This window comes from Cyprinus carpio, unplaced genomic scaffold (genome assembly GCF_018340385.1).
Source record: "Cyprinus carpio isolate SPL01 unplaced genomic scaffold, ASM1834038v1 S000000001, whole genome shotgun sequence".
NCBI lineage: Eukaryota > Metazoa > Chordata > Actinopteri > Cypriniformes > Cyprinidae > Cyprinus > Cyprinus carpio.
In genome coordinates, this window is record NW_024872754.1 from 1,400,543 (window position 1) to 1,465,190 (window position 64,648).

Sequence of the window (64,648 nt, forward strand, 5' to 3'; positions counted from 1 at the left end):
GCTCCTCACAACCACTGCTGTCATCATCATCAAAAAAGAGGCCAAATAAGAGATCTCGTTTGAAGCTGGACGAGGAAGAGGAGGACCCGTTTGGAGGCAGCTCAAGTCTGATCGCCAAAGAGCCTTTGGATTCTACATGTGATCCTGTAGACTCTGTCACAGCTTTGACTGAGCCGACAGATGTGACGTGAGTAACAACTTTTCTTAACATTTTGCATTCAGTTGAATTGCATTCCTTAAAATATTAAAATATTAATAAAAGATGTATGTGTAATTTGGTCATTTGTGACCCTGAAGCAAAAAAGCAGTCATAAGTAGCACAGGTATATTTGTAGCAACAGCCAACAAAACATTGTATGGGTCAGAATTATAATTTTTTTAAAGCCAAAAATCATTAGGATATTGAGTAAACATCATGTTCCATGAAGACATTTTGTAAATTTCCTATCGTAAATATATCAAAACTTAAATTTTGCTTAGTAACATACATTGCTAAGGACTTCATTTGTAAAACTTTAAAGGTGATTTTCTAGTGGTTAAACTGATCGTAGTTGATCTGTGATCTGTATGGACCAAGCCCCACGGTTCGGCATGCATGTGATCCACAGAATAATTGCAAAATTTAACCATAATACAGTATAAGTTTATAATTTGTTCGTATTTACACAAGCAAGTGAATTTTAAACAATTCCAGAGAGAAAAGGCGAAAGGGAACTCGATTTGTTAAGCCTCTGTTATACTTTCCACATGAGCAATCCAGATGCATACACGGATAGCACGGACACGGACTACTTGTATTTATATTACCGAAAGCATACGCTGATCTGATGTGTTCCATACATCCGCAGTAGAACGGCTTGAACAGTGAACAAACGTGAACAGACAATTACCCAGAGTTATTGCACATCTGGCTGTCTTTATATTGTTTTACTGACGAATTGTACAGGTTCGAGTAGCAACGGGCTTCTTCACACAGCCTGTGCATGCGCAGTAGCCTACTGACCGCACGTACTTGTCTGCACGGTCACAAAAAATGGGAGGCACACGGATATCCAATCAGAGGGCACAACAGGATAATAAATCTTTGATGGACTTCCACATTTACGCTCCGTTTCCAAACAGTTAAAATGGCAAATAAATGTATACTCCAAAAGCTCCACAAGACGTGTGATTATATATTACTGGATGCTCGAAATTGAATGAGAAATTGAATTGAATTTTGTTTTATTTATTACTTCTTGTTTGAATCTCTTAACATTTTACAACAGTAGCCAGGTGGTGAAGACAAGAAAAAAGAATCTAAATTACAATGTTACTCGCAATCTCCGCTACCTGCGACATCACTTGCAATTTACACAAATTGTGCATGTTGCCAATGGAGACAAGACGCTGTGGTGGTGATTAAATGATTAAAACTAATTTAGTACTATAACGTACTGGGTCCTGCAAGAAAAAGACAAGACCCGCAAATCCGCGGTCACAGAACAGCAGAATATGAACGCAATGCACAAAGTCTCTTGTTAAGCATTTTCCTTCTGTAGAAAAACATAAACACTTGATATGGCTTAATGTATTAGGATACATTAAGTGCAATTAAAAGATCAAATTCGATATATATAGTTATTTTTTGTACTACAAGGCAAGCAGATGGCCATGAACACAATGAGCAAACTTTAACTTTCACTTGTCCTCCCATGCAGCAAAATACTTAATGTGGCATAATAACGGATGATAAAGACAATTCAGTAGCCTATAGGTCTTGTTGTTGACTCAAAGTATATACAGACCAGCAAATATGAAGGTGCATTATGAAATGCATTAAGTGATTTTAAAAGGATCAACTCCGTACAGGCAAGCAGATGAGTCCAGAACGCAATGTGTTGAATTGCACGTTAAACATTTTCCTCCCATAGAAAATTATTATAAATAAAACACGTAATGTAGCTTAATGGACAAAGACAATGATATAAAAGAGCTGTAGACAGTTTATTCTATATGGAAAAACTCTTAACGCAAGACTTGTTGTTTATTCTGGGCTCACCTGCTTGCCTGTACATAGAAGTAATGTATATTTTAATAATGAAGAGGAGCATATTGAGTTTGGTCTTTATCATCTTAATCCATTATGCCACATTATGCCAAGTTTTGCAGTATGGGAGGAAAATACTATATACATATTCAGTAAAATTAATAAACTGTATATTGAATTTGATATTTTTATAGCATCTTAATACATTAAGCCATAATAAGTGTTTGTTTTTCTATGGGAGGAAAGCGTTTAGCGAGAGACTTTGCACATTGCGTTCATATTCTGCTGTTCTGTTGCCACAGATTTGCGGGTCTTGTCTTTTTCTCCTACAGATGACTTGCAGGACCCTGTACTTAACGGTACTAAATTAGTATTATCGTTTAAGCACCACAGTGTCTTGTCTCCATCGACAACACGCACGATTTGTGTCGATTGCAAGTGACGTCACAAGTAGTAGAGAGTGGCATCGTAATTTAGTTTATTTTTTCTTGTCTTCACCACCTGACTACTGTTGTAAAATCTTGAGAGATTTAAACAAAAAATTATAAATAAATAGAACGAAATAAAGACTGCATGTGACGTCACTTGCGGAAACATAAGTGTCTGAGAGTGCAAAGCTGCGTCCCAAATTACGCAGTATACACTATGCACTCATCCAGTATGTACTTATGCACTATGTACTCAACAATGTAGTGTATGAATTATATAAGGTTATTTTGTCATTCATAATTGGAGTCTGATAGCCTCTCCCTCTTCGCTATGTAATTAAAGCTGTGACAGTTGAGTGCATGAAGTGTCCAACATTCCACACTTCGTTTTTTCGGTTATTTAAGTGCATCATCCAGGTATTTAAAGTGCACTTTTTCTTTTTGGAATTTTCAGTGTGAACGCAGTACTCACACTATTCATACTAAAAAATGTCATAGAATAGTGCATAAGTACGTGATTTGGGACGCACCTCAAGTCTGAGAATGCAAGTCTGCAGCCAGACCCTCTTGCTTAATTTGCATACTATGCGTCCTAAATAGTATTCGAAAATAGAATTAGTATGTTCCAAATCATATTATGTTTAAAAAAGTATGGCAAGGTTCCCGGATGGTCTACTACTTCCAGTTAGAATTCGAAGTGCAGATCGGTGCACACTCTAACGGCTAATATTTTACGGACTTTTAAATTAAATGTTCCCTCCTGGTGGAATGACCTGCCCAACTCAATCCGAGCAGCTGAGTCCTTAGCCATCTTCAAGAATCGGCTTAAAACACATCTCTTCCATCTTTATTTGACCCTCTAACTTTAGCACTCACTATTCTAATTCTATTCTTAAAAAAAAAAAAAAAAATCTAACTACCTTTCTAATCTTTTTGTATTCTATCTGTTTTCTTTTCATTTATTATACAATTATAAAAAAAGACATCTAACACTAGCTTGCTCTATTCTTTTTCTATTCTATCTGTTTTCTTTTTATTATATTATTTAAAATCCCTTGCTAGGTGTACTGCGTTTAAGCTAACTGAGACTTGTTATAGCACTTATATATCTTTGCTCTTTTGTTGTTTTTGATTGCTTCCATTGTCCTCATTTGTAAGTCGCTTTGGATAAAAGCGTCTGCTAAATGACTAAATGTAAATGTAATATTGCCCACAACACATTGCGCGGTGGACGAGGATTCGATTAGAACTACAAACACGCATTAACTACAAACATGGCGGATATACGCGACCAACCGACAGGTAGAGAAATGGATTTGAATGATAAATAATCAATGTCTAACCTGATGAAAAACAAGTGTCTAACCTGATGAAAAAATATTAATTTAATGTTATCCACGTTATATTTAATCTGCAGCAACATTATGAGCTTTTATACACATACGTTTGGTCATTACCTTTTAAATGCATCATTATGCATTCACATGACCAGAGTTCTCGGCATGAAGGACCCGCGACTTGCAGATCAACCAGCCACTTCAATTCTCTCCAATATGGTAGGAAAGCAAATTAAACGAAATGTGGATGATGTTAACTGTGACAGGGCAGTTAAACGGTGACAGAATACACATAACTAAGCAACAGAGTGTCCGTTAAACAAGCAGCTGTGACGAAGTAGTATATCCCAAAACTTGCCTACTATTCAAGTCAAGTCACCTTTATTTATATAGCGCTTTTAAGAATACAGATTGTGTCGAAGCAACTGTACAGCATTAATTAGGAAAATAGTGTGTCAATAATGCAAAATGACAATAGTAAACACTCATTTTTCAGTTAAAGGCAGTTCATCATTGAATTTAGTGATGTCATCATTCAGCTCAGTTCAGTTTAAAAACTATCTGTGCAATAATTTGCAATCAAGTCGACGATATCGCTGGATATTAAGTGGTCCCCAACTAAGCAAGCCAGAGGCGACAGCGGCAAGGAACCCATAAATGTATTGGTGAGGGAATGGAGGAAAATCCTTGGGAGAAACCAGGCTCAGTCGGGGGGCAGTTCTCCTCTGACCAGACGAAACCAGCAGTTCAATTCCAGGCTGCAGCAAAAGTCAGATTGTGCAGAAGAATCATCTGTTTCCTGTGGTCTTGTCCCGGTGGCCGTTTGAGACAAGGTCTTTACAGGGGATCTGTATCTGGGGCTCATCTTTTTGTCCTGGTCTCTACTATTCTTCTAAAAACTCAAAAGTATGTACTTTTTCTTCACAAAAAGAGTACATACTTTTAGGGCATAGTACAAGTAGGCAAACTGGGACGCAGCTTTACTCGCGGGCTGTTCTCTATGCACACAGCCGCACACACGTGAAGCGCGCACACACGTTTCAGACGCTGTGTGAACACTGAACTGAATCCTCTTCTGAATCCTCTGAACAGACACATAAAATTATGACAAAATACCCATATCGACAATCTTTCAGGTAAACGCAGTCAGTCATGTCTCAAGTGAATGAAAACAGATGCTTGCATCAAGTCTTAAAGGGACAGAGGCCTATAAATACTGCTGCTGTCATTAATGATCATCAAACAACAAAACAGCTGTGATAAAAATCTATATTTAATTTATACGGCAAACACTATACATTATTTTCCCTAATTATTACATTTCTGTATTTGAATACTACCAACCATATTTTATTTGTAACACATTCTGTTGTATTTATCTATGCTTGTAATTTGTGTATTTGTTCTTATTTTAACTGGCTGTTCTCTTGTCTCTTTAATCATGTTTAAACTTTCTTGGTTAATCTAGTAGTATTTGCTGTGGTATCAAATAAGTACTTCGCTTTAAGTAATAAATGGAAAGCAAGTTAAATTAAATTATTATTCTTTTCTTGCTGATCCGAAAAATGATCCGATCCGTGGGTCAAAAACCATACTGTGATCTGAACCTACGATTTTCTCAATATTTAGATTTTTTTGCATCCTCAGATTCCAGATTTTCAAATAGTTGTATCTCAGCCAAATATCTTCATATCCTAACAAGCCATACATCAGTGGAAAGCTTATTTATTCTCAATTTTTTTATTTTTTTTATTTTTTTATATATGACTGGTTTTGTGGTCCAGGGTCACTTTTTTTTTTAATGAAATCTATGTTATTCTAATAGGATGCAATCTTCCAAGCCGGCTCAAAAGAACACAACATACATTGTTTATGAAAGCTGCCTACTGGAGCTCTTTGAGCAGTGCCCTGAGTGTTACCGTGTTTGCGATGTGCGGACGAGAAGGGTTGGGACGTTCCTCTCTGTAGAACAACGGTGTCCAGACTGTGATTTCTCTAGAAAATGGAATAGTCAGCCAATTCTTGGAAGCACTGCTGCAGGAAACCTTCAGCTTTCTGTTGCACTGTATGCCACTGGTGCCTCTTTCTTCAGACTTAAAAAGGTAGGGGATTAGAATTTCACTGTATAGCCAATAATTGACTATAGCATTTAATATCATTTAAGGGTTAGTTCACCCAAAAATGAAAATTAGTCCGTGCTTACCCTCAAGCCATCCTTGGTGTATATGACTGTCTTCTTTCAGACCAATCCAATCTGAGTTATATTAAGAATTATCCTTGCTCTTCCAAGCTTTATAATGGCAGTTGGTGGGTGTTTCTATTCAAGAGTCCAAAAGATATCAAATAAAGTGCATCCATCCATAATAAAACGTGTCTCACACGGATCCGGGGGGTGAATAAAGGAATTTCTGTAAGAAAAATATCCATACTTAAAACGTAATGAACACTTTCCTCTCACTTCATCCAACTGTCAAAGGTGGAAGTCAGCGTAATGTGATTAGTGACGAACGTGAAGAGAGAGCAAAACAAAACGCTGGTCACGAATTAGAAGCACAAAATGAAGATTTGTAAAGAAGAATGTCGGAGGATTTCATTATATGGATATTTTTCTCACAAAAACGCATGGATTTGCTACAGGATGCGTTTATTCATCCCCCGGAGCAGTGTGAGGCACGTTTTATTATGGATGCATGCGCTTTATTTGACTTCTTTCAGACTGTTAAAAAATAACAGCCATTGACTGCCATTCTAACGCTTGGAAGAGCAAAGACAATTTTTAATATAACTCCAACTGGATTCGTCTGAAAGAAGAAAATCATATACACCTAGAATGCTTTGAGGAGGAGTTAATGATGGGCTAATTTTCATGTTTTGGGTAAACTAACCCTTCAATAACTACACTTGACATGGAGAAATACACATACAGTCCCTGAAGCCATACTGAAAAAAACACTCCTCTCATTCTGACCTAAATCTTCCGGGCAATGCAGCTGAAAATGATAAACTATGAGACCTTTCGAAATCATGCCCGGAGTTACATAGAGCCCGCGATTGTTCATAGCTGGAAGACCACACAGGACGTCATGTTACAGCAGCTCCGTCAACAGCAGAACATTGTCCTAGGAGGTGACTGGAGGGTTAACTTACCAGGTACTAAATACTAACCGACTGTCTCAGTTTAGAGATTACTCTGAAAGCAGGACATCATAAAAGGACATATGTGACCCTGGATCACAATAACAGTCATAAGGGTCAATTTGAAATTATTGAAATCATCTGAAATCTGAATAAATAATCTTTCCATTGATGTGTGGTTTGTTAGGATAGGACAATATTTGGCCGAGATGCAACTATTTGAAAATCAAATAGTTCATATGTGTTTGCAAAAAAAAATAAAAAAATATTGAGAAAATCACCTTTAAAGTTGTATAAATTAAGTTCTTAGCAATGCATATTACTAATAAAAAAAAGAAGTTTTGATATATTTACAGTAGGAAATTTACAAAATGTCTTCATGGAACATGATTTTTACTTAATATCCTAATGATTTTTGGCATTCAATGTGTTGCTGGCTATTGCTACAGATATACCTGTGCTACTTATGACTGGTTTGTGCTCCGGGGTCACGTATAGGATGTAAGACAAATTAAACATAACACCTCTATCTGTAAAGGTCATACTGCCAAGTTTGGCAGTTACTCTGTGATGGACCTAAGGACCAGCACTATTATTGATCTGCAGCTTCTTCAGGTGAGTATAAAAATGCAGACTGTTACAAACATTTAATGAAATTAAAATGATTGAAATTTTGTCATCCGGTTGTAAGCCAATTCAGAGCAACAGACTATGAAAAATCATATCCAGTGGCCTACACAGCAAAATCCCCAGTGTTAATTTAACACTCTGAGTGTGGACTCATATAAACACCGAAGTAGTGTTAAAAGTAACACTGAAGCAGTGTTAAAGTTAATGAGATAATTAGGTGATTAATTGAGTGATGATTGACCATTATTGAAGACACCTGATGTTAACAAGCAGAATCATCAAACGAGAAAAACACAATTTGTGTGTCACCATTATAGTGGTCAGTGTTTGCTTTAGTTTGGGATCTTGACCCTTGACTTTTTAACATTAAATTTTGTTTGGCTGATATAACTGAGTTATAACAGACAGATAAGCCGAGAGTAAAAGTCATCAGGTTGTGATGATTATGTTTTAATGTAATCATTATGTGACCTGAATCATTGAACTCATTCAGAGTCTTTTCTCTGAGATATATTTCCTTGATTGAATATAACAACTTTTGATCCCACAGTGAAAAAGTCTGCATCTGCTATACATTTTGTAAGGGTCCCTTGCAAACTGTTCTGATTTCTTTTTCAAGTTTTATTATTTTAGGCACACACAGACATCAAGAATCAGTGTATGAATCTCAACAACGGTGACAAACAGCATATTCAGATAAACAGATCAACTCTGAACATCACAAAACTAAATACTAAAAACTCACATAAAAAACGGCAAAAATGATGAGTTCTTATTGGCTATAACATGCTTTTTTGGTGGTCACCATTGTTGTGATGCTCACGCTGATTCTTGATGTCTGTGTGTCTAAATAAAAACTTATTTATTTATTATGTAGCTGTAACTTTTAAAAAATATCTGTCTGATTAGGCCAAAATGCAAGGTCTTGTATTTTTCATTTAACTTATGTAATAAATAAAGACAATCCAACTCAAGTATCCAGACCCAAAACACAACCAACAACACATGACCACATTTTCTCTGGTTTGTCTGTCTGTTATAACTCAGTTACCACAGCCACACAAAACCTAAAGTTAACCACTTAAGGGTCAAGATCCCAAGTAAAGCTAATACTGACCACTATAATGGTGACACACAAATTGTGGTTGTATTCTTTGGTGATTCTGCTTGTTAAAATCAGGTGTCTTCAATAATAGTCAATCATCACTTAATCAAACACCTAATTATCTCATTAACTTCAACACTGCTTCAGTGTTACTTTTAACACTACTTCAGTGTTTATATGAGTCCACACTCAGAGTGTTAAATTAACACTGGGGATTTTGCTGTGTAGATGGTAAAGCGCTTGACAAACTTTTTTTCTCCCTTTTCAAATCGCATATCATATCGGAAAGGCATTTATATTCAATAAAAATGAAGGAAGTACTTAAAAAGTTGACAAAGTATCGGGTAGGTGTAGGGGGGGCTTTATTGTCCCAATAAGGTGGCATCCATTTAATAATTTGAATTAAAATCATAATTGACACTCAATATGTTATTGCTGCATACTGTTTTATAATGTACTACAATACTGAGGTGCAGATAACTGCCACTGTTTGCAAGAAGTAGTATAAATAGCAGAAAATCCTTTAGAATCTTTCGCTAAGAAAATATGCTATTTTCACTTATAAAAGTTTCACTTTCACTTTGTATAAATAGCCGCCGTCTTTTTGTCTAGTAATGTCTAGTCCTGAGCTAGCAGGAAGTGTCAACCATATCTGCCCTTTTTTATGATCAGAGTAATGAAGTCGGAGGGAGCAACTGTATGGAGAAAGAGGGTCTGAAGAGGAGCCTTGATGTCTTGAGGGCACATGGTGTGAGTTTCGATAGTATTGTTACAGACCGACACCCTCGAGTACAGAAATTCTTGCGGGAGGCTAACATCACACAGTACTGTGATGTGAGGCACACAGAAAAAGGTACTAGCTCCTGTGTGTGGACGTGGGGTTATGTGCTTCACTTAGTATCACACACTGGTTATTCTATCAACAAAGAATCAAACCTTACAAATTGAATTCATAACTTTGGCCATGAATGTCCCTTTTGATTTTGAATTAAATGCATACTGTATGTCTGTGCATGTCTGAAAAACAGTTTGTTTGTTTGAATTATTAGGACTGTCTAAGAAACTGCTGAAGATTTCACAGAGCAAAGAATGTGTGAAACTGCGTAAGTGGCTTCGCAGTATAAAAAACCACATATATTGGACAGCAGCTTCTTCTTGCTCGAGGCAAGAGCGAGTGGCAAAGTGGACTTCAATACTTAATCATGTCCAAGACATACACACACATGAAGATCCTGTTTTCCCACGGTGCTTGCATCCGCAGCCCACTTCAAGGGACAAGAGCAAGTGGTTGAGAGCTGGTGCGTTCACCCTGTTTGTAAATCATGTGTCTGTGCATATGACACACATGCCATATATACAGTACAGACCAAAAGTTTGGAAACATTACTATTTTTTATGTTTTTGAAAGAAGTTTCTTTCTGCTCATCAAGCCTGCATTTATTTGATCAAAAATACAGAAAAAAACAGTAATATTGTGAAAAATTATTACAACTTAAAATAATAGTTTTCTATTTGAATATACTTTAAAAAAAAATAATTTATTCCTGTGATGCAAAAGCTGAATTTTCAGCATCATTACTCCAGCCTTCAGTGTCACATGTAACATCCAGTCTATCACATGATCATTTAGAAATCATTCTAATATTCTGATTTATTATGAGTGTTGGAAACAGTTCTGCTGTCTAATATATTTGATGAATAAAAGGTTAAAAAGAACTGCATTTATTCAAAAAAAAAAATTAACACATCCTTGCTGAATAAAAGTATTGATTTTATTTAAAAAAAAAAGAAAGAAAAAAAAAATTACTGACCCCAAATTACTGACCAGTAGTGTATATTGTTATTACAAAATATTTATATTTTAAAAACATAGCTTCTTTTTTTTTTTTTTTTTTTTTTTTTTTTTTTTACTTTTTATTCATCAAAGTATCCTAAAAAAGTATCACATGTTCTGAAAAAATATTAAGCAGCAGAACTGTTTCCAACTTTGATAATGAATCATCATATTAGAATGATTTCTAAAGGATCATGTGATAATGATCCTAAAAATTCAGCTTTGCATCACAGAAATAAATGATAATTTAAAGTATAATAAATTTAAAAACAATTATTTTAAATTGTAATAATATATCACAATATTACTGTTTTTTCTGTATTTTTGATCAAATAAATGCAGGCTTGATGAGCAGAAGAAACTTCTTTCAAAAACATTAAAAATAGTAATGTTTCCAAACTTTTGGTCTGTACACTGTAAAACCTGACAAGTCACAGTAACTCAAACCAGTTTGAGTAAACAGATTGCCTTTACTTAAACCATGTAAGTTTTAAAACTTTGCAATTATGTAATCAAGTGATTAATTAAGTGCTGATTGAGCTTTAGTGATGAACAGCTGCTGTTAACAAACAGCATCACCAGCTCCACTTATTAATAACCAGACTGACTTTATTTCTGTCCAGACGTCTACAGAAGATCTGATTGAGAATTAACTAAGGTTTAGATGTTGATTTATTGTTTCATTTGAAGTAACCATGTTAGAGATCAGTGTTTGCTTTAGTTGGGCTCTTGACCCTTGACTTCTGTCTTAGATAATTTTTTTTGGACATTGTAGTCATGTGTTTTTGAAACATGTTTGTTATAACTCAAAAAACCCAGAGAAAATATGATCAGGTATTGGTTGTTATACAGCATACTGGTAATGATAATCATCAATTATGGAGCTGATCAGAGTTCAAAATCTTACTAAATAGGTGTTCTATAGTTAGTTCAGTTGATTACAATGAAAGCCATTCAAAAAGTCAGTGGTTGTTTCATAATCAGTTAATATAAAGAATTTTCCAAACAGTTTGGTCTTACATGGTGTCAATTAGTCACACACAGAAACAGAATATGAACCTCAACAATGGTTACGAAAAAAAAAAAAAAAACATGCTGCAATGCATGCTGGGTACTATTGTGGTACAAAACCCATCCATGGCTCCCAGCATGCTCTGCTGCATTTTTTTTTTTTTTTTTTTTTTTTTTTTTATGGTCACCATTGTTGAGGTTCATATGCTGATTATTGATGTCTGTGTGTGACTAACTGACACCACAGAAAACCAAACTGTTTGGAAAGTTCTTTATATTAACTGATTATCACAGAACCACTGGCTCTTAGAATCACTTTTACTGTAATCAATCCAACTAATTACACAACCCCTATTTCACCAGAGATTAGACTCCAAACAGTTTAATAATCAATGATTATCATCACCAATATACAGTATAACAACCAACATCTAGGTACAAGTTAGATAAAAAAAAAAAAAAATGCTAACCTGAATGCACTGTAAGTTGCTTTGGATAAAAGCAGCTTCTAAGAGTGTGAGTGTGTGTATAACACCTGATGATATTTTCTCTGGGCTTTTGAGTTACAACAAATGACAATTAATCACTTAATTACTTAATTGCAATGTATATCTTCTTTCAGTGAACTCAACTGAATTAAGTTCAGAGTACTCATAACTGTTAGTTTTAAAACTTAAATGGTTTAAGGCAATCGGTTGCCTCAAACGGTTTGAGTAAACCTAACTTGTCAGCTTTTTAAGGATATCCGTTTACTCAAACCGTTTGAGTAAAGTTACTTGTCGGGTTTTACAGTGTACTGTGTGTGTATATATATATATTATTTTTTTTTTTTTTTTTTTAGCCTTTTAAATATATAGGGCCAGGTTTACTAAACAATGCAAATTAGAACAAGAGCACTGATGGGTGTGGACATTTTTGTGGGTGATTTACTAACAACTCGCGCATTAAAGAACACAGACACAACATCTAATTTACATATCAACCAACCTAATATGCCAAGCACAGCACAAATTAGCATAGTTGTAAATAAAGAATAAAGAAATAAAAGCCACAGTACGCTGAAAAGAACCGGAGGCCAAAAATTAAGGTTTGCTAGAAGTTTTGAGCTGGTATTGCGTGACTCCTAGTTGAAGGTTCAAAGTCGTCTTTTTTTTTTTGATGAAGATAATTAAAAACAACATGGCTTGGCAAACAATATGTTCGGATAATGCGTTCTTTCCAAATTAATTAATACATGTGGAAGAAATATTCTCCCTTCTACACGTGCTTTCTGTTCTCTGTAACAGTAATTGCAGCCATTTCAACTGCAAAACAGTTTAAGACGTTTTTTTTGTGCGTTAAATAATGGCGCAAATACCAGTAATTTGACGAGCGCAAACGTTAGTAAATCTGTAGTGTCTGAAACTCCTAAAAATGCATATTCCATAAGATCAGGTGCAAAATTAACTGTCAACGCCTTTTCAGCGCTAATTCGTCACTGCGCGTCTTTAATAAAACATGACCGTACTATTAGACGGTTTGTGCTGGCGCAAGCTGTTAGTAAAACTGTCTCATAGTTTGATAATTTTCCCACCAGGGACACCTGCATTCTGTAGATTAGAGAAGGTGCTCACAAACAAGAGGATTCTGAAGGATGTGGAGAAGCTGAGCCCTCACCATCAGACCTCGTCGCTGGAGGAGTTTCACAGCGTATTTCAGCGTTTTGCGCCCAAGAACCTTGTCTTTCCTTTTCTTGAAATGTTATGCAGGTAACTCAGTACAGTAGATTTAATTTAGAATGTATACGTATGTCAAAACACACACAGTAAGACACATGTGCGACCTAACATGTTTAACCATTATGTTTCCTCTAAAGACTTTACCTGGCAGCCCTACATTTTAATGAGAATGCTGGGCGTCCCCAAGCCACGACAGCAGCTGCTGAGCCACTATATAAGCTCAGTTTCCCAAAGTGCAAGAAAGGACAATGCACTGCAAAGCCAGTGAAAGCAGATCCAACCTTTCGTGAGTTTCACAGGCTTTTATTTAAAATTCAAAATAAACATTGTAGATACAGACATTATATCACAAGCAGAACATAAATAACTGTTGTATTAAATTGCTTCTGTAAAAAAGAAACCTTCTGTTAAAAGTAAAAAGTCATTTTTAAAACGATTTAAAATATATTTTTACAGACTACGTGGACAGCCTGATGGACCTCATCTTTGAGAAAGTTGTTATGGACCCAGCCCCATACGTGGATGAGGTCCTGAAGATCTCCACACCTGAGGATCTCACAGCCCAGTTTGAGAAACCAGACAAACTGGAAGTGATAGCCAGCTACGTGTCTCGGTTCAATCAAGGACAGGTCTGAACCCCACAAACCTTCCCTGAGCAGCAGGGAACTCTGCCCTTATTCCTTGCACCACCCAAACAAGTTTATTTTTTAAAAAGAATGTTATTTAGTATAATTATTACATTTATTTTTGTATTCATTTGCTGTGTGTCTATAGACAATCAGTTTTGCTGTGCCTGATGTTCTATAGAAAAACTGCTTAAAAACCTCAGCACAACAATCTTTCAGACAATAAATGTTTGTACAAACAGAATTGTGTCCTTTCTGTATTTGGTATGTTACATTAAATGTTATGTTGGGATGAGAATTTTAAAAAGTTACACCTAAGATGAACAGTTACCCAAATGGAACAGTACTTTATGCTTTGCTCCTCAATAAAAAGTGATGACTCAAATGCATTAAAACACAGCTTATGCTTCTGTTCCCCTTATACCTAAAGACCCATAGTCTGCCCTGTAGATGTTTAATGGATTCTGAGAGAGAACACGTTTAAACAAACAGTTCTAGCCTAGGTCAGGATGATCCACCATACATTCTGGAGCTGTCATAATCTTCTTGAAAATGTGAAAAGGTAAGTGATCTGAGATATTTAAAAGATGTCTGCATAAAAATAGCAATGCAATTCAGGGTGGGGGTGCAGACAGGGCCACTTGTGCTTTTAGGGGGGGCACAATTAGAAAATTCATCTTAACCTACTTTTAAGTATTATTCATTCAGTCATTTTTAACCATGTCATGTATAACTACAATCAGTAGAAGTAATCTATAACAATTCCAACTAAAATGAATGTTTCATTGTGTTTTATTTATTTGACAAATAATTTTGTATTGTAGTGTTGGGTGCATCATGCACTCATTATTTTTGATCACTTTCCCAGTTGTTACTCTGTGATTAATGGTCATATCAATGGTGGTTGGTCATACACAGGGACGTGCACAGGTAGGGCTCAACCTGTGCAGAGCACATGACCTTTTTCCCCTTGCACTCCGAAGTGCCTTTTTTTTCACCCAGAATATCCCAGCAACACTTTAGCAAACATCAAAACATCTAACTAACCAAACATTTGTTTTTGTTTTTTTAAACAAGACTTTAAGACAAGTCAGCATAAATTTCTCTTTCAAACTTTTCAATCTAGTTATTACAGTTTTTCTTAGTTTTTTTTCAACTGCTTACAAACATTTTCAAAACTTTACACACAAATCCAAGAATTGCACAAAGAAAATGCAAAATGCAAAATGCTTCACATCTCTTGCAAAATGAAGCACTGCATTCAAAACAACAAACACATCTCAAAAGCAAACATTTGCAAACACCTTTGCCATAATATTGATTCCTGTTAGATTTAGATGTGTGTTAAATAGAGAATTGTGTTTTGCAAAAAATACGCATGAAACAAATAAATAAATAATGGTTACAAATAAAATTAAACAGTCACATGCTTGAATGTGTACAACATGTGCTACAGTTTACTGTACATATAGAATAGTGAAATTTCGATTGTCTAATGTACTGGTGCTGTACTGTAATTCTACTGTATGTGTAAGTATAAACCCCTGTAGATGACTGGCTCAGCTCTCTCTTCCGTTGTTAGCATGCAGAGATTCTGATTGGTGTGTCAGTTTTGCTACTGAATGTTTAACTTAATCATTGTTAAACTTTTTGAGAAATGTGCCATTGTTTTGAAAACTGAATTAATGTTTTGGGGAAAAAAAGTGCCAACTAAAATCAGTTACATTAACAATCGAGAAAACTGAAATATGACTAGATTCTTACCTTAAGAGTCATTTGTTAATGAAGCCGACTACACTGGCACGCTGCATGTGCCTGTAACCATCCTGCACAGTTATTAAAAATGACCCATATTCATTTTCCTACTTCTATGTTATTTCATACTTCGCTGGGCATTTTTTGTTTTATCTTTTGAAATCAGTTTATTTCAGCATTTAATATTCCCTGATCTATAAATTCCATGATCCATGAATATTCAAAATATATTTTTTACAATGACCACAAATTAATATTAAATTTTTTCCCCGTAGGTTTTGTGTTACTATGTCAAGTTAACACACATGGGTCCAAAATGACCTATCTATTTTGTTAAAATATTTATTTTAGCAGTAATTTAGACTGACATATTTAACACTTTAAATATCTTCACTTGCTACTTTGTCACAGAAAACATACACACATCACTGACAACCAATAACACTGAAACTGAACTGTCTGTAGTGCAGCTGTAGTGAATGTGACCGAATAGATGAAAATAAAACTAACAAAATAAAATCACACAGCTACAGCGCCATCTCAAACTGACATTTCAGTGCTTACATGCCTCACAAATACAACTACAGGTTTGTGCTCCTTGCACACAGTTCTGACACTGAATCACAGCTGCTGACTTCTGTCTTTGGCAGATCCTGCACCTCTTCCTCTTCCATTGATCCTCCTACCTGCTGATGTACACCTGTGTGCGGCTGGTGGCTGTGTGTGTGTGTGTGTGTCCCACCCATTGCCTCTGTAATATGGTTTTGAAGGTGAGGGTGTGCCCTCCAAGCACCTCATATAGCATGACAAGCTCCTTGATGAATAGCCCTCATACATTGCTCACACCAAACATGCAATCAGTGTGTTGTGCAGTGAAGCTGGTGTACAAAAAACATTCATAAGTGATATGCTAACAATTTGTATGTTTTGTTAATTCATTTACAAGTAATTAGTTATTGATGAACTAATCATTTACAAAACAAAACTATGCATTGACCGCCTATTCATATATGACTATATTTTAATATTTTCTATTTATGTTTTGTAGATTAAGTTTTTAATCATTTACGAGTGATAAGATGATGATGAACTAATCCTTTACAAAACATGACTATATGTTCACAAATGATTAATTAATATGCCAACGATTCTGTCATGTTATTTAAATAATAGCATCATGAAATAATCAAACAGATCCTTAGTAAATGGTTAATAGTTATTAGTTAAGTTACTAGTTAATATATTATTAATGACATCAATCATTGAAATGTCAACATTGTACTATTACCTCAATAAACATTTGTTAAACTTGAACAAACGATGATTAAACCAGTAGTAAGTGATCAGTATACAATTCATGTATGTTTCGTTAAAGTTGTAAGCTGGTCTGTTAAAAATCACAAAAATGCGCTAAAACTTTTTTTAACACTATTTTTGTTTGTTAAAGAATAATAAATGATTTGCTGTCAAGTGATTAAAGAGGTGTAAATGACTATCAGTCAGGGGATTCCAGTGTGTTGTGTTAAACACTTTCTGTCATCAGCACAGACTTGTGTTCAGTGTGGAGTGTGTGGGATCTAGGTGATAATGTGAACCGGTTTTACCCTCCACTCAAGTGCACAGCGTTAAAAAACTCCATGTGTGTCAGATAAGACATTTGTCTAACCCTCACCAGTCAGCCCTTACACTGCAGTACACACTAAAGTATTCAAAACCTGTTTCGTAAACACATGAATAAATCATTTACAAAGCTTTCTGCATCCCCTAATCTAAAGCATAAGCTACTCATCAGTTGTAAATGTTTTACAAAGCTTCCGGTTACAGGTTGTGCATGTGTACACACTGTCAGCGCTGTGAGATAATAATACAATGTTGACATTTCAATTATTTGTACTGTAAGTGATTATTAATAATATATTAAGTAGTAACTTATTAACCATTTACTAAAGATCTGTTTGATTATTTCATGATAAGCTATTTTATTTTAAACTTTTTTATAAAGTAAAGAAAGGAAAAATAAACATAATGGTTTGTGGAAGTCAAAAACAACATATTTAAAGACTATCTGGAATAATAAATGATAGAAAAACATTTCTTTCAGAGATTCAGCAAATAAATACTCATCCATAACTGAAAGAACATAGGAAATGAATACGGGTCATTTTAGACCCATGTTGTGCATTAGAGGGGTAGTGACACAAAAAAATGATTTTTATTCAGAAGGTAAGAAAGAAGAAAGAAAAATAAGAATTTGTGATGATCAAAAACAAGTTAATTGAGGAATTCATGGAATTCTGAATGATGAAATTATTTTCTTGCAAAGATAAAGAAAAAAATAAACTCAGTCGGGTCACTTTAGACCCATAATGTGCATCAAAGGGGAACATTTTGTATTTAAACAACAAGTACAACGGGACTAAAGGTGCCTAAAGGTAAAAGGCGCCTTTGATATTATTGCATTTAAACCACTAGATGGCACAAAAATGTGGAGTAGCACTTTCCAAAACATCTGCTTTTCAAGATGCACGTGTATATTTGTCTGATCTTTGACGTGATCACACACAGCAGCAAAGTTGATTCTGTGCTTACTTGATCTAATATTTTATGTTTTTTGAAATGTTGTAGATTTAAGTAGCAAATGAGAATTGCTAAAATGAATGCATAGATTTTGAGACAAAGGTCTTCTATATGATTTTCAGTTTTGTTTAAGATAATTAAAGCAACATTTTTTAAATAACGAAAGAATATGTAAAAGTATGGTATTTGGGGTAAAAAGCGCCCCTGCTGTTAGGGCTAAATTCGCACAGTAATTAACATGATAATTAATAGATGGCTGACTTTTTCATTTGTTGACATGACATGGTTAGATTCATATGGTAAATGTCATATATTATGATGGGTGTCCTTATTAGAGATAATCACCATGTTTAGAATGAAACCATCATATTTTAAAACATGTTATTAATCATATCATATAATAAAATATAATTTGTTGTTACTACTGTAAACATATATTCAATTATTATTGGATCTCCTTCAATACATCCAGAGTCTTTACTTATTAAAACGATTTTATTTCTGTATTGTAAAATACTTTTTTTATTTTTTATTTTAACATATTTTAATGACAATATATTTATTGAACAAAATTAATTCTTTTATTTTCAAAATAAGCAGAAAATAGTACAAACTTTGCTAAAGTGATTGTTTCTGAACAAGTATTAACTTACTTTTTTAAAAAAACATTATTTTAGCTGAAGTATTTGTATCAATACCGTGTGCCTTTTACTGTGTGTGGAGTAAAAGGCCCCTCTTGAATCACTGAACAACTTGAATGATTTATTTCCACACAAAACCTGTTGCTCCATTAATGTTCAATACAATGTATATATTTTTTCTGCAATTATACATTTTAGGTGCAGTGAATAGCACATTTTTTCTTAAGGTGGGCCTTTAAATTGTACCTAAAATATATATCCTTTTTCTTTCTTTTTTTTTTTTTTTTTACTAAAAACACACCTAATATAAGGTGGGACCTTGTTTTGTAATATAGTACCAAAACTACTGTATAAGATCACAAGACATTTGACTGTGTAATACATAATATAAAAAATATATGATGTTTGAGAGTGTAGAGAAACTTATCAGAGTTTCATCACTTAAACATAAGTGTTTTTATGGCTTGTGGTTATGGCTTATATCATTCATTGATCAGTTTATGGCTTTAAACTTTAAAGTGACCCAAATAATGTAATAAAATAAATCTTGAAAATCTTTTTTTTTTTTTGCATTTCAATGTTGCAAGAATGTGCTCTATGAACTCATACACAGAGCTGGGTAGATTACTTATGAATTGTAATCAGTTACTGATTACAGATTGCATGACAAAATTTTGTAGTCAGTAATATAATCTCTTAGATTACACATTTTTGGTAACGTAATCTGATTACTTTTGGATTACATTTAGATTACATTTGTGCTAACCGTTATTTGATATCACATATATTGACCTAGCCTAATCTTGTACTATTTTGACAGATACAAAAAAAAATATATTCCAAAAAATATATTTAATACAACAGCAAGAGGCGCAATAGCTTCTTTTTCAAGTGCAATGTATGGAAAGTTAATACTTAAAAAATACTAACACTAATGTACTTTGCTAGTAACACCGAATAAAACAAAATCACATCTCATGATTTTAAAGCATATTTACTTAGAATTAATTTTAGAAAACAGCTACATTACAAAAAACAATATTGAAAACCATGAAATTCACAGCAATATCACTGCTAGGTCAAATATTAAATCTAAAAAAACACTAGAAGTGTATATGACTGTATCAATGAAAAACATCAAACAATAGCTACATTGCAAACATGAATTTGAAAAAGACTAAATTCACACAGCAATTGACATTTCTTCATCCATCTCAAAACATTTTAAGTGCATAGTAACAATGAGGAAAAGACAAAAATATTACAAAAATGATTATTAAAGAACATGAAACCCACAAGAATAACATTGCTAATATATATATATATATATATATATATCAAAGACCATTTCTAGGTCAAATCTTTTATCTCAAAACAGCTTTCCCTATCCAATCTTTTTTTTCCCCCCTCGTCTCAAGAAATATCTGCGTCCATACGAAACCACAGAACTGACACAAAACAATGTAGTATACATGCCAGACCAGCATGTGGTGCTGTAATTCTGCCACAGAGATACACTAAATCATCATCGTTTCAGAAAATATAGGGATTCGATGTCCACACGAAAATGCAAAGGTGGTGTTTTCAAATGTATCTACTCTGGGACCCGGTTTCAAAAAATATCGGTTTCACTCTCCCAAAACGCCGGATCTGTGTGGACGAAACACCTATACGATACAAAATTTATGCGTATCCAGCTAAACAAGTCTCCGTGTGGACAGGGCCTTTAAGTGCATAAGGTAGTAACAATGAAGAAATCAACATCAACATTTACAAAAAATATATTAAAGAACATGAAAATTCCCAGCAATAACTTTGCTAGGTCAAAGCTTTCCGTGGACAGACAAATTGAATCCGTGGTAGGCAGAGCTTATACTGAACAGCTGACATTTTTTTCCCCATGTCTTTTTCTTAAAAATGAAAATCATGTCTGTTACATCCAGTGATTAAAAGACTGCCCCGTTCCCCTCCATTTTACATTATCTTGTTTGACCTGATTTCTGTCCCTGAGGCGACTGATTCTCGATCACCCCTTCCCCTCTCCACCTTTTTTTTTTTTTAAACCTTGAAGAATCACAAACCGTATATAAGCAGCAGGTTTTTATTAGGAAAAAAGATAAACGTTTAAACAAAGGAAATTTAGGAGTGGGCGAATCAATGAATTTGTAGAACAACTTATTACTATTGTGTAAATAATATGATAATCATGTTATCTATAAAAAAGTAACTGTAGTTCTGATTACGAGTAATTTAAAAAAAGTAGTTTACTCTAATTACAAGTACTTGAGATTTGGAATCTGATTACATAATCCAGATTACATGTAATCCGTTACTAACCAGCTCTGCTCATACACTCGTTTTTTTTCTGTTTATTACATTTGTCACATTTGCATTTTAATCTTATGTAGTTTCTTAACCTAAACATTACAGTTTGTCAGACAAAATCTCACACTCTTGTAGTTTCCTAACCATTTTCAGCACATAATGGCGCATATACATTATATTTTTCAATAATACATTACATTCTGAATTTCTGTCAACTCTTTTTTATATATATATATATATATATATATATATATATATAATATATATATCATATTATACTATATATATATCTATATATCTAGTATATATATCATGTTTCTGTACATTTCTATGCATTATAGACACCAGCGTGTGAGCAGGACTTTTATTTTGGCGTGGTGATGTGACGTCATGAGGATGCGCCGCGCTCCTGCATCTGCTGTGATTCGATTCAAGAAAGGTTTGTGTTTAAAGCATTTCACGTGTAGAAACTGTTCAACTTTAAAGTTTTACGAACAGTACAGAATTAATTGTGTAATATTTACTGTAACATATTAATGTTTTATGTAAAAGTTATTAACAATATGTGTGTGAGTAAAGAGCATCCACACTCGAGTAACATAAACACAAAAGGTGAGTCTCATCTCACTCCGACTATCAGTCAGTTTATCATGTATTTATGGAGAAACTCAGCTTTTTAGACTCCGAGTCAATTGAATCAAATGATTCACAAAATGAGTCGCTGACGTCACGTGCTGGTCAGAACCGTTTAATTCGACACAAACGCGTTTAATGAAAACTTAAACCAAGAGAAAATATTTTCATTTAGTGCAGTTTATTAAATGTGATCAGCAAATCATTAGATAACTAATATACATCATAACTACCTAAATGTGAACTTTCATTATAAGGAGTGTTATTTTATGAATGATTTGAGTGTGTAATCAGGTGATTTAAGTCAAAGTCCCTTTAAGACAAGTCATGTCACTCGGTGGCCATCTTTGAAACGCTTTGGGCATACAAGTGCAGCTCCTATCTCTTTGAATGGAGAAACATCAAATTTCCCCAAAACTGTTCACTTGCGATTAAATTTCATATTTGAAATTACCAAAGAAATCTGATAACAACTGTGTCATAAATGTGGTTTATATTGCTCAAATAGCATTATAAAAAACTTATTCAGGCTAGATCAGCCAGTGCGCATGCGCAGGTCTCAGAACGCTGACTGTTTCTATAGCAACCGGGACGCTTCTAACGGTAGCTGTAGTGCTGACTTTACCGATTAGCGATTGGCTCATTCATTCAGAAGGCGGGGCTTCCTGCGATTGAGCGGCCGTATTGAGCGTTGCATTTTTTCCCATTCAAAACTATACACGTGACATGTCTTGGTATTCTATAGTTTTGTTTAAGTCCATGAGCTCTCACTCTGACTCCCTCACCAGTGCACTGAATACTGAACTAGAGCTGATTGAGACGCACCCAAAGACTGGGTTTATTTCTCTTTCTGTTACTCTCATCTTAAACAGAACTGAGTGTCCAAAAAACTCCTGCTGAAGCGTCTGAGATCCACGTGACACACTGATGAAGATGATGTTTGTTAAAGAGGAGAGTGAAGACATCAGGATTGAAGAAGTGTTCAGTCTGAAACAAGATCCTGAGGAACAAACAGGTCAGTTTGTTTTTATGCTCTAAACTAAACTCAGTTATTTAATCTGTATTCAGATGTCCAGCTCTCCAGAAATTAAAGTTATTTTTGAAGAATGTCATATGAGCATCGTAATTAAAGTGGTTTTATTTAACATGGAGCGGGTCGAAGCATGTGGACAGACATGTTGAGATCACATGACCAGACAAAAGGTGTGTTCGACTTCATGCAGCGGCGCGCAAACCGATCACAATTTGACTTGAAGCAGTGCATGCCGGTTAGAAATTTTGTCCGACTTGAGACGGCGCCGACGCCACATGTGTGTCATCAAAGTACCGCGAGAGTGTTTCGAGAGCAGCCGGCTGACTCAGCCGCCACAGTTTCTCCAGTGCGGCTGCAGGAGCGCTGATGACGACACAGCTGCTTCACGATTGGCCAGATTCACCGCATGACAACCATCACGTGTGTTTCGGGTTTATTCGTACCTTTTCAGTTCCAATTATGGCCACAAATCTGTTTTTAGAGCGGTAGAAGCTTTTTTTTACTGTAGTCGCACTGTTTGTATTGAGTCACGTTTATCATGCAACACTGATAAAAAGCATATAATACCCCCACTTTATTAGTATTTAAATAGTATATGACTATGTTTGAAAACTTTATTCTTGAAAATATGGCGCTGTATTAAGCAGTTTTGTAAAAACTGTTTTCTGTTGCTCATGAAAACGATTCTAAAACGTCTGTGTATTTGACAAATATATTGCATTTTATTTCACTTTTTCATCTGTTGGATAAAGTATGCAAACACCACATGAGTGTCACTAACGGGAGCAGAAAGTGTCTGGCTTGACGGCTCTGTTTTCAACTCTGCCCCCGACTGCAAGCGGCTGCTCTCATCAGAGACGGATTATGACTTTGATGTGCCCTGGGCACAGGCGTCTCAAAGGCCCCCCTGACAGCACATTTTTTTGACACTTTTTTTCACTAGTATTAATCACTAGTATTCACTAGTATTAATCAATATCTAAAAAAGTTTCCGATCTCTCCTAATCATATTACAGGGGAACAGTCCGTGCATAATGTGCATTTATATTTCTGCATTTAGCAGACGTGCATTTAAAAGTCCATGCATTACAAAAACAAGCAGTTCCAAAAGCAGTTCACTTAATAAAAAAGTTGGTTTTACATTAGCTGAGGGATGTCTTTCTTGATTTCCTCCGAGAAAACTCCTCCACAACGTCATCAAAATACAGTTCCCTCACAACGATCGCATTCAGTGGCCCTTAAAGACAGCAAATTGAGACGTCTTTGACATATTTTGCTTCTTAGTTCATTTTTTTTCTCTTGCCATGAGAGCAAATGAACGTTCTCCTTCACAGTTGCTGACTGGCAGGGTGAGAAAAAGCTTAAGGGCAACATACACATTGCGGGAAAACCGACGGCAGTCCATAATCTATAATTGTTTTCAGCATCTTTGATGGTGATCTGTCCAGCTTCATTGAAATGAAAGATCTGAACTGAATCAGCTCATCAGCAAGACAGCTGTTCAAGTCATCAGAGTAAGCAGAAGAAAGGTTATGGGCTCCTGTAGTAATGTTGCTGTCGTATTCTGCGTCTGACATGAATAGAACACCAAAGAGACTATTGATGTGTTTATAGGCATCCAGTCTGTGATCAAGGCAACTGACAAGATTGTCAATGGTAACATTAAATGTGTCCACTTTAAATGTATGGCTTCCACTAAGACCCACATCACCATCTGTGGTCTCGTCAGCAAAAGTTTTTCTTTTCTTGATTCGGTGTACCTCATGCTTATAAGACTGGCATACACCAGGCACACTTAAAGCGCTCCTCTCAAAGTGTTAAAATAGCTCGCGCTGAGCTGATACAAACTCATGCAATGATTCAAGCAGTCGCACCGCTGTCAGAAGGTCCATATCACTTTTTTGCGAACATACACTCGTCGCGTGGAATCGTTCAAGTATAGTATTCCAGAACTGCGACATAAATTCAGTTTCTAGTTTGTCCATCATTGACAAATCGGAAGATGAACGTTAACTGGTCTGTGTGGGACAAATCTGGCATTGAATCAATGATGACTGAAAAATATCTGGCAACCTTTAATGCATTAGCGATTACTTGTTTTGTTTTTTCTCCCATTACGTCAATAAACTCCTCACATATACTTGATGACAAGTAAGATACGCTTCCCCGTCCTTTCAGGCCGTGTGTTTTAATATGCTCTAATAGAAATGGGTCAAACTGAGAAATTAGCTCTAAAATTCCTAGATAGTTTCCATTGTAAGGGCGAACCAAGGAGCTCATCCTCCCCCCTGAATGCCAGTCTTCTTTCGGCTAAACATTTTAGCACTGCCACAACATGCTTCAATACCTGTTTCCAGTATTCCTTCTCTCCAGCTATTTGTTTGACCAGAGTCCATCGACGGAGTGTTTTTAGATCTATGCAATAAGGCTAGCATACAAGACATATTACCAGTGCTCCTCTCATGTTCAGAAATTCATTCTGGGTGCTTCCAGTAGAGGTTGACTGATAGTGGATTTTAACGATACCGATAGCTAGGTTGGACCACACTGGCCGATACCGATTAATTAACCGATAGTTTTTAAAATGGATACTGAACAAAAACTAAAATAGTTCTTTATTTAAAAAAACAAAAGAACTAAAAAAGTGCTGAACTAGTACATACTAGTAGTAGTAATAATAATAATAGTAATAGTAAATGTTGAAATTACAACAAAATCCGTTTTATTTTTTTCCAAATTCCGTTATTTCCGTTTGATTTTTTTTTTGGATTCTGTTTTTTTTTTTTTTTTTTTTTTTTTTTTTTTTTTTTTTTTTTTTTTTTTTTTTTTCCGTTTTTAATTTTTCTCCACTCCGTTTTTAATAGTTAAAGTTTATTAATCAAAAAGCAAGTCTAATTAATTAAAACCATGAAAATACATTTTCACATCAATTTAATAAAGGTTTAACAAAAATTACGTTTAGGGCCCTATGAAATGTTTAATTTTTTTCTCACCATATTTATATTTTAATGTCTAAATATATGAATGCATAAAACAACTTAATTTATTCATTTTTTTTTTCTTAAAGAAGGAGTATGAGTTTTTTTTTTTCTCTATAATTAATTATTTTTTGTTTTATTTTTTTCTTTTTCTGGTTATTAAATGAATGAAACATTAATTTAATTTATCTTTTAATTACTGAAAATTAAGCAAACTTTTTTTGGCAAACAAGAGGGATTTACTGTTAAAAAAAGAAATGTTGTGTGGTTATTCCTTAAAAAATAATGTTTTTTTTTTTTTTCATTTTAGTAGTAGTCGTAGTAGTAGTAGTCTATGTACATTCTGCTGAAAAAAATAGACCGGACTTTTTATTTTGATGGGTTGCAGTGAATACCTTTACAGTTCTGTGGTATGTGATATGAGGCTAGTTTTTTACTCAAATCAAACGGTCAAAGCTCATGAAAGCTCTCTCAGAGCCGTTCTGGGGATGTTGTTCATGTGTTTACATCCTCATTAAGAGAGACGTCAGAAGCTGAAATCACCACGAGCGTCACATGCGCTTCAGTATAAATGAGACCTCGCATCTGCACAATTCATTAGAGTCACGCAGAACATGCAGGATTCATATTTAAATCAACTTTTAAAAGGCTTAATAGTTACAGATACTAGTCCATATCGCGATTTGATTGAAGTGCCAATGACCTACTTTTTTGATTAATTCATTCGAAAATTTGACCAATTCTGTGACATTCCACGTTAAACTGTGAATTCTGTTTTCATGACTGTTAAACTGTGAATTCTGTTTTTATGACTTTCTGTTCAGGGCACTACTATTATACCGCAGCACAATGTAATACTCTCACACTTTAACTGCTTTCTATTCTTGAAACACTTGATGATTTCTTAATCAAAATAAAAGAGCAGCGCTGAGTCTAGGAGAACTCACCAGTACCACACACACTCCGGATGGGTAGCATTCAACTCAAGCAGCGGCCTAAAACAGTTTATTTAATCACCAAACAGACACAAGTTTACTTCAAGAATGAACAATGAGGCATAGATAAGTTTGAAGTTAAGTGTTTAAAAAAACGGAGCAAACGGAAAGAGCGATCTGTATTATAGCTCTATAAATGAAACATACAGACTTTATTAGAGCCACAGAAAGACAGACGATGAAAATGGTCAATATACAATTCAATATGTACATTAACAATGATTCGGGTTGAATATAATGTAATTTATTGGAAAACTATGTGAATGGTGCTCTGTGGCGCAGCAGGATTTTCTGTCAGCTGCATTTTTTGGAAAAAAGTCGCTAAGGGGGTCTGAAAAGTCGCTAAGTTGGCAACACTGGTTCAGCGTCAAGCGTCATGTGTCTAAACAAATAGCACGTGCTGTCAGTGATTTCAACCACTAGAGGGCCGCTCTCTCGCACTGTATAATGAAAACAGACCCTTCTCAGCCGCTCCAGCTACAGATGCAACCCGGAAAACTATCTGCATGGATTTTTGCCGATACCCGATTGTTCCAGCAGTCAACTATCAGTGCTGATTAATTGGCAAAACCGATACACCGGTCGACCTCTAGCTTCCAGTCACTAAATGTGTCGAAACATGGCTAGAAGACAGCTGCAGTGCCAACAGTCCCTCAATGAGCAGCCCCTCCTAAAACTTTTACTTTCAGAGTGTCTGCTGCAGGACTGTAAAAGGAGAGGTGGAGGTGTAGCTCTGCTCGATTTAAAAGATGTCTACCATGCAAGCAAGTGTCATTTGGTCAGTACTTTTTCTTTTGAAATATCTATGAATTGTGCCGAAAGGTTGCTCCACCCATTCTGTTTATCATTATTTACAGGCAGGCCTCCAAATACTCTCCAGCCTTGTTGAAGAGGTCACAGAAATGCCTTATCAATGATTTTCCTCAAGCAAGGGTTTGACTGTTTTGCTATTGCAGGGGATTTTAAATATTCACATATAGATAATGCAGAAAACAAAACTGCAAAAGAAATGATAACGGTTTCTAAACACTTTTTAACCTGATTCAGCATGTGCATGGACCCACACACAAAGGTGGACACACTCTAGATCTAATCATCAGTAGGGGTCTAAACATTTCACCCATTGTTATTAAGGATGTACAGTAGCACTATCTGATCACTTCTGTATTTTCTTTGATATATTGATCTCTGCTACCACTGAATCTAGATCTGTCTCTGTCCCCCTCGAAAGAAAGGAGATGTTGGTATTAACGGGAAACACTAGTGTGCTGTTTATGGAGGCTATATCTCTAACCACCAAGCATTTCTGCAGACTCTGTTGATATTCTCCTTGATTCCGTTAAACTCAAAAGTTAAGAATGTTATTGATGATATTTGCTCCAATAATAGTCAGTAAGAAAACAAACAGTTTGGAGAAGATCAATAGCAGTTCAGACTATGAAAAGACAATGCAGAAAAGCCGAGCGGAAGTGGCGGAAGACGAAACTTGAAATTCACTATAGCATCTATAAAGACAGCCTTCATGCTTTTAATGTGAAACTAGCCACAGCTAGACAGAGTTTTCTTTTCAAACCTTATAAACAGTAACTTAAACAACACTCGTACTCTTTTTGCCACTGTTGAGAGACTGACAAACCCCCCAAGTCAGATTCCCAGTGAAATGCAATGAGTTTGCTTCCTTCTTTTCTGAAAAGATCATTAATATCAGGGAAGGAGATTAGCACATTCTCAAGAAATGCAGAGGTCAGACAGATTTGGCCGCAATATCAAAAAGATATACTATGTCTATTTTTGAAGCAATTGATCTATATTTTGAGCTTTGGTTATGGAAAGCGGCAGCCCCTCTGTTAATTAGAATACTTTTCACCGAATCACTTTTAAGATCTCCCCACAATGCTGGGTCCCTATTTGTCTCCCAAAACTGGGATCATCATCTTTTTTTATTCTTACTATGTTCATCATCCTCCTGATTAAGAAGACTTTTGTGATGGTGGTGGCTGTGGAGGAGGCGGAGGTGACGGCGCCCACTGGGCTGCTCACAGGCCGGCTCAAAATCACTGCTATCACGGTTACTTGTGCTAGCGCCATCTTCACTTGAAGCAGCAGAAAGAACGATGTCATCAGGTGTGTTGCATTGCTTTTAAAAAAGCTGGAGATTGTCGGCACCTTTTGTAGAAGCTTGTAATGATCGGTCAGAAGCTTGTGGATCCATTTGCAGCTCTTTATTGAGTGAATCAAGGTTAACAACAGGCAATGGTCAATCAACATTGTTAGGCAAGGCGGAGACAGAAACAATACCAGGCAGGAGTCGGGGCAACCAGCAAACAATCAAAGTTCCAGGTAACAAAATCACAAGGGTAAGGCGCCAGAGAATCAGAATAATCAAACAGTCCAGGGTCATACATGGAACACACTCAGAAAGGCAGGGAAAACGCTTAGAACTGTCAGCCGGGGCAAAACAAGACTTTGCAGTGTGTGTGAGTGTGAACGCTGGTTAAAAAAGCCCGTGATGAGCAACACCTGTGCCTGTAATCAGTCCAGTATGGGATTATGGGAAATGGAGTCCGGGGTGAATGTTAATACTCAGGTAAGGGTGCCCTCCGGTGGCCATCGGAGAGAGCCACAGAGGTCTGATTCGTGATGGAGCTGAGCTTCTCTTGCTTCTTTGCATTTTTAAAATTTTCTTTTCGTTGATCCACTTGGTTGTTTTAAACTCATTTTGACTAACTGTCTTCTACGCATGACATCATTATATTACACACTGATTTTTACTCGCCTCTAGATGTCCCTCTCAACAGCGCAGCAATGCCCCCCTTTTAAAACTATTTATTTATTTATTTTTTACCACAATTAATACTTCAGTTGCAAAAATAATCACACTTTCACAGTATTCAATGACATTTTATTGAATTAAATTAAAATAATTATTTGAAAAACAAAAAAATCATACGGTAGATTTGCCAGGGCCCCCTGCTGTTCTAGTGCCCTGGGCAAACGCCCAGTAGGCCCGTGCATTAATCCATCCCAGACTCTCATTGATCGCCGTCTGTAGCCGTGCTTCAAGTCGAACGCACCTAAATACTAACGCTGCCTTCATGTGAACCTGTGAAGAGCCTTCCTTCATGTTTGGTCATTTGTTATTAACGCGTCACACATTAAATTAGGATAAAGTCATAAATAATGCAGAAGTTGTCTAAACAAATTTATGTGTAACATTAATCCGTGTATCATTCGTTCATTCATTTTTTTTTATTTCATATTGAAAGTACAAAAATGAAAAAAATGATTTTTTTTTCTTCTTCAAAAAACGAAAAACGAGACTTCAGCTTAAATTTTCGTTTTTTGGTTCAGGGGTAGAAAAATGAATAAACAGATTGAATATTTGATATATGAATATTTTCCTAAACTGTGAGAGAAGCTGGTATTTAAAGCAGAAAAAGTGTAATTTTGGTGCCTCTAGTGTCACCAAATGGAATTGCAAAAATAATAAATTTCAGGTCTCATTCACTAAATGCGTGCGTGAACGTTTTTAACTGATAAATCATGATCAACTTTCATACCAAAATGTGTTCTGGAAATAAGGAACACCTGTGAAAAGAAGACACGCAAGAAGGATTTCTTTATAATGTTGTGATTATTATTTTTTATATATATATTTTTATGTGTTTTTTAGATATTTTTTTATTAATATTGTGAAAGTGTTTTAACATGTAACCAAGTTTACTGGGATAGCGTGCATATTGTTGACACTATCCAGAGTACATGAATAATAATTTGGCAAATCAATTTGGCAATTCGTTCCGTATGTGTTGATGTATGCTGTGTGTGGCCGTGTGTGCTGCGGCAGATGTGCACCAGTATTTTCTAAGGGCTGCATGCACCTGTGCGCATGCGCTGTGTGTTTAACGTAGTGTTGGTTCCATGCCCAGTATAAATAAGCTCTGGAGGAACAGGTGTTTGAAATAATTCACCGAAATGAAGTCTCGTGAAGTCGGCTGATGATAGATATGCAAATAAAGCTCAGTAATAAACACACTCGATGAAACGGATTTAAGGTGTGTTCTGTATATAATTTCTGTCATTTTGTTTTTGCCTCTGACTTTTAGTTTGATGTTTTATTTATGACTCATTGCCATTAAAGGGATAGTTCACCTCAAAATTAAAATTATGTCATTAATTACTCTCCCTCATGTCGTTCCAAAACTATAAGACCTTTGATCGTCTTTGGAACACAAATTAAGATATTTTTAATGAAATCCGAAAGCTCTGTGACCCTCCATTGACAGCAAGGATATTACCACGATCAACACATAGAAACATAGCAAGGACATCGATAAAAATAGTAGTTGATGACCTGTGGGCTCAGTTTTACCGTAATTTTTAATTTTGAAGCTAAGAGAATACTTTTTTTTTTTGTGCGAAGAAGAAAAAAATAATAGGGTTTTTTTATCAATTCGTTCTCCTCAGAATATCATATGTGTAAAAATTTTGCAACATATGTACGCGGATACCTTGTTTACATTCAGATCAAAGCATAAACAACGTGAGCAATGTACAGCGTATGTTGTTTACATAGGTGATACTCTCATTCAGATCATCTACTATAGTGTGACGCGGCTGATTGCGCATATTTGGGAGACGAATTGTTTGAATAAAGTCGTTTATTTTTTGTTCGTGCAGTCATGAAATCATTCATTCGAAATGATTCGTTTCAAAATGCTGGATCAGGGACACTAAAATATGCGACTTGGCGCTTTTACGAGCGATTCGTTCAACCATTTACTCAATCGATCCATTCAGGAATGCAGTTGATTCTGTTTTTCGCTTGAGAGACTGTTGATGAGGTGAAATGAAAGAAAAATAACTGACAATGTTTCGTCTAAAATTGTTATTTGATACATAACTTATTGAACTTTAAGATTGTTGTAATAAAGCAATAACACACGCACAATCTGCTGGTCTGAATATTAAAACAGCACTGTTTGTGAGATATTGTTTTTACTTTACCTTTGGATTGTTTTAGATTCTGCGGGCGAAATGCAGTGATTTCAAGCTGATTTTTTGTGTTTTGTATTGTTGATTTTTTTGAAATAACCTGTAAACAAGCATTGCTGCTTAATTCATCACTTAATATTTTGCCTGTGAAATTTCTTTTATCATGTTATTGCCAATTGTCCCAACTGTGTGTGGGGCTTTCCCCATACTGATGCCAATGCCAGTCCATGTTCCGCTACCCAACTCAAAAAAGGTCACGTCTCGATCAGAGAAAAGTGTGTGCTCATATTCTTTTATTTTATGATTGGGGGCAATTCAGTTCTTCAAATTCAGTGATCCGATTCATTTTCGAATCAAAGTCAGAGCAGCGAACTGTGCGCTCACGTGAAAGGGCTTTATGCACTGTAAAACCTGACAAAGTCACAGTAACTCAAACCGTTTGAGTAAACAGATTGCCTTTACTTAAACCATGTAAGTTTTAAAACTTTGCAATTATGTAATCAAGTGATTAATTAAGTGCTGATTGAGCTTTAGTGATGAACAGCTGCTGTTAACAAACAGCATCACCAGCTCTTAAGCGCAAAGCAAAATTTGATGGTGTCCTGAGTATTTAAACTGGCCTTTTGGCCACACCTCAAATGTTGTCTTGACCAATTAGGATATTGTCTTTTCTCGGGGTGTTGCGATGTTTGTCCCCCCCATTCATAAATCATATGTTATCTATCAAGCACCGTGGGTCCCGAATTTTCCTGCTCTTGCAGGGTATAATTTGGACATGATTCCTATACAAGAATATGATACATTTGACAAATAAACTGATGGTCAGAAACTGTTTTTCAAGCAAGAAGATTCGAACACACACAACATACTAACATGAAATATGATCCCTTAAGCTATTCAAGAGTTATTTAAAAAGACATACACAATAAGTGATTAGAAACATTAAAGTCAAATGTGTGGGTTACATAAATGATATGGAGTTAAGCAATGGACTGATATGGACAATGGACTGGGAAGTCAATCCAACGATATTGTTTACTCTCATGGCTTTACATGTGAGGGTCAGACTGTCCATGTCTTCGATTACTTGCCCCAAATTAGACAATCTCCTTCTTCGAATTGAAATTGTCAATAATTGTTCTAATGGTGTGAATGTTGTTAAAGCTGTTCTCTGAAAGAGTTGGTTAGTTATCTTGCTTCAGACTGTGGTGCTAGGAGTTGATTTACAACATCCTGCCTTTCTGTGGAATTCGTCTCATGTTTCAACCAGGCTTCCGATCGAATCTTTAATTTATCTGGTTCAGGCCTCATACGCTACACAATCCCACGGGTCTTAATGAACTTTGTTTTTCTGCCTCCATAAAAGTGACTATATATATTGTTTTCCTTGTTTATCTAAAAGTGCACTTTTTCTTGTTTTAAACCTAGCCAAAAACCCATGTGTTGCATGTGAAACACACTAGGCTTTAATTAGTATACGTTTATTGTGAAATGACTGCATTCCCGTGTAAATCCATGTTCATTTTTCCAGCGAACAATGCGCTTTCACAATTCAGCGCGTGCAGCACAGCAAAAATAGACTCGGTACGTAAACGTTCGCTGCACTGCTGCAGACGCACCACTCCTGGAACGCACTGATGGACCACAGCCTCGTGCAGTATGAACGCTGAAATCCGTTAACATTGGTTGGTATAAAAAAAAATACGCAACACATACACACTGCAGACGGAGTATGTGTGAAACGTTATTATTTTAATGTAAAGAGAGATAATGTGTTAACCGCTGTCGCTGCTTAGAAGTGCAACATTGTAAAGGGTCCATCTGAAACAGCATAACGCTCCGAATGCTTAGTAATTAAATACATCGGTATGGCGGTATATTAAAAATGAATATCGTAACGAAAATATACACCGGTTTTCGATGTAAACCGGTATACCGCCCAGCACTACCTTGTCCCAACTTTTTTGAGATGTGTTGATGCCATGAAATTTAAAATCAACTTATTTTTCCCCTAAAATGATACATTTTCTCAGTTTAAACATTTTATATGTCATCTATGTTGTATTCTGAATAAAATATTGAAAATTTGGAAACTTCCACATCATTGCATTCTGTTTTTATTCACAATTTGTACAGTGTCCCATCTTTTTTGGAATCGGGTTTGTAGTTATCCTGCTGGCGCCGATACAGGATGGCTGCCTCCGTGACGTGCTCTGCAGTTGTTTTTGTTTTTGTGTTTTTGTTAGTTTGTCCTGTCTTTTAGTTACATTCCTGCAATCAGTTTCACCAGGGACGAATTGCTGGACATTCGGCACCACACATCTCCCGATATATTACTGGTTTTCGACTAATCTGATGTTTTGCTGGACATTTTCGCCGGCGGAGCAGCTGCGCTGATCACGCGCTTCAGGACGCGAAGACGAGGAAAGAGAGCTGGGGCGCTTGTGAAACTCAGAAAACGCGAATTTGAACGCTGTTGCCTAGCATCCATCTGGCAAATCTCCGCTCTCTACCCGGCAAATCTCCGCTCTCTACCCAACAAAACGGACAAACTCCTTCTGCTCTCCCGGACAAATAAGGATTTCTCACACTCTGCTGCTCTGTGTTTCATGGAAACTTGGCTAAACAACGCCATTCCAGACAGCGTGCTCCATCTGCCGGGCTTTCAGCTGTTCAGAGCAGACCACGATGCAGAATCCACGGGGAAATCACGCGGCGGCAGGACATGCTGTTACATCAACGAAAGGTGGAATACAGATGTAACAGTGTTAAAGAAGATGTGCTGTTCAGATCTAGAAACACTCTTCATTAACTGCAAGCCGTTCTGTTCACCACGGGAGTTTCACTCGTTCATTCTGGTGAGTGTTTACATCCCTCTGCAAGCGCACGTGAGCCTGGCTTTACAGAAACTCGCTGATCAGATCACAGACACAGAGCAACAACACCTGGACTCTGTTTTAATCATTCTTGGTGACTCTAATCATGCAAATCTCTCCCGTGGACTGCCCAAATACAGAAAGCACATCACATGTCCCACCAGAGACAGTAATATAATGGATCACTGTTACACCACAATAAAGGATGCATATCAATCTGTCCCACGGGCAGCTTTGTGGCTCTCTGATCACTGTTTGGTTCATCGTATACCGACCTACAGGCAGAAACTAAGGACTGTAGAACTGTAAAAAGTATTAAGGACTGTAAAAAGGTGGACTAATGAAGCAGAGCAGGATTTACAATCTTGTTTTGACCACTGATTGGAGTGTTTTTGAAGCTGCTGCCACCGATCTGGATGAGCTCACTGAGACTGTAACATCTTATATGAGTTTCTGTGAAGATATCTGTATTCCTACCAGGACTCATCTAACTTGCAACAATGACAAGCCGTGGTTCACTGCAAAACTCAGACAGCTCCGTCAGGCCAAAGAAGATGCTTACAGGAATGGGGACAATGTCTTGTATAAACAGGCTAAATACACACTGGAAAAGGAGATCAGAGTGGCAAAGAGGAATTATTCTGAAAAAAATAAGGACTCAGTTCACTTCCAGCGACTCAGCATCAGTGTGGAAAAGTCTGAAGGAGATCACCCAATTACAAGGACACCATCCCCCAGCACTGTGGAGAATCAACAACTGGCAGATGATCTAAACGAGTTTTACTGCAGGTTTGAAAGAACGCCCATCACCTGCCCTGAACACCCCTCCATACAACCATTCACACCATTTACACCTCTTGCAACCTGCCCTGAACACCTCTTCACACAACTGTTCACACCTCCTGCAACCCCCCCTCTCCCCCATACCTGCAATTCAGATCAGCGAAGATGAGGTGCGCCAGGTCTTCCGGCAGCAGAAAAAGGAAAAAAGCAGCACCAGGCCCAGATTGTGTGTTACATCAGTCTGTCTGAAAATCCTCTGCTGACCAGCTGGCCCCCATCTTCACACAGATCTTCCACAGATCACTGGAGCTGTGCGAAGTCCCTTCATGCTTCAAACACTCCACCATCATCCCCATCCCAAAGAAATCCAAAATTACAGCACTAAATGACTACAGCTAGTGGCCTAGTAACGCCTGTGGGCTGTAACGTCTGTGGTCATGAAGTAATTTGAAAAACTGGTGCTGGCCCACCTGAAGGACATTACTGGACCCTTACTGAATCCTCTTCAGTTTGCCTACAGAGCAAACAGGCCTGTGGACGATGCAGTAAACATTGGACTGCATTATGTTCTACAACATCTAGACACACCAGGGACATATGTGAGGATCCTGTTTGTGGACTTCAGCTCGGCCTTTAACACTATCATCCCAAACCTTCTCCTGCCCAAACTAACTTAGCTCTTCATGCCCACCTTCGTCTGTCAGTGGACCAACAGCTTCCTGACAGACAGGCAGCAGCTAGTGAGGCTGGGAAAATACACATCTAGCACCCGTATAACCAGCACTGGAGCTCCTCAGGGCTGCGTTCTCTCCCCACTGCTCTTCTCCCTCTACACCAACGACTGCACATCTAATGACCCCCCTCTGTCAAGCTCCTGAAGTTTGCTGACAACACCACACTCATCGGCCTCATTCAGGACAGTGACGAGTCTGCTTACAGACAGGAGGTTAAAGAGCTGGCTGTCTGGTGCAGTCTCAACAACCTGGAGCTCAACACACTCAAAACAGTGGAGATGATCGTGGACTTCAGGAGAAACCCCCTGCTCTCCCTCCACTCACCATCATGAACAGCACTGTGACTGCAGTGGAGTCATTCAGGTTCCTGGGCACCACAATCTCTCAGGACCTGATGTGGGACATTCACATTGACTCCACTGTGAAAAAGGCCCAGCAGATGTTGTACTTCCTTCGCCAGCTGAGGAAATTCAACCTACCACAAGAGCTGCTGAAACAGGTTCTACTCCGCCATCATTGAATCCGTCCTCTGCACTTCAGTGACTGTCTGGTTCAGCTCAGCTACCAAATTTGACCTCAGAAGGACTACAGAGGGTGTAGTCCGGACTGCTGAGCGAATCATCGGTACAACCCTCCCTTCTATTCAAGAACTGTACTTATCCAGAGTGAGAAAAAGGGCTGGCAAAGACCCTTCACATCCAGCACACTTCCTCTTTGAACTGTTGCCATCTGGTTGACGCTACAGAGCTCTGAGCACCAGAACGACCAGACACAGGAACAGTTTCTTCCCCCAGGCAATCCATCTAATGAAAACTTGACAATAACTGTGGAATACACAACACTATTTATACACACATACACTTATTTATCTAACACACATACTTAGTCTACACTTCAAATTTGCACATAATATACCTGTACATACAAAACTGCCTATTGTAATATACCTGCACATTAGGGCTGGGCGATATATCTAACGATATGATCATGCGCATCTAGTCAGTAAATCTGGTTCCGTGATTAGCGCTAAATCGCCATCACCTGGTTTCAAATGGAGTGGCACTTAATAGACAGAGCTGTAGATCACTGACAAGCTACCCAATATCGCGTTCATTATCGCAGGCGATTCATCAGGTGATGGCGATTTAGTGCTAATCACGGAACCAGATTTACTGACTAGATGTGCATGATCATATCGTTAGATATATCACTCAGCCCTACTGCACATATAATTGTCAATTTGTATATAGTTATCCTCTACCGACCTCAGTGTGTATCAGTCTCTCCTCTCTTCCTTCTCTGCAAACGTCTTCACTGCTAAAACATCATACTAACCACGACAAAATTAAAAACTGTTGTGATGCTCGGACACTCTTCAAAACCTTATCTTCTCTTCTTAATCCGCCTCCACCTCCTCCTCCATCGACTCTTACAGCTGATGACTTTGCAGTTTTCTTCACAAATAAGACAAGAACCATCAGTGACCAATTCTCCACACGGATAACTTCACAACGACTAATGCACACTCTCTCTCCTCCTTCTCTCCACTCTCAGAGATGGACGTTTCCAAACTTATCCTGTCCAGTCATCTTACTACTTGCCCACTGGATCCGATCCCCACTCACCTCCTTCAAGCGATTTCTTCTTCAGTCATACCTTCACTTACTCACATTATCAACTCCTCTCTACACTCTGGAACATTTCCCTCAGCATTTAAGCAAGCTCGGGTAAGCCCACTGCTGAAGAAACCATCTCTAAATACAGCACTTCTAGAAAACTACAGACCGGTATCCCTTCTTCCATTCATTGCAAAAACACTTGAGCGAGCGGTGTTCAACCAGCTCTCTATGTTTCTTGTACAGAACAACCTTCTGGACAGCAACCAATCTGGCTTCAAAAGCGGCAACTCAACTGAGACTGCCCTGCTCTCGGTTACTGAAGCCCTGCGACTGGCAAGAGCAGCTTCAAAATCCTCATTACTCATTTTGCTGGACCTGTCTGCTGCTTTTGACACCATTAATCACCAGTTTCTCCTGTCCACCCTCAGAAAGATGGGCATCTCTGGAACCGCACTCCAGTGGCTTAACTCCTAGCTTTCTGATAGATCCTTCATGGTGTCTTGGAGGGGTGAAGTTTCTAAGTCACAACAACTTGCTACTGGGGTTCCCTCAAGGCTCAGTACTTGGACCACTTCTCTTCTCCATCTACATGACGTCATTAGGATCTGTCATTCAGAAGCATGGCTTTTCCTATCACTGCTACGCTGATGACACTCAACTCTACTTCTCATTCCAACCGGATGACCCAATGGTAGTTGCTCGCATTTCAGCCTGTCTGAGTGACATTTCTAGCTGGATGAATGACCATCACCTTCAGCTCAACCTTACTAAGACTGAACTGCTGGTGGTTCCAGCTAACCCATCGTTTCATCACAACTTCTCTATACAGCTGGGTTCGTCAACCATAACTCCTTCCAGGACAGCCAGAAACCTAGGAGTTGTGATGGATCATCAGTTAAGCTTCACAGACCATATTGCTACAATGACCTGGTCCTGCAGTTTTGCATTATACAACATTAGGAAGATTAGACCGTTCCTGTCAGAGCAAGCCACCCAACTTCTTGTCCAAGCTCTTGTTCTCTCCAGACTGGTCTATTGTAATGCTCTCCTGGCGGGCCTTCCTGCATGTACTATCAAGCTTCTGCAACTGATCCAGAATGCAGCAGCGAGGGTTGTCTTCAATGAGCCAAAAACAGCTCATGTTACTCCTCTCCTCATCAGGTTACACTGGTTACCAGTAGCCGCTCGCATTAAATTCAAGGTACTGATGCTTGCCTACAAAACGACCACTGGCACGGCACCAACATACCTAAGCTCATTAGTTCAATCTTATGCGTCCTCCAGAAGTTTGCGCACTGCAAGTGAACGACGCCTTGTGGTGCCATCCCAAAGAGGTTCAAAATCACTCTCATGGACTTTTTCCTGGACTGCGCCCAGCTGGTGGAATGTGCTCCCGATCTCAATTCGAAAAACATCTAAAGACCCATCTTTTTTGCCTGCACTTAACCAACTAATACTAGTACTTACCTTTTCTTTTTCTTGTCTATCATATTATTAAAAAAAAAACAAAAAAACCCTGGCTACGTGTTCTGTACTAGACTAACTGAGACTTGTCATAGCAGTTGTATACCGTTGTTGTTCTCTTGTTGATCTGATTGTTTCTATTGTTCTCATTTGTAAGTCGCTTTGGATAAAAGCGTCTGCTAAATGATTAAATGTAAATGTAAATGTTACCTACTTATTTGTATTTTTTATTCTGTCGCTGTCATTCTGTTGCACTGCGGAAGCTTATGTCACGAAAACAAATTCCTCGTATGTGTAAACATACCTGGCAATAAAGCTTATTCTGATTCTGATTTTGAAAAATTACATCAATTTGCTAACAGTGTAAGCAACGCAGATAACCATAGCAACATGCATGTACCCAATAACATGAGAGCAGTAAAAAAACATGAAACATAGCAGCTGTATGCTATGTGGGTATGAAGTTCTCATCTGAACTTGTTCTTGAGTCGGTCACATAACTCGTGGAGTCCATTTCAATAATGTAGTGATGCATGAAGTAGTGCTAGCTCGATCACTTCTGAATCAGGCAGCTTATGATAAATGTGTTGAATTCACGTGTTCAAGTTAACGAACTTGAATGAATCGGAGGTGAGTCCATTGGGGAAACGAATTCCACTTACTAAATTCCCAATTCCAAGTGATGATGGTGTTTTGCCTGCTGAAATCACCATTTAATTAGCCATTGAGCAATGTGAAAACTACTAAAAATACTGAAGGACCTTATATATGGATGATTAGGTAGGTGTCGTATCCTATAGGTTGATGGGGATCAGCTGAGAGTCAGCTGATGCGAGATTGACTAACCAACTCAGATTGCCTCCAACTCACACACTGGCGAGTAAAATCTAAGAATTTATTAGTCGTTGGTTAATATAAGACATCATTTAGTTGCCCAGAGTTAAGTTTTAGTTGCATATGCGAGTGATTTACTCACAATGTAGAGGGTTGCCTAAAGAAAGAGCAGCGTGTTTCAACTCTAGCCCTCAATGTCCACTTTTCTGCAAACTCAAGCTTTCTAATAGAGCTTTCTACCTTCAGCTTTCAAAATAATACAGAAGACCTTGATTAGCATGTTCAGGTGTGTTTGATTAGGGTCGGAGCTAAACTCTGAAGGAAAGGGGGTTTCAAGGGCCTGAGTTGAGAATTTCTGGCAGGTGTATTGGGACAAGTAGGACAGTGTCCCTTCAGAGCAGGTTTGGACACCTCTGGTACAGGATCAAGCATATTGTACATGTTGTTGATTTTGATGCATTACCTAAACATTTTGATGTTTTTTTGTATTGTGTCATTAAACTGGGGATAACTTTTGTTTGTTTTTTTACCTTAGACCACCTTGTGTTGAAAAAAGAGAAAGAAGTACTCAATGACATTGAAGAGAAAGATCAATATGATAAGCTGCATGATTTCACAGCTGGAAACAAATATTTTAGGTGTTCACATGCTGAAAAGATTTCCACACGAAAAAAAGCTCAAAAGACTGGAAAAACTAGAAGTGATTTCACTTGCTTTCGGTCTGGAAAGAGTTATGATCAACAAGGAAATCTTAAAGTCCACATTAAGGACACCCCTTTCAGATGCCAACATTGTGGAAAAAGTTTCACTTATAAAGTAAGTCTTAACAGGCATATAAAAATTCACACTGGAGAAAAGCCGTACACCTGCCAACAATGTGGAAAAAGTTTCACTTATAAAGTAAGTCTTGACAGGCATATAAAAGTTCACACTGGAGAAAAGCTACACCTGCCAACAATGTGGAAAAAGTTTCTGTCATCAAGCAAACCTTAGCCACCACATGAGAATTCACACAGGAGAGAAGCCTTACACCTGCAAACAGTGTGGAAAAAGTTTCTGTCTTCAAGGAAACCTTAGCCACCACATGAGAATTCACACAGGAGAGAAGCCTTACACCTGCCAACAATGTGGAAAAAGTTTCCGTCAACAAGGAAGCCTTAGCCACCACATGAGAATTCACATTGGGGAGACCCCCTTTAGTTGCCAACACTGGGAAAAGTTTCACTTATAAAGGAAGTCGTGACAGGCATATAAAAATTCACACTAGTGAAAAGCCATACACCTGCCAACACTGTGGAAAAAGTTTTGCTCAGCATGCAAACCTTAAAGTCCACATGAGAGTACACACTGTAGAGAGTCCCTTCACCTGCCAACAATGTGGAAAACGTTTCCGTCATCAAGGAAGCCTTAGCCACCACATGAGAATTCACATTGGGGAGACCCCTTTCAGTTGCCAACACTGTGGAAAAAGTTTCACTTATAAAGGAAGTCGTGACAGGCATATAAAAATTCACACTAGAGAACCATACCTGCCAACTGTGGAAAGTTTCAGTCAACAAGGAAACCTTAGCCACCACATGAGAATTCACACTGGATAGAAGCCTTACACCTGCCAACAGTGTGGAAAATGTTTTCTCAACACTGGAACCTTGAAGACAACATGAGGGTACACACTGGAGAGTCCCTTCATGCCCATTGTGGAAAAAGTTTCAGTCATTATGGAAGCCTTAGCCACCACTTGAGAATTCACACAGGAGAGAAACCTTACACCTGCCAACACTGGAAAAAGTTTTGTTCAACATGGAAACCTCAAAGTCAATGAGAATTCACACTAGAAAGAGTCCCTACACTTGCCAACTGTGTGGAAAAAGTTTTAGTCATCAGGGAAGCCTTAGCCACCACATGAGAAATCACACTGGAGAGAAGCCTTACACCTGCCAACAGTGTGGAAAAAGTTTTGCTCAACATTGGAACTTTAAAGTCCACATGAGAATACACACTGGAGAGACTCCCTTCATTTGCCAGCAGTGTGGAAAAAGTTTCAGTCATAAAGGAAGCCTTAACACTTGGACATAGAGAAAAGTCTTAGTCATGCCAACAAAGTGTAGATGAAGTTTCACTCAAAAAGGAAACTTAAACAGGCACACATGAATTCACACAGAATAGAGGCCTTACACCTGGCAACAGCATTTAGAGCGTTTCATTCAACATGGAAACCTTAGAAGTCCACATGAGAATTCACACCACAGTAAAACCCTTACACCTGCCCCCTGCAAAGTGAGTAGAATTGTCAAAGATGGATCAGTACCAACTGTTTGTCCAACTTCGTATTCAGAACATGTAAGTATAGCATGTTATATTTTGTGAATGTGCTTGTTAGCATGCTGTATAAGTTTATTTTTAAGAAGTAATAAAATTGTGCTTCTGAATTTTATAGGCAGTGAGCATTTTGGGGTTAAAAATCACAAGATCTTGTCTCTGTGAATACAGTAAGAGAAAATTACAACTTTAGCCACATAAGCATATTCAGAAAGGCTTTTGCAAACATACTTTATAAAGTGCGATACTTGTGTTATGGATATGAAGGTGGACCACGAAGAGCTGGTATTGATCCATCTTTGAGAAGCAACTTTTCTGAAATACCTGTGTGTACTTGTGTGGCAAGTATAATATTGTTACACTATTTTAGGGGTGGCGAATGTCTGTCCTGGAGAGCAGCAGCCCTGCAGAGTTTTGCTTCAACCATAATCAAATACAGCTGAACAAGCGAATCAAGGTTTGAAGGGTAACTATAAAGCTACAGGCAGGTGAGTTTTAATTAGGGTTGAAGAAAAACTCTGCAGCGCTGCGGCTCTCCAGGATCAGTGTTCACCACCCCTGCACTAGTTTATTGAAATTATTATTATTAACTAATGGCACTAATGCCAGAGGCTTTTATTTTGAAATCTTTATAAGGAAAAACCATGATGAATGGTCATGTGATCACAAGCACAATACTGTTGTGTTATTTTTATATTTCTTTATACATTTATAATTTGTATTTCTTTGTTATTGGTTTTGCTTTTCTCTTTGTATGAAATTGTTAATCTATGTAAAATGTTCAGGTATCACTGTTCTTGTAAGTTATGTGGTGTGTAAGTGTGAGGGTAGAGCTGATGTAATTTCTGGGAGCCCTCTCTCTTTCGCGAGATATCATTGCGATGAGAGGAATGTTTTTAACAGCTTCTTGAAAAAGTGGTCAAATATGGTTAATTGCTTACTGTTTATGGATTTTCTGCACAAAATGTTTTTTTGTTTTTTGTTAACTTTTCTTTATTAAGAGATTAGTGCTCCAAGTATAAACGTTCTAAGAGTATGTTAATTGAAACATGAATTTGTGTAATGGCCACTACTACACGTGCTGGATGCTGATGAGTTTCGTTATATGACGATGCATACTTGGGTAGAACTTTTAACTCTGTTTTACCTGTGTTGTGAGTTACACGTTTATGATTGTGTGTAGTTGTATCTGTTTACCTTTAATGATCCATGAGAGTTTTGAATGTATTTCCCGTTATATGAATGCAAATTGTAACAGTATGCTATGATTGACAGGCACAGATGGTGTCTGTTATACTTTGATACAGGTATGTAAATGGGGTCATTATAGTATTTGTTTTCTTTTTCCTGTATTTTTCTTTTCCCATTATTATTGTATTTGTTTCTATAATAGTTATTGTATGCTATAACGCTCTCTTGCGCGGGATGTCATTGCGATGAGAGGCACGGCTAAACCAAATATTCTCCTGTTACTATCTGATGGTGTCTGTTATACATTAATACAGAAACTGAGAAGCCGAAAGTAAACCACATGACAACCACATCATGGTGTAAGGTCTCTTTTATTATCGACACACAACTCAGAAGACAACCCACTACATTTGCAAAGCAGTCCAGTGTACAATGGTTCACACAAACATAAAAATTTAGCTAATTTCTTGGCACACAATTGAAAAGAATCCACTGCATCCTCAGTGGCTCAGATTATAGGGTTTTTCTTTACACACACTGTGGACACACATTAAAGTTCAAACACCATGTAAAAGTATAATAGGTCCTCGTTAATTTATTTGTGTATTTGAGTTAACTGGTCTGGTTCTCACCTTATTGATGAGCAGGAATTGTATTTTGTGAGTAAAGCTGCAAATAATGTCAACTGCCTTCAGCATAATCTTTTGACACGTGCAAGTGAAAATCACAGGTGCAGCATAAATTATGAATCTGTTAAAAAATTGTATACTTAAGTACAATTTATTAGTATGTACTTTGGTATAACTACAGTTTTAAACATTTATTGTAATTTTACAGGAAACTACTGGCAACTAATTGCTGTGAATTAGTGATGTGTCGTTCGTGAACGAATCGTTCTTCATGAACGAATCTTTTAGGTGAACGAATTGTTCTCGTTCATGTAATCCATTGACTCATATTTCTCGTTCACTGAAATTCCTCCATCCACAGCAGCACGGCGCTATTAGCAGCGCATGCGCAGCTCGGTGAACCGTAGCTCTGTGAACTGTTTCATCCTGTCAAAGAGTTACTAAACCTCGAGCCAATAGCCTTCGAGTATGAGATGTGACGTGACTAAGCATGTGAATTGTTCAATGTAGTGAACTAATATGCCCTTCACTGAACGAGTTTCATATGAGTCTGAACGAAATCGACAGATCTTATCGTTCGTGAATGAGTTCAATGATTTGGTACATCTCGTTCATGAATGAAATGACTGAACTGGTACATGTCGTTCGTGAACGAGTTTAATGAATTGATACATCTCGTTCCTGAATGAAATGAACTGGTACATAGCTTATCTCGTTCGTGAACGAAATGAATGAGAGTAAACCGGGTCAGTCGTCCATCTGTAAATCTCGCAAAAAGCAAAGCGCAGTTATAGGTACTGTGCACATACGCTTGTTTTCATATTTAGCATACAGAACATAACTCCACGTTTAATCCCCGATTTATGAATGTGAATATATAATATATGAACTGTCTGACCAAACAATTAAAATGTTAATTATGCAAGAAAACCTTGTGCTTTGTTCATCTGAAACAACTTTAGACTTTATTTATTGAATGCGATTATGCACTCATTTTAATGAAGCTAAATCAGTTTTTGTAACAAGTGAATACGTTCGTTGCCTTAAGACAACACATAAGACACTCTTTTTCGCCACCTGCTGGTGTATTTTGTGTAATATGAAGAAATGGTCACTTGATGAATCATGTGATTTGTTGAGTGATGAATCATGTTGTTTGTTGAATGATCTATTGAGTGAACGATTATTTTTGGTGATACTGTGAATTTACAGCAAGTAATATACAGAAAGTGTACTGTTATTTTAATACAATAAAATATTGTGTTTATACAGCAGTAATTCTGTGATTATAGTAGCATTAATACACTAACATGCTGTATTTTGTATTGTTGTCATACAATCCTCAACAATGGTGACAATCAAAAAAAGAAAAAAAAAGAAAAAAAATGCAGCAATGCATGCTGGGAGCCATGAAATGTTTTGTATGCTGGCATGAAGCATGTCACCATTGTTGTGTTTCATATGCCAAATGTTGATGTCTGTGAGTGTATAAACATGTTTCAAACTAAAAATTAACAAGGGCAATATTTATATTCTTTTAAAAATCAAGATATGAACAGCAATAGTAGTTCAAATTGTTTATTTTTCTGTCATTTGAGTTACTTAAACCGCTTTGATGAAGTCATTTGGACATTATTAAAACAGACAAGTTGATCTGGTTTAATCAATGCATAAATGTTTTCTGAAAACAACTGGAACTGCTGCAAAAGAAGCAACACAACAAAAGTAAAGGGTCAAGAGCCCAATTGAAGCAAACCCTGATCTCAAACAAAACATTTTCAATAAGACATCGACATCTAAACCTCTGTGAATTCTCAATAAGAACTTCTGTAGATGTGTGACAGAAATAAAGTCAATCTGGGTAGTAATAACTGAAGCGTGTAATGCTGTTTGTGGAGTTGTTTAATCAGATCTTGACAGATTGAATGTATTTTATCTTCAGTTCATCTAAGCATGTGGCTGAAGAAAGTTATAGTTTGTGTTCTTATTTCTCTTTCTTTCAGTGCTTGTTCACAGCAGGTGTTTGAATGATTGAAAGAATGTTTCAGAAACATCTTACTAACCTTTAAATAACATTCTAATAACATTAAGGAAACTGGATATTTTTATGTTCTTGGAATGTTACAAATCAATGTTCCTAGAATGTTGAGTTTTATATCAAAATTAAGTTGACAGAACGTTTGAGGAACATCATACCTTTTAAAAACGTTCCTCTAACGTCAAGAAAAGTGGAAATTTTTTATGTTCCCTGTACCAACACTGAATATTTGGAGAAAGTTCTTATACACTCTAAAAAATGCTGGGTTAAATATAACCCAGTGCTGGGTTAAAAAGGGACCAACCCAGCAGTTGGGTTAATTTGAGCAGCGGTATAAAGTACAGGGGTCAGAAAGTAAAAGTCCCGCCATATGTTTAATCCACCCATGTACTCAGCAGCTGATTTCAGCAGAGGAGGAACCAAGTCATTCCTTTCAAGTCACAAATGAGTATGGAGTCAAATTCCAAGTCCTCAAAGAGTTAAAGTTAATGAGATAATTAAGTGACTAATTAAATGATGATTGCACATTAGTGATGAACAGCTGCGGTTAACAATCAACTTAACAGAAGAAAAAAGAAACACAAGAACTACATCTGACTTTAGCCACAGCCTTGGATGGAATCAACTGAAAACACACACACACACACACACACACACACACACACACGATGCCACTGTAATTGTGGTCAAGGTTTGCTTTACTTAGTCTCTTGACTCTTTTAATAGTTCTGAGTAATTTGTTTCTAAGTGACTGAGATATTGTTTCAGAGCAAACATTTGTGCATTGTTGACTCAAAAACTTGAAGTAGCAGATTCACTTACAATTTCTGCTTATAACTCATGATAAGTGAATATCCTGATGCGGTATCTCTTTGGTTTATTGACTGACATTGCTTTTACTGAACTGCAAAAAAAAGTTTCATTAAATAAAAGCCACCACGCTTCAATATTGGAAAAAAAGAGAAAGATCTCTATTGGCTCAGGCTTTTAGACATGAACACTTATTATACGATCCTCAACAGTGGTGACAATAATTATTCATGCTGCAGTGCATGATGGGAGTTTTTACTATGGTGTTACCCAGCATGCACTGCAGCATGAAACATTTGTTGATTATCACCATTGTTGAGATTCATATGCAGATTATTGATGTCTTTAAGTAATACAAGAGCTTCAAATTTTTATATGCATTACACAGATTTAAAATTCACTTGCTATATCTATTAGAGCAACACTTGCTTGCATGTTGTAGTTTCACAGGATTGTTAATCCAAAACCTAAACACATATGGTTATAACAACCAAAGAAAAAACTAAAACAGAAGTCAAGGGTCAAGAGCTCAACTAAAGCAAACACTTGATCTCTAACATGGTTACTTTAAATGAAACAATAAATCAACATCTAAACCTTGGTTAATTCTCAATAAGATCTTCTGTAGACGTCTGACAGAAATAAAGTCAGTCTAGTTATTTATAGGTGATGCTGTTTGTGGGGTTGCTTAATCAGATCTTGAGAGATTTAATGTCTTTTATTTCAGTTGATTTTTTATCTAAGGCTGTGTCTGAAGTCAGTTGTAGTTCTTGTGTTTCTCTTTTCTTCAGCAATTCTGTTTGTTAACAGCAGCTGTTCATCACTAATTCACAATTATCACTCAATTAATCACTTAATTACTTAACTGCAATGTATAGCTTCTTTTTCTGATGTCAACTGAATTAAGTTCAAAGTACTCATAACTGTTAGTTTTAAAACTTAAATGGTTTAAGGCAATAGGTTTCCTCAAACGGTTTGAGTAAAACTAACTTTTCAGGTTTTTAAGGATATCTGTTTACTCAAACGGTTTGAGTTAAGTTGTCAGGTTTTACAGTGTACACAGCAAAGAAATCCAGAGTGAAAATTAACTCTGCTGGGAGTACATGTGAGACCACACTCAAGAGTGTGAAAGTGTTAAAATAGGAGTGTTAAATTAACACTGAATCAGAGTTAAAGTTAATGAGATAATTAAGTGATTAATTGAGTGATGATTGACCATTATTGACGAAACCTGATGTTAACAAGCAGAATCAACAAAGACGAAAATCACTATTTTAGTGGTCAGTGTTTGCTTTAGTTGGGCTCTTGACCCTTAATATTTTAAAGTCAGATTTTGTTTGGAGCTCATTTGTGTGCATCTGTGTGAAACACGCATAGGAAAAAAGAACGACTCCCATCGTTCATGTTTATGAGCCGTTCAAAAGAATGGGTTCGTTCGCCAACGTCACAACTCTATCTACAATACCTATTTAGGTAGATTTTGGACTCTGAACAACTCTATAGCTGATAATTACCATCACCAATATGCTGTATAACAACCAATACCTGATACTATTTTATCTGGGTTTTTGAGTTATAACATGTTTCAGAAACACATGGTTACAACAACCAGAGAAAAAATAAACTAAAACAGAAGTCAAGGGTCAAGAGCCCAACTAAAGCAAACACTGATCTCTAACATGGTTACTTCAAATGAAAACAAATCAACATCTAAATCTTAGTTAATTCTCAATAAGATCTTCTGTAGACGTCTGACAGAAATAAAGTCAGTCTGGTTATTAATAAGTGGAGCTGGTGATGCTGTTTGTGGGGTTGTTTAATCAGATCTTGAGAGATTTAATATATTTTATTTCAGTTGATTTCATCTAAGGCTGTGTCTGAAGTTAGTTGTAGTTCTTGTGTTTCTCTTTTCTTCAGTAATTCTGTTTGTTAACAGCAGCTGTTCATCACTAAAGCTCAATCAGCACTTAGTTAATCACTTAATTACTCAATTGCAAAGTTTTAAAACTTACATAGTTTAAGTAAAGGCAATCTGTTTACTCAAACAGTTTGAGTTAAGTTACTTGTCGGGTTTTACAGTGTACTCAGAGTCAAGTGGAGGAGTTGAAAAGGGAAAATAGAGGTGATGCAGTGTTTGAATGATGTGAATGCATTATCGGTGTAATACAGTAATAGTATATCACAATATTGCTTTTGATTTTCAATAACAGACAGAGAGATAGCATTTTCAGCTTCACTAATGCAGTCTGGCAGTTAAAAACAGTGTGTAAAATAGTGCATTTTGTGTTACCTATTACAATAAGCATAATAAGCATCATTTAACACAATCTTTATTCCTTCACAGAAATGTCAAATCTTAGAGTCAAGTGGAGGAGTTGAGAAAGGAAAATGGAGGTGAAACAGTGTGTTCGAATGAGGTTAAATTCAGTGTGTACATCCTCAGTGTAATATATCACTACATTGCTTGTCTTTTCATAGCATTTTCAGCTTCACTGGTAGAATCAGGAAATATTGCAGATATTGGTCCTTTTACCACTGAAATCACAGTAACCTTCAGGAACGTCTTCACAAATATAGGAAACGACTACAACTACGACTACTCAGCAATCATACAGGAAACAGCTTACCTATTGTTATTTGCTTTAGGTATTTTCACAGCCCCACTGAAAGGAGCGTACGGTACATGTTCAAATTCTCTGTCTATGGTCATAGTGGTCATTCAAAACCATCAACTGACTCCATTGTGAAGAATGGACAGAAGGTGGTTATAGCCCATGCTCGTCAAGATCAGTACGATGTAAACTCCTCAAAAGCAGTGGTGTTGATCCTGGAAGTTGGAGATGTCGTCTATGTGAGACTTTGGTCTGGCAGGAGTATATATGATAACGGGAATAATTACAACACTTTCAGCGGTCACCTGCTGTTTCCCTAATAGTAAGAGAATAGGAGATTTGCAGAATGTGGTTCCAGTAAAATTGAACCTTTAGCATATGATTTAAGATGGAAAAGCAGACTGTTAAAAAAAAAAAAAAAAAACATGGATGATGTGTCTTTCACTCTCTTCCATTGAAGAAAACTGAAGCTGCCAGTGTCACTAGATGGTGCTGACATTTTAACAGCTTAAAAATCCAAAATCCTCGATAAAACCCAAAATTAAAAAACACCATGTTTTTGTTCTTTATGAGAAGTGGTTTTATTTAATTTTAACATAAAGGCATGTTGTGTGTCACTGCAATTAAATCTGTGTCTATCATGATAAAACCTTAATATCATAGCCCAGCCCACCATCTCCCCGATGTGCGGAGCGCATGCCCGAGCCCGCCGCTGAAGGAGAGCCAGAGCCCGCCGCGACCGACAAGCCATTGCTGCACAGAGTGACAGAGCTGAGGATCGCCGCGGAGCCAGAAGCCAGAAGCCGTGATGTCAGACCAGGTGTGTGAGCCGGCAACAACCGCCTGCCACGAGGGAGAAGGACACAGACAGGGTGAGCGCGGAGAGGAGCTCCGCCTCCTGCATCGCGGCTGAGGGTGAGCGGACTATGGAGTGCCAAAAGTGCCAAAATGAGGAGTATCTTATACACTGGGAAACTGAACTGGAGGTTCAAACTTCTCCTCTCCTTTTCCCCGCGTGTGGAGTGTTGCCCAGAACATAACCATACCGCCAACACTAACTTTATGCAATATAATTGTCATAAATATACTTGACGAAAGTGGCCCTGATTGAAACTCAGTTAGCGCGCACTCAAAATGCACTTTTGCTGTATTTTCTTTTCCTCCTGTTTTGAATATTTCCCCAACAAACCGTACAGTACAGTAATGATGTTAGATTGACGATGCTGTGAAGTCATGATATCATATGTATTATTATGGGCACGTCAATTAATGATAGGTAGTCTTCATGTAATTTACAATTTTTGTCTGTAAAATCAAAAATTTAAAGGTGCCATAGAATGCATTGATACAATATTTTAAATTGTTCTCTGATGTCCCCAGAGTGTGTATGTGATTTTTTTTTCTCAAAATACTCCACAGATAATTTTTTATAGCTTGTTAAAATTACCACTTTTAGGGTGTGAGCCAAAATGCTCTGTTTAAGTGTATGTCCCCTTTAAATGAGAATGAGCTGGTGCTCCCGCCTCCCTTCCAGTGTTGCCATGTCCGAGGTTTTCCCGCATAATTGGGCTACTTTAACACTGCTGCCACGGGTTGCTTTTCACGTCCGCTGGAGGGTTTTGTTGCGAGAACCTGGCAACCCTGCTCCTTCTCAGAAGAGTGCCGAGCTTCAAAAGCTTATTCTCGCGGGCACACCGGTGTTCGTGATCGTGTTACTGACCTCACACATTGCTTCCAAACTGACTATTCTCAATAAAAGCTGCAAATGGATCTAACGCCTTCTGATGTGTCAACACATATCTCAGAAATCAGATTTAAATCTCAATTAGGGATTAACTTTAAATTTACAGGCGAGGATATTTAAATGACATAGTGCACCTACACAGCAAAAAGTCCAGTGTTAAATTGACTCTCACAGAGTTTATATAGCTCCACACTCTCCGGAGTTAAATTAACACTTTCAAAGTAGTTAAATATTTAACACTATGCCAGAGTTCCTAATTTGACTTCAAAAAAATAGTTAAAATAACACTAAAAGGGATACAGAAAAACAACACTGTTCAGAGTTTCATGTTTTAGGTGGTTAGAATTAGTTTTAATCTGTACGTTCTCAGAAGATCTACAAAATGTAAAATAAACTACAGCACACAAAATAATTTCCATTAACTTGTTTATTTTAAATTCTCACTTGTAGTACAATTTGAAGTAGAATTAAAACATTACAAAAGAAGGTATGATATACAAACTTTCATCCGCAACACTGTATGAACTTTGAATATCAAATGGCTTATAAAATGTAATTTCTGACATTTTTTATAATACACCTTTCCTCACTTCATAGTACTCTGAATGCATGAAGATGCTCATCAAAATTCTCTTTGAATAGTTTGTTTACCAACAGATAAATGTGATTGTCAACCAAAAAGTACATCACTTATTTGGCAGAAGACTGGCATTTCACTTTCTATTGCACTGCACACCACAAGTCCAGCTCTATATTCTACACCATCAACTTTAACCCAAACTGGATGAGAAAACATCTTTTAATAGGAACATTTCAAGCATTTGAATGCTGACCACATTCTCATCCCCTATGGAAAATTATTTAATTGGCCCAAACTCATTATGTTTGAGGGTGAAGGTTTCCCAATGGCCAGGGGTGAAGGTTTTTCAATGGCCATCTGATGCTTTTTAGCTAATAATTTTATGTTTTTGAAATTCTTAAAAAAATCTTTGAACATCTTATGTTTGGCTTCGAACCTCATTGACCACATATCTAATAAGGGGCCAATTTTTCCTTATAGAAGAGGGGTAAATATATCATGTAATGATTTTTGGGAATCAATTTTTATGTGGATACAAGTACTTAAATAGTTTGTGGTGGTCAGCAATCAAGTGCTTCAAATACACTGTCAAGCCTGAAGTGAGACAAGGTGAAAACACAATGTTCATTATTTGAAGTAACAAACAACAAACTCCAGTGTTTGTGTCCTAGAGGAACAATGTCTCCTAACAAAAGTGGGAGATTTTTCACATTACATAATGTCTGAATGGAATTTAAACCAATGCTATTACCAGCACTATCCAAAATAACCTCTGTGGGATGATTTTTACATTCTAAAAATCCATAATCAAAAGAATAAATCCTTGAAAGTAAATCCTCTTCAGATATAAAGTTTTGTTTGAGATGTCCAAAAAGCAATTTGATTTCATATTGAGCCACGCCCTCAAGAAGGTCATGCATTATATCGAATGAGTAGTTATTGCTAACATGAAAGTACTTCAGTGTTTTAATTGTGGAATTTTTTTTTCAAACCATACAGTGACCTCAACTGTGGGTTTTCCTGGAGAGACTTGCAATGTATTTCAAAGATTTCTTGTCCACGAAGGACCACCTTAGGATCCTCCTCACTGTATACTGTCTGAGAATCATTCTTTTCAATTAAACAAAAGGGGACAGAATGATGGCTACTAAATGATTCATTAAAACCAAGAATTGAATGCATCCCTAGATTATCACCAGTGATTTGTGCGATGGTGCCATATATCTGCTCATCTGAGAATGGAAGACTTAATCCTTGGCTTTCAATTATCTTTATATCATTTATCAGCGGTTCCAGTATAACATCAAAACCATACTTGCTTACATCTTGTGTGTAAAAAAAAAAGTGCTAACAAATGAATGTTCATCAGAACCGAGTTAAATTTTGGGGGCAAGTTTCTTAAAGTAAAATAAAGACCCAAGCCATAAAGAGCCAGGGGGTTTAGCTGTTTCAAAATCATCATAGTATATGTGAATTTGTAATGCATGTCTCTTTGTTGTAAATAAAGGGTAGGATTTAAAATAACTTCCATTGCTTAAATCTGTAAAAGTGTCAGGCTCTGATCTACAATCTATCCTTAGATCACAAATGTCTGGATTTCTGCACATGAATTTCAATGTTTCTAAAATTGGCACATATATAAAAATATCATTCACTGGTACTTGGTCATAAGTACCAGATTTCTTATTCAATTTGTTGTCGTACCGCACACCTAGTGTTATCTCAACGGGCTCTACAACTCCCCATTTTTCTTTAAAGTATTTATTCCGTTTCCATTCTGTATTCAGGTTTGTGAATGGGTTTTCTAATTTTTCAAAAGATTCATTTATTACAGTTTTGTAGGGGTCATTTGTAGGCAAAGCAGAAAGTATGTTATGCTTTGCTTGCGAGTGAAGCTCATCTGTTAGCTCCTCTAAATCTCCCACAATTGAGGACACCAAACTGTTTGGAATCCCACTTGCTTGTTTTTTGGCCACATTAGATTATTACAATTCTTTAGTTTATTTTTTTGTATTTTTTGTATCATTGTTATCAGATGAAGCACTGGAACAAGGAGATAGATGCTGGGGATTCATAAGGTCCTCCAAAGCATCTACTTGAGATGAGCTTGCAACTGGCTCACTTGAGGAACATCCAACAGTTGAAGTAATCAGCTGAATGCTGCTATGAACACTATTAAGGTGCTTACGAAAACCTGCATATGTTTGGAACTGATGCCTACAACCTTGCTGAGCAAAGTTAAGGTTACTGTCTGGTTGAGCAGTCTGGCTCTCAAATCTCTAACCCTGGGAGACTCCTTCATTTTACCTACATCAATGTTATACAATGTTGTCTGCAGGAATGTGTAAAAGTTCACAAGTGCACTATCATAGGATAAATTGAACATGACTAAAGTTAAAAAAGAACATTGAATATTAGACACAAACATAATGTCCAGTCACAGAGAAAACAACATTATAAAAGTGATTGTTCAAGCAACTCAGTTGCTAGTAAAATATGAGAGTGCATAGGAAGACTTGATTTTAATCTCCATGTTTGAGCATCCCAAAACAAAATATCAAAATGTCAATACCTTATGAAAGATTACAAGTCTTTCAGCAGCATCACATGCACTGATTTTTGGAGACTTCAGTCCTCCTGGTGACGGTGGAAGGAGATGTATCAGGACATTCTGCTGAGAGCAACAACTGACTCAGCTCTGCTGTTGAAGTAAGTTGCTTGGCATCTTTAATGACATTTGGCCTGAAGAACGTGTCCCACTTCTGAAGCAGCCTGGAGGATGTCTCAGCGTCAAACAGGAGAGTGAAGTTAGCCTGCTAATCCGGCTTCATGGTACAGGCCCTAGATGTTTGATCAATGGTCTCTCTACATAGCAGTTTATAAAGACGGCTGGCATTTCATAAGTTTATTTTCTTTCTCGACAAAACAACTTATGTCAGAGACCGTTTAGGATAAGGCATATTAACATTGTTGCTATTTAATTACATGGTGTATTCATTTTGGCGGAGAAAATTAATTGTTGCTGAAGATTTTATTGCAGGTTAGAATTCTTATCCCCGGTTTGTTTATCTATGTTTAAAATGAATTTTTAAACTCGATTTAAAAATAAAACCCAGATCAACAAATCCTTGATTTGCTGTAAAGTTTGCTTTATTTAATAAATTAGTGATATAAATTTTAAAAACACAGAAAGACAAATTAATCAGAATCAGAAAGAGCTTTATTGCCAATTGTGTTTACACACAAAAGCAATTTGTCTTGGTGTTAGGAGCTTCCAGTACAGAAAGTACAAACATAATGCAGAAGATACATAAAATTAAGTAATTAAAAAAAAAAAAAACACTAACGTTAGAGAGAATAGACAATAAATTCTAAATAACAATAGTAATAAAAAATATACAGGAGAAAGGAAAAATATCCATTGACATAACTGTGAATGTGCATATGTGCTATTTACAGTGAATGTTTGATAAGTTATTTACAGATGTACAGTACTGAGGTGTTATGTGTTGTTCAGGTGTTATATGGCCTTGGGGGAAAAAAAGGTTTTGAATAATGATAAAATGATTAATAAAAAAATATTCTTCTGAAATAATAACAATCATTTCATTATTTGTTCTAATAATCTTTGATTAATCAATTATCAATATACAGGTGCTTCTCAATAAATTAGAATGTCGTGGAAAAGTTCTGAAACTCATGTATTAAATAAATTCAATGCACACAGACTGATGTAGTTTAAGTCTTTGGTTCTTTCAATTGTGATGATTTTGGTTCACATTTAACAAAAACCCACCAATTCACAATCGCAACAAATTAGAATATGGTGACATGCCAATCAGCTAATCAAAACACCTGCAAAGGTTTCCTGAGCCTTCAGAATGGTCTCTCAGTTTGGTTCACTAGACTACAAACAATCATGGGGAAGACTACTGATCTGACAGTTGTCCAGAAGACAATCATTGACACCCTTCACAAGGAGGGAAAGCCACAAACATTCATTGCCAAAGAAGCTGGCTGTTCACAGAGTGCTGTATCCAAGCATGTTAACAGAAAGTTGAGTGGAAGGAAAAAGTGTGGAACAAAAAGATGCACAACCAACCGAGGGAAACGCAGCCTTATGAGGATTGTCAAGCAAAATCGATTCAAGAATTTGAGTGAACTTCACAAGGAATGGACTAAGGCTGGGGTCAAGGCATCAAGAGCCACCACACACAGACGTGTCAAGGAATTTGGCTACAGTTGTCATATTCCTCTTGTTAAGCCACTCCTGAGGCATCTTACCTGGGCTAAGGAGAAGAAGAACTGGACTGTTGCCCAGTGGTCCAAAGTCCTCTTTTCAGATGAGAGCAAGTTTTGTATTTCATTTGGAAACCAAGGTCCTAGAGTCTGGAGGAAGGATGGAGAAGCTCATAGCTCAAGTTGCTTGAAGTCCAGTGTTAAGTTTCCACAGTCTGTGATGATTTGGGGTGCAGTGTCATCTGCTGGTGTTGGCCCATTGTGTTTTTTGAAAACCAAAGACACTGCACCCGTTTACCAAGATTTGTGAAGCACTTCATGCTTCCTTCTGCTGACCAGCTTTTTGAAGATGCTGATTTCATTTTCCAGCAGGATTTGGTACCTGCCCACACTGCCAAAAGCACCAAAAGTTGGTTAAATGACCATGGTGTTGGTGTGCTTGACTGGCCAGCAAACTCCTCAGAAGTGATGAACAGAGGGGATATTTTATGTGTTGTTGTGAGGAGGAAAAATGAGAAACAACAGACCCAATGCAGATGAGCTGAAGGCCACTGTCAAAGAAACCTAGGCTTCCATACCACCTCAGCAGTGCCACAAACTGATCTCCTCCATGCCCACGCCGAATTGAGGCAGTAATTAAAGCAAAAGGAGCCCCTACCAAGTATTGAGTACATGTACAGTAAATGAACATACTTTCCAGAAGGCCAACAATTCACTAAAAATGTTTTTTTATTGGTCTTGTGAAGTATTCTAATTTGTTGAGATAGTGAATTGGTGGGTTTGTGTTAAATGTGAGCCAAAATCATCACAATTAAAATAACCAAAGACTTAAACTACTTCGGTCTGTGTGCATTGAATTTATTTAATACATAAGTTTCACAATTTGAGCTGAATTACTGAAATAAATGAACTTTTCCACGGCATTCTAATTTATTGAGAAGCACCTGTACTTGTTTTATGCAGTCTTACAGATCAGAACTCGATCTACTACTCTGTAATCACTCTATAATCTCAGACATGTGTTTTTTTTTTTTATTTATGGTTGGTTAGGGAAGATGAGTGAAACTCTTCCCACATGAATGGCAGCGATACGGCTTCTCTCCAGTGTGGATCCTCTCATGTATCCTCAGATATTCTGAGCGTTTGAAGCTCTTGTCACAGTGTGAACACTTGTAAGGGGTTTCTCTAGTGTGAACTGTCCTGTGCACTTTCAGTGCACCATCTGTAAAAAAAGCCTTACCACATTCAGAGCAGACATGATCCTTCACACCGCTGTGTCTTTTCTGGTGTAATTTTAAAGTACCCATCTGACTAAAACTCTTTCCACACAAAGAACATACATAAGGCTTCTCCTTTGTATGAACTTTCATGTGATCCTTCAGGAAATCTGCCCTAAAAAACCTTTTACCGCACTGATCACAGCTATATAGCCTTTCTCTAGAATGAGTAAGCAGATGTACTTTAAAAACGCCTGATTTTCTGAAACTCTTCCCACATTGATCACATGTGTGTGGCTTTTCTCCACTGTGGATTTTCATATGTTCTCTAAGGCCTCCTTTTTGTGTGTAACTCTTCCCACATTGAGCACACGTGTGCGGTTTCTCTCCTGTGTGAATTGTCATGTGTTCGTTAAGGTTTGTTTTATGTATGAAACATTTCCCGCACTGATCACATGTATATGGCTTCTCTCCAGTGTGGATTTTTATGTGTTCATTAAGGTTACCTTTATGTGTGAATCTCTTCCCACACTGATCACATGTGAACGGCCTCTCCCCAGTGTGGACTTTCATGTGTTCGTGAAGGTTTCTTTTTTGTGCAAAACTCTTCCCGCATGATCACATGCATATGGCTTCTCTCCAGTGTGGATTTTCATGTGATCATTAAAAGGCACTTGTATGAAACACTTCCCACATTGATCACATGCATATGGTTTCTCTCCAGTGTGGATGTTCTTGTGTACGCTAAGGTTTCCTTTATGTGTGAAACTCTTCCCACACTGATCGCATGCATATGGTTTCTCTCCAGTGTGGATTTTCATGTGTACTTTAAGGTTTCCTTTTTGTGCAAAACTCTTCCCACATTGATCACATTTGTGCGGCTTTTCTCCAGTGTGGATCCTCATGTGTTTGTCAAGGTTTCTTTTATATGGGAAACTCATCCCACATTGATCACATTCGTACGGCCTTTCCAGTGTGTGGATTTTCTCATGCTCATCCAGGTTTTGTTTTTGTGGGGAACTCTTCCCACATTGATCACGTGTGTGTGGCTTCTCTGCAGTGTGAATTCTAATGTGTTCAATAAGGTTTCCTTTAATTGTAAAAATCTTCTCGCACTCATCACATGCATATGGCTTCCCTCCAAAATGAAATATTATCTCAAGCTCAAGATTTCGCTTGCATGAGAAACTCTTTCCACAGTGAAAGCAAGTGAAACATATATTGTCGTTTTTCAATGAGGAACTCCAGGATATCTCTTCAGTTTTGACCTGATGTTCTTCAATCTCCTTGGTCTCTTCCATCAGGTCTAAAATGTAAGTAAAAAAAAAAAAAAAAAAAAGGTTTCAGATCACTAAAACATTACTCAAATAAATACATTTAATTTAATTAAAAATCAAAGAGAGAAATATGAACATTCTGATGCGTTCATTTGAATTACTGAATTATTATTTTTAAACATTACAGACTGCACAAATTGAAAATTCTGTAACGAGAACTACTATTATACATTTCATTAACTATATTTTAAGTCAGGGATGCAAAATGTTTAAAATTTTGGTAAAATAAATAAATATAAAATGGTTCAGATAATATTTGGTAAGAAAATTGAGCTCCATTTTGTGCCCAATTCATGAAAAGTTACCTTGGATATTATTTGCTTAAAAGCTGCAGTTATTGTTATTATTTTTTTTTAATTAACAAAAAATCAATCAATCATTGACTTTGCATTTACTTGACAAGTAAAATGACTCAAAACACTATCCCCCCTGGTTTCACAGACAAGGCTTAAGCCTAGTCCCAGACAAAAAAATGTAAGTCTGAACTGTTTCAGCTGAAAGAAGTGACCTTTGTTTTGTCTCAAGATGCACAACAGTATTTTTTTTTTCTAAGGCATGTTTAATAAAAATTACTTTAATGTCCTAATTGAACTATGGCCTAATCCTGCCTGTCTAATCCCTGTCTGTGAAACTAGGCTAATGTCTTGTTTCCTGAAAAAAAAAAAAAAATTATTAGTTTTTGCTTAAAACAGGCAAAAACATCTGCCAATGGGGCAAGAAAAACAATCTTTATTCTAAGTCTAAACAATATTATTTTTCTTACCCCACTGGCAGATATTTTTGCTTGTTTTAAGTAAAAACAAAAAACAATTTGGATAATTTTTTTTTTTCAGGAAACAAGACATTGCATCTTAAGTCATTTTACTTGTCAAGTAAGTGCATCCTGATTCAAACAATTTTTAGATATTTATAGAAAACAAGACAAAAGTACTCAGTAAGATTTTTTATTTTTATTTTATTTTTATTTTTTGCAGTGTACAACCTTACTGTTGTGGTAAAATATCTGGCAAAGGTAACAAGACAGTTTTGAACACATTTATTGCTTATGTACTTGCTTGATAATTGATTGTGGAACATTTTTAAAAAACATCACATTTTTTAATTTTGTTTCTTTTTTTGGGCAACTTTATGTATTATAACGTTTTTAAATAATTAAGAACAAACACCAACCTATTTGTTGTTCAATATCTTCCTGTTTTATTCTGCAGGGCTCTGGATCATTCATGTTTTCAATTTCTCTCTCACAAACTTAATCTTTCTTCACTTTTAGGCTAATGGTAACATTCCAGCATTTATTGGGTATAAACCGCTTTGAAAACGTTGAACCGTAGGTGAATTGCTGCAAAAAAATAAACCAGTTATCAATTCAATGCATTCATCATCAAATTGAGTGTTACAGTCAAGCCTCTTCATGTAAAAATAGATCATGTTAAAAAAGCATACACTCACAGGCAAAATAAAAAATAAATATAAAAAAAAATAAATAAATAAAAAAATTCAAAAGATTGTGATTCCGTAAAAAAAAAAAAAAATCACTTTGACTTTTGATCAAGTGACATTCAAAAACAATACCATTACTGCTCAAAATAATCAAAATAATTAAATGCACGAACATAAAAACACACACAAAATCACAGGTCTTAAATGATTTTAGCACATTGTTGTTGTCTGCTAGCTTTAAATGTTTATTTCAGTCAGTCAGCAGAACGGCAGAAAAGACGCACAAATATCGCTGAACCCAGATAAAAACGATACAGATTGACTCGGTATAATGCTGCTTTAACAAACTGTGTTTTTAAAATTTTGCAAGCAATATATATGAAGCACAGTGAACTGATTATCTTACCTCAGGAGACCCAACGCTGACTGATGACGCTAGTGGTGACGTTCGTCTGTTTACGTCGGATCGTACACATAATAGGTGCATTACTGCCCCCTATTGACGAGTGGACCATTGACACTACGAGCGTGGCACGTGCCTGTTGTGTTTTTTATCCTCATTTAAATGTGAGAGTCCTTTTATTTCTCAACACATTATTTGTGACACGTTTAATATGTAATTTCAGTCACGTTCGTACGTAATGAGAAATGTTAAGCTTTTTCCAATTATTGCATAGTTTTTTTAGTTTTGGATAGTGGTTTTATACTAGGCCTAAATAAACAACATAAAAACAAAGACAATGCTAAATTAGCAAAAATTAGTTTTTTTGTTTTGTTTTAATTAAAACTTTTTTTTTTTCAACAGATCATAAAGTAGATCATATATAGTAATTGTGCTAAATCCCATGTAGTCACTAGCAAATTTATGATTGACAGTTGATAATAACTGTAGCAACATTCTGGAATAGATCACGGGCCAGTGGCTTAATGACCAAATACTTACTGCATTTAAATGTAAGTTCCTTTTTTGTTGGAAACTTTCTTCCCACATTGGTCACATGTGAAAGGAATGTTAAGTTTAGGTTCTTTGTATGGGAAAACTGTTTTGAGTCTTTATTTCAGTAGAAAAACAAAAAAAAACAAAACAACAATGTTCCCCGTTCAACAATGGCCCTTTCCTTTCCAAATTCATGTTAAATGAGATTAAAATGAGAAAAGCTCTAGAAAAAGTACATAATCACTTTATTTTTGTTTTTGTTGTGTGATCGTGTTAGAATTTCATGTTTTGTTGTTTTTTTTTTTTATTTTTCTGTAAGGGATGTGATAAATGCTTTAACATCAATTAAAGTGTAATATTTATGCAAGTTTGTAGCCAAACATGGTGCACCTCATCGACTTATCAGCAGTCATCTATGAATAAATGAATTTAATAATTCAAATGCCAGCCCTCGTTTTGTTCTTTTTCTTCTCCTAGAACGTCGCCTCCTTCCAGTGTGAACTGTGATTGTCTGCAGCTGTGGTTGTTCTGGCAAAAACAAAATAGTTTCCAACAACAAATTATACGAGATAGATATTAAACATTTTAAATCTGTCATGTTACGTACGTGGACCATACAGATTTGTCAAAGCCAGGGGCAGAGAGACACATTATCTTTCTGAAATGATGTTGCTCTGTTTTTAAACCGTAATTTCCATTTTTTGAGTTTATCTAAATCTCATACCATGTCCCAATCATATGACGCATACCTGATGGTTAAACATTTAGATTATGATGAGGGCGTGATTTTTGACCAAAATGAGTTTTCCACAGTTGGCAGATTTCTCATATAGCGATCCAGGTAATAGAAACTAAGCAACCAACATTGCTGCTGCATTAGGCTATAAGCTCAGACATTCCCTCATCGCATCATGTTTGGATTTCAGGACGCAGTGTCACCTTGAAGATGACATACTCTTACTGTGACTTTGGACGTAAATTGTCGGAAAGCTGTGGTCCACTGCAACCTATGACCACTAGCCTTATGGCTGGTTGTTTTAAGCTAGTGCCTGAGTTGTATCATGTATTTTTATAGGGCCTCTGGGATGAGATCAAAATGATTTACTACACTGAAGGCAACCATTGAGGTCCAATATGGCTCATGTCCGTAAGTCGTGCCAAGATCTTCTTTTCCTGTGCATGCGGGGTTGCAATGTAACTGGATGTTTGGCTTCAGGATGACAATTGTTATGGTGGGATGTATCAGGAGGTACTTACTTTATACATTATTGTTTTTTGAGGGTTAAATCATGCTGACAGCATGTCACAGCCGCACTTATTATAAATGGCTGCTACAGCCCCTGCCCACCAATGACAAGTTGGGGGGGGGTCTACATACGTTTGCACTGCCTTGAAAGGAGTGAAAGTCTGACATTTGGCAAGTATGGTGAGCCTCCATAACCGCGATAGGGCAGGTGGAATTTTTCTTGACCTCAGTCTGCTCCTGGGATTTCGTCGTACAGAGGAGGGAAGTCGTGCTCGACGACGTGAGGTGCGGCTCAACCGTCTTAGTTTCGTCGGAGGCAAGATGGCGCTGGTATAGCCTTCTTTTAATGAATAGGCAAGGAAATCTACAGCAAGTTGTAGCTCCTCTGCTTATAGAAAACTGCTAAACGGCAGAGAGATAAAAAGAAATGTTGAAGCCATGTGCAGTAATTTGTGAGATCAAACCATTTCTCGTCTAAAAGATTGCACAAATGTTAGGATTTTAGTTGTAATTCATTAACTTGCTGCTTATAACAAGATTAATGATGATCATGATAAATGACAGTTTATGGGCCGGTAAAGCAGGTGGTCAGTTAAAGATTTTACCGTCAACTACAGACGTTGCATCCATTGAACATTCCATACCATGTTAATCTTACTGGCACTTTGTTTAGTGGGTGGGCTTAAAGAAAATCCCGACCGCGGTGGTACCGATGGCAAAGGTTGTGTAAGACTCAGCAACTTCGTAAATAGATGAATCTGAAGAAATGACTTTGAGCGCACCAAAGGGGTGTCTGGGGGCAGAAATGTTTGTGATTGGTTCAACCTGACAACCAATCGCAAGAGGGGAGAGAATTGCAGAGGCGGGGAAATGTATCTCAACCGGCCCAAAAAAATCCTTTTGCGGTGCGCAGGCAAAAGGAACTGGTGGTTATCATTCAAAGTAAGTTTTTTAAAAACAAAAACGAAAATTCGAAAATGGAGATTTTATGTGCACCTATGTGACCCCCCCCCCCCCTTTTAGCTTTAGCTTAGATAGGCTAGCCAACTTTTTTTGAACAAGCTAGGGAGTTGCATTAAAAAATATTGCAGGGCTGCATAGATATGGTGGCTGTTGCCAGCGGCTTACACAAAAAGTAGAAGAACAAAATATCAAAAAAGCCCCCTGGGGGGTTTCGAACCATTTGATTGAACGTTTGGAGAGGGTTTTGGTTTGGGGTTTTCGGTAGGCGCGAAATTTTTTTAAACGAAAGGGTTTATTGGGCCCTTTTTCCTGCCCCAAAATTTCTTTTTCAGATGAGCCGCTTAATGTAAGAGATCGCCCCACAAATTGCCCAACATCAAATGGCAAACGTAAAGCAATGGGGAAAAAACTGCTCTTTTTTGGGGTTGAAAGGCCCTTTTTGTTTGGGCCATTTAGCGAAAAGCGCTCAGCTTTTTCCACACAGCTAAGAGATCCTAAAAAAAGCATTGAAATTCGCCCAGAAATAATAACACGCTGCAAGATCTAAAGTTAGTGGAAAAATTCCATTCTCCGTTTTTGGATCAAAAATGCTTTCAAGTAAAATAACGCCGGTTTTTTTTTTTTTTTGACATTGGGAAAACAATTGGCCCCAAATGTTTTCGAACTAAAAATAAACCTTTAAATAACAATTTAATTTCATTTTTCCCAAAGGTTTTTTTTTTTTTTATATGCTCGATGTTAAATTTTAAATTTGTATTTATAAATTTGTAAATTATAAATTTGGGGTTTTTTTTCGCTGTTAGTTTCGGTCCCAGGCAGAGACCATTATTTTCCACTTTTTTCCCCGAGCAGGGGGGCCCCCCTGGTTCAGGGCAGAAGTCAGTCTAATTTAAAAAAATTTTTTTGGCTTTCTTATGAGGTTTTTCTCACGGTCCCCAGGGCAAGATATTTTAGATTTTTTTGGGTTTTTTTTTCATGCTGTTTTGTCTCTCTGGTCCGGGCAAGACCATTATTTTCCACAATTTTTTTTGGCAGGGGAATCCCCGGGGCCCGGCGAAGTCTATTTTTTCTCCGGGAATATGTTGGAAAAAGGGGGTCAACTGTTTTTCTGGGCTCAGGGGAGAAATTGTTGAGGGCGGGGAATCTCTCCTGGTCTCAGGGAAAAAGTTATTTTTTGTTCCAGGGCAAAATAGTTGGACAAAAGGGGGGGAGCCTTTTCTGGTTCAGGGCAGAATGGTCTGGGGCGGACGC

At 37.0% G+C, this 64,648-nt stretch overlaps 2 protein-coding genes and 1 long non-coding RNA gene across 4 annotated transcripts in view; 2 read left to right on the forward strand and 1 right to left on the reverse strand.

The window, feature by feature from the left end:
* Nucleotides 1-14,255, forward strand: part of LOC122142541 — an 18,292-nt gene extending 4,037 nt beyond the window's left edge. The window contains exons 6-14 of one of the 2 annotated variants that reach the window (XM_042753762.1): nt 1-187; nt 5,620-5,896; nt 6,767-6,944; nt 7,468-7,544; nt 9,337-9,517; nt 9,714-9,962; nt 13,086-13,257; nt 13,365-13,513; nt 13,684-14,254. The exon at nt 1-187 is cut by the window's left edge and continues 39 nt beyond it. In XM_042753762.1, the coding sequence (XP_042609696.1) occupies nt 1-187; nt 5,620-5,896; nt 6,767-6,944; nt 7,468-7,544; nt 9,337-9,517; nt 9,714-9,962; nt 13,086-13,257; nt 13,365-13,513; nt 13,684-13,862 (1,649 nt within the window). In that variant the 3' untranslated portion in view covers nt 13,863-14,254. Of the gene's footprint in view, nt 188-5,619; nt 5,897-6,766; nt 6,945-7,467; nt 7,545-9,336; nt 9,518-9,713; nt 9,963-13,085; nt 13,258-13,364; nt 13,514-13,683 lie in introns of both variants that reach the window. The other variant, XM_042753763.1, reaches the window with a different exon arrangement.
* A 7,235-nt stretch (nt 14,256-21,490) lies between these two features.
* On the forward strand, nt 21,491-41,507 carry LOC122142546. The gene is made up of 3 exons (XR_006158664.1): nt 21,491-21,590; nt 22,657-22,799; nt 40,631-41,507. It is a non-coding gene; the product is annotated as an uncharacterized LOC122142546 (long non-coding RNA).
* Nucleotides 41,508-57,942: 16,435 nt separating this feature from the next.
* LOC122142543 (gastrula zinc finger protein XlCGF49.1-like) lies at nt 57,943-60,041 on the reverse strand. The gene is made up of 2 exons (XM_042753764.1): nt 59,982-60,041; nt 57,943-58,780 (listed from the first exon to the last, which is right to left on the reverse strand). Exons 1-2 carry the CDS (start codon nt 60,034-60,036, stop codon nt 58,044-58,046), a joined length of 792 nt encoding a protein of 263 aa, XP_042609698.1. The 5' UTR covers nt 60,037-60,041; the 3' UTR covers nt 57,943-58,043.
* Nucleotides 60,042-64,648: the final 4,607 nt, after the last annotated feature.

What these genes read in the sequence shown, in the direction of transcription:
- LOC122142543 (XM_042753764.1), bottom strand. Translation starts at nt 60,036, where the DNA reads ATGAATGATCCAGAGCCCTGCAGAATAAAACAGGAAGATATTGAACAA. An exon ending in AGATATTGAACAACAAATAG is followed by an intron (nt 58,781 to 59,981) that starts GTTGGTGTTTGT and finishes CTTACATTTTAG; the next exon opens with ACCTGATGGAAGAGACCAAG.